General features: G+C 48.0%; 1 long non-coding RNA gene across 1 annotated transcript; it reads right to left on the bottom strand.

Moving 5' to 3' along the window:
* Window positions 1–35,409: 35,409 nt before the first annotated feature.
* LOC147100486 (uncharacterized) lies at window positions 35,410–60,329 on the bottom strand. The gene is made up of 2 exons (XR_015073591.1): window positions 60,231–60,329; window positions 35,410–35,968 (listed from the first exon to the last, which is right to left on the bottom strand). It is a non-coding gene; the product is annotated as an uncharacterized LOC147100486 (long non-coding RNA).
* Window positions 60,330–72,089: the final 11,760 nt, after the last annotated feature.

Here is a 72,089-nt window from a genome sequence, read left to right as displayed (position 1 = left end):
GCGTCCCGCTGAATTTAGCGGGAGGCGTGGCCAGTGGCTTCCGACCCACTTAGCGCCCTCTTAAGGCGCTAACGGGTGGCGCAGCCCACTGAATTTCTAGGCCAATATTTTTTAAATTTTAAAGTGGGGCCAGGAGCGGCAGGAGTGCTACTGAAACTTACAGCCACTGCTCGCCCAGGCCCCACTGTCCTCACTTGTGAGTAGCAGCTGTGAGTTTCCTGGGTTTGCGCTGCTGGTGCCCTCGGAGTGAGCTAGACTGAGACAGAGGAGGTGGTTGCCAGGATCAGCTGGTCAAGGCGGAAGTGAGGGGCTTGTGGGCTTGAAGAGCCTGGGTCCGTCACGCAGTGATATCTGCAGCCTGGAAACGCTTTTTGAAACATTTTTGTTTTGCAATTTTTTCTACTAAGACCTGCAATTGGTTCTGACCTCCTCTCGCAGGGGCAGCTCACCTGAAGATTTTAGGAACCCCCACCCATAGTCAGGACATCTCAGGAGCAGGTATGGCTTTTCCTAAGGTTTTTCTTATCACGAAGAAGAAGGAGGAGCAGCACAGGATGGAGATAAGTGTTTTGATTTCTTTTTGGGTTCAATAAAGACTCATTTCTGAAAGAGAATGTTGTTTAATCTAAAGTCTTGTTCAAGACTTTCTACAGCTTTTTACAGAACACACTGTGCTGTGATGCATCTAGAATGAAACTGAAAGTAAAACTGCCAGCCTGCTAGTCTGGTCACATGACCTCTGCTGCTCAGGCACAAGTAATCAAAAACACAGACAAATATGCTGTAAGGCATAAGTAATCAAACACAGACAAATATCATCACTATTTGCTGATATCATTACATCTCCCTTTCTTAAAACAAAAGTATTTTACTTTTAACTAACAGCATTTAATGAACTTACATTATCATTATCATGATCAAGGTTTTTTACCCTTGCTTTGTGTGTTCACATGAAATATGTCAATACACTAGAACTTGAAGAAAGAATAAGATAACATTACTTCCTTCTTTAACAATAGTCCTTAAATTTGCTCAATGAGTCTCTCAGGAGGCTTCACGTGTCTTGAGGATTTTCTGATTGATTGTCCTTGAATCTGAGTTGTTGCCTCAGATGATTGGTTCTCAGCTGTGTGATCAGGTTGTTCACCAGTATCAGTCTCTTGACCTGCTGTGGCTGGTCCCATGAGAAGATCTCGACGATTTCTTCTCAGAACAGCACCCTCATCTGTCTGAATGGTGTATGATCTTGGTTGAACTTCACTCAGGACAGTTCCCTTCTGAGTCCATGTGTTTGTTTTGTCTTTCAACCTTACTTGGTCACCAGTGTGGAGTTCAGGTAGGTTTTGTGTTCCTTTGTCATAGTAGTACTTTTGCTTTTCTTTCTGTTGCTCTTTGAACTTCCTCACTTTCTCCCCCTCTTTTGTTTTCAGGAGGTTCTCCGGGATGGGTAGGTTTGACCTTAGCCGACGTCCCATCAGGAGTTGGGCTGGTGACATACCACACTCGAGCGGCGTTGTGCGGTATACAAGCATGCTCTGGTCGAAGTCAGTTCCACTGTCTTTTGCCTTGTACTTCAGTCTTTTCACTGTGTTTGCGGGCTCTCCTGGGTCAACAGCTCTGGACAACGTGTCTGCTGTATACCTCAGCTTACCCGGTGTGTACGCAACATTCAGTTCATCATAGACTGTCTCTCTTTTGCTTTCCACAACGAGGACTCTCTTTACCAGGTTCAGTCTCTCACAGGCTTTTAAACCTAGTATGGCTTGCACATCCTTAGGCACCACGATTAATGCTAGCGTGTGCTCTCTGTCCTTGTGTGTTACTTTGACAATGCATTTTCCTTTCACTGGTATATCAGTACCTGATTATCCGGTCACTTTCACTTGTATTCCATGTAACTTTGGTCTGGGTCTAATTCTCTTAAAATCGGTCTCTGATATCACATTAACTTGTGCTCCAGTATCCAATTTAAACGGAATGTGTATGTCATTCACTTTTAATGTCAACATCCAGTCTCTTTCTTTTTTGTTTTCAGACACAACATCTACATTGAATTCCTCTAGCTCGCTTTCATCTACTGTATGGACCTTGCTTTGTTGCGCTTGGTTCTTACAGCAACGGGCATAATGGTTGTTTTTGTTGCATCTATTGCATGTTTTACCATATGCTGGACACTTTCTTGGTGGATGCTGTGTACCGCATCGATTACATGACTTCCGATTGTCTCTTTCATTTTCGTTTGCTGGCCACGTCTCTTTTTTCACATTGGCGCTCTCTTTGTTAAACGGTTTGTATCCGTTCTTTCTCACTGCATCCACGTTGCAGCTACTGTCACTGAACAGCTCCTTTGCCTGCAACTTCACAGTCTCTGTAGCCCTACACAATGCTATGGCTTTTCCCAGGTCTAGATCTTGCTCTCTTAGCAGCCTTTCCCTTAGACCATTATCTGGAACACCACACACCAGTCTGTCTTTTATCAGCGAGTCTGTGAGTCCCCCAAATTCACACGATTTGCTCCGGTTTCTCAGTTCAGTCACATACTGATCAATAGTCTCGCCGATTTTCTGTACACATGTGAAAAATTTGTGCCTCTCAAAGGTCACGTTGCGTTTAGGTATGCAGTAGGCCTCAAACTGTTCCATTATTTTATCTAGCTTCATTTTGTCTCCATCAACAGCGAATGTGAAGTTATTATACACCTCCAGCGCTTCATCACCCACGACATGCAAGAACAGTGACAATTTCTGTTTATTACTTTTCTTGTCAGCTCCGATTGCCGCTAAATACAACTCTAAACGTTGTTTGAACCTTCTCCAATTTTCAGCCACATTACCTGTTAATTGAAGCGTCGCCGGTGGGTGTAAACCTTCCATTTTTCACTTCGTTAGCTATTCTCTAATGGTAAGCAACGATGTTCTCTTTTGGCTTGCTAATATGTGGAGAGCTGATTTCGCTTACTTGCCACAACTGCTTTCACTGTCCCATCAAGTTGCTAACTTCAGATTTTTTCTCTTTCAGCCACTTCTGACATCATGTTTTGATTTCTTTTTGGGTTCAATAAAGACTCATTTCTGAAAGAGAATGTTGTTTAATCTAAAGTCTTGTTCAAGACTTTCTACAGCTTTTTACAGAACACACTATGCTGTGATGCATCTAGAATGAAACTGAAAGTAAAACTGCCAGCCTGCTTGTCTGGTCACATGACCTCGGCTGCTCAGGCACAAGTAATCAAAAACACAGACAAATATGCTGTAAGGCATAAGTAATCAAACACAGACAAATATCATCACTATTTGCTGATGTCATTACAATAAGGAGAATCAATAAGGGTGTTAGCCCCACCCCCACCCGCTAAGAATATACAGGCAGCACAGGTTATATCAGGAGCTCAAAGAGGAGCTCTCTTTAAGAAGACTGCATTTTACTTAACAAATAATAGAGCATCTCTGTGACCTTCTGCATGATGAGCTGCAGCTGCACTCATCTGCCCACACTGACCACTGGAGTGGTTATGATGGTGACCACCACCATCAACGGCTGTGGCACAGGATCATTTCAGACAGCCTCTGTCATGTCAGAACAGTAGGAGCATTGCTCAGGTGACTGACATCCCAGGTAACCATAGCCAAGCTGTTAAGTTGGAGACCCCCTTAACCAGAGAGCACTGTGAAGGATTAGCTGTGCTTCAAGAGGGTGACGGATGTGTTGCTACCCAGGGTGGGCAAGGAAGAATAGGCAGATGTGTTCAGTGTGTTATCGTGCCATCACGGCTGAGAATGTGGACCTCATTGTGGCACTTTTCTGCAGTCCTGGGGATGAGGGAGTTGGCACCCAGTGCCTGTGCCACCTGCCTGGGTGGCTTGGCAGCACCCACGCCCTGGAGTCTGTTCCTCCTGGCATCTATCCCCTCCAGGAGAGCTTGGAGATCTGATTAAGTGAAGTTCTGTGTTCTGCATTCTTCTTCTTCCCTGGTTTGGTGTCGTACCCTGCTGCTCTCTGGGTCCAGATGGTCCTTGACTGTTAGTTATTCTGTACAAGTATAATAAAAATATTGATAAGACATGCAGCGAAGTTATTTAAGAGTGAAATGAAAGAGCCAGGGGCTGTTCCTTTCTTTCTTGGTTGTCTCCTGATCTGCTGCTGAAGAGTTACAGGCTGGATTGTGTTTTGAAAGACTGCACAGAGGTTTTGTGTTAGGTCATGCATTTTACACAGTTTTACAACAATGACTACACCAATGGGAATGCAAATGAGCAGACCTACGAAACCCACACGTAACTCACTTCAAGGAAATTCTAGGCCATAGAGCTTAATAAAGAATGCAGTATGAAGAAACTGGATGGATTAAACATCCTGGGATACATCCTAGAATGTTCAAAGAATCAAAGGAGGAAGCTAGTACTGTTTTGGTTGATATCTCTCAGAGCTCCATAAATACTGCAGGAGCACGTGAGGACTGGAGACCGGTAAACGTAGCTCCAATATTCAGAAAGGACGAAAGCAAGAACCAAATAATAACAGGCCAATTGCTTAATATCCATTGTGGAATATCTGTAAAGTATTTTAGTCAGTGTTAGAGCAAGGTTAGATTTTAGGAAAGAAAATCATTTTTTGTTGAGAAGTAGGATAGGCAGGAATTTTTTTAATTCATTCCTGGGATGTGGGCGTCGCTGGCAAGGCCAGCATTTATTGCCCATCCCTAATTGCCCTTGAGAAGGTGGTGGTGAGCCGCCTTCTTGAACCGCTGCAGTCCGTGTGGTGAAGGTGCTCCCACGGTGCTGTTAGGGAGGGAGTTCCAGGGTTTTGATCCAGCGATGGTGAAGAACAGCGATATACTTCCAAGCCAGGATGGTGTGTGACTTGGAGGGGAACTTGGAGGTAATGGTGTTCCCATGTGTCTGCTGCCCTTGTCCTTCTAGGTGGTAGAGGTCGTGGGTTTGGGAAGTTCTGTTGATGAAGCCTTGGCGAGTTGCTGCAGGGCATCTTGTAGATGGTACACACTGCAGCCACGGTGCGCCGGTGGTGGAGGGAGTGAATGTTTAAGGTGGTGGATGGGGTGCCAAACAAGTGGGCTGTTTTGTCAAGGATTGTATCAAGCTTCTTGAGTGTTGTTGGAGCTGCAATCATCCAGGCAAGTGGAGAGTATTCCATCACTCTCCTTACTTGTGCCTTGTAAATGGTGGAAAGGCTTTGGGGAGTCAAGAATGAGTCACTCACTGCAGAATACCCAGCCTTTGACCTGCTCTTGTAGCCACAGTGTTTATGTGGCTGGACCAGTTAAATTTTTGGTCAATGGTGACACCCAGGATGTTGATAGTGGGGGATTTGGTGATGATATGCCATTGAATATCAAGGGGAGGTGGTTAGACTCTCTCTTGTTGGAGATGGTCATTGCCTGGCACTTGTGTGACGCGAATGTTACTTGCCATTTATCAGCCCAAGCCTGAATGTCATCCAGGTCTTGCTGCATGCAGGCATGGACTGCTTCATTATCTGAGGAGTTATGAATGGAATTGAATACTGTGCAATCATCAGTAGGCATCCTCACTTCTGACCTTATGATGGCGGGAAGGTCATTGATGAAGCAGCTGAAGATGGTTGGGCTGAGGACACTGCCCTGAGGAACTCCTGCAGCGATGTCCTGGGGCTGAGATGATTGGCCTGCAACAACCACAACCATCTTCCTTTGTATTAGGTGTGACTCCAGCCAGTGGAGAGTTTTCCCCCTGATTCACACTGACTTCAGTTTTACTAGGGCTCCTTGATGTCACACTCGGTCAAATGCTGCCTTGATGTCAAGGGCAGTTACTCTCACTTCACCTCTGGAATTTAACTCTTTTGTCCATAAGAACATAAGAACATAAGAAATAGGAGCAAGAGTAGGCCAATCGGCCCCTCGAGCCTGCTCCGCCATTCAATAAGATCATGGCTGATCTGATCCTAACCGCCAATCCACTATCACAGAACCATCTCCTGAATCTAACAGAATTAGACACACGAAATAGGAGCAGGATCAGGCTACACGGCCCCTGGGCTCGCTCCGCTACCCACAGGGCCATGACCGATCCGAACCTAGACTCATGTCCAAATTCCTGCCCGCTCCCCGTAACCCTTAATTCCCTTTACTTCTAGGAAACTGTCTATTTCTGTTTTAAATTTATGTAATGATGTAGCTTCTACAGTTTTTTGGGGCAGCATATTCCATGGACCTACCACCCTCTGAGTGAAGTAGTTCCTCCTCATCTCAGTTTTGAAAGAGCAGCCCCTTATTCTAAGACTATGCCCCCTAGTTCTAGTTTCACCCATCATCGGGAACATCTTCCCTGCATCCACCCGATCTAACCCCTTCACAATCTCATATGTTTCAATAAGATCGCCTCATTCTTCTGAACTCCAATGAGTAGAGTCCCAATCTACTCAACCTCTCCTCATATGTCCATCCCCTCATCCCTGGGATTAACCGAGTGAACCTTCTTTGTACTGACTCGAGAGCAAGTATGTCCTTTCTTAAGTATGTTTGGACCAAGGCTGTAATAAGGTCTGGAGCTGAGTGGTCCTGGCAGAACCCAAACTGAGCATCGGTGAGCAGGTTATTGGTGAGTAAGTGCCGCTTGATAGCACTGTCAATGACACTTTCCATCACTTTGCTGATGATTGAGAGCAGGCTGATGGGGCAGTAATTAGACAGATTGGATTTGTCCTGCTTTTTGTGAACAGGACATACCTGAGCAAATTTCCACATTGTTGGATAGATGCCAGTGTTGTAGCTGTACTGGAACAGCTTGGCTAGAGGTGTGGCTAGCTCTGAAGCACAAGTCTTCAGCATGATAACTGGGATGTTGTCGGGGCCCATAGCCTTTGCTGTATCCAGTGCGCTCAGCCGTTTCTTGATAACACTTGGAGTGAATCAAATTGGCTGAAGGCTGGCTTCTCTGAGGCCAAGATGGATCATCCACTTGGCACATCTGGCTGAAGATGGTTGCAAACGTTTCAGCCTTGTCTTTTGCACTCACATGCTGGGCTCCACCATCATTGAGGATGGGGATGTTCATGGAGCCTCCTCCTCCCATTAATTGCTTATTTTTCCACCACTGACTGGATGTGGCAGGACTGATCTGATCCGTAGGTTGTGGGATTGCTTAGCTCTGTCTATAGCATGCTGCTTCCGCTGTTTAGCATGCATGTGTTGCAGCTTCCCCAGGTTGGCACCTCATTTCTAGGTGTACCTGGTGCTGCTCCTGGCATGCTCTTCTGCACTCCTTATTGAACCAGGGTTGGTCCCCAGGCTTGATAGTAATGGTAGAGTGAGGGATATGCTGGACCATAAGGTTACAGATTGTGGTGGTATTCAATTCTGCTGCTGCTGATGGTCCACTGCGCCTCATGGATGCCCGCATTTTGAGTTGCTAGATCTGTTCTAAATCTGTCCCATTTAGCATGGTGGTAGTGCCACACAACACGATGGAGAGTGTCCTCAGCGTCTCCACAATGACTGTGCGGTGGTCACTTCCACCAATACTGTCATGGACAGATGCATCTGCGACAGGTAGATTGCTGAGGACAAGGTCAAGTAGGTTTTTCCCTCATGTTGGTTCTCTCACCACCTGCCACAAGCCAGGTTTGGCAGCTATGTCCTTCTGGACTCAGCCAGCTCGGTCAGTAGTGGAGCTACTGAGCCACTCTTGGTGATGGACATTGAAGTCCATTCTGTACCCTTGCTGCCCGCAGTGCTTCTTCCAAGTGGTGTTCAACCTGGAGGAGTACTGATTCATCAGCTGAGGGAGGGCAGTAGGTGGTAATCAGCAGGAGGTCTCCTTGCTCATGTTTGGCCTGATGCCACGAGACTTCATGCGGTCTGGAGTCACTGTTGAGGATTCCCAGGGCCACTACCTCTGGCTGTATACCACTGTGCCGTCACCTCTGGTGGATCTGTCGTGCCAGTGGGATGTTGACTGTAATGTATGATTCTGTGAGTATGACTATGTCAGGCTGTTGCTTTATTAGTCTGTGGGACAGCTCTCCCAATATTGGCACAAGTCCCCAGATGTTAGTGAGGAGGACTTTGCAGGTTTGACTGGGTTGGGTGTGCATGTGTCGAGTCCGAACCCAATGCCTAGGGCGATGTCGGGTGGTCTGTGCGGTTTTATTCTTATTATACTTTGGGCTAGAAATTCGTTATAGCCAAGGACTGGACGGTGTCAGTAGAAAATTTGGAGAATTAGTGCCAGCCGCAAATGTTTTAGACTGCATGCAAAATTTATCCTCGCTGCTCAATAAAATGATTAGGATCCTAAATCAAGTCTTCAAACCCAAGCTCATTCGCATTTGTAGCGGTTCGTGTAGATCGCCACTAAATAAGAGAGTTTGACTTCGACGAACTATAAATAAGTTGTTTATTTACAGGAACAGACTAATTACAGCAGGTAAGATGGCAGGTAAGATGGCTGACTGTAGGAGCACCGTGGTGTAGGTTTTGTCCCAACGGGGACTCCATGAGGACTGAGTTCACAGTCCTGTGGGGAGCGTGATGATGTCATCGTGTTTGTGTTGTGACGTCATCACGTTGCTCGCGTTTCCCACACTTAGGGTGTCACGTGATGCGCGTCGTTGCGTCGCTGGCCATTGAGGCCGAAGTCGGGAGGCCGAGCTGTGCCGGTGCTTGCTGCGGGAGCGGAAGATCGCGTCACTCCCGTCGGCTGGCCGTTGAGGCCGAAGACGCTAGGCCGGGCTGTGCCGGCGCACGCACATCACGTTGTACGTGATGTGACGTCAGCGCGCTAGGGCGCGTCTTAAAGGGGCAATGGCCCCAACAGGTAAGTTAAACATACAGTAAGGTAAGTTAAAGGGAATTGTGTGTCTCAATGTAAGGGACAACCAGTGGTACCGCCACATAGGCCCCCCCAGAATTCGCTTTAATGAAAGTCCAAGGATGAGATGGTCTGACGAGCTGGTGGTCACGGCAGTCGTGCTATCTCGACTTGGTAGGCGAGGTATGAAGATGCTGCTCGTGAGCGGATCCTTACGCGCGTCGTAGCGAATAAAACATATCCGTCAGGCGAAGGACCGTGGAGACGTGCAAAACAGCAGGCCTTGTCAGAGTGACGGGCAGGTTGGGTGGACGCAGGCGATGTCTCCGTTGGCTGGTGAGCGAAACCTTCGGGAGGCTGGAACGCACGGAACGGTGCGTGCCATAGTGCTACGACGTGAACACAACGGAGGGTGAAGAGTTGCTGCGTTGATCAGTGATCGGTGAGGCTAGCAACTTTCACGTGGCTGATCGCGGCCGCAGGATGCCCGTTGGACCCGTCCTCGATGTGTGCAGCTTCAGTCGATGTTTGCGTTTGTTAAAGGGAAAACTGGAGAAAGGGCGGCAATGGTCCAGGTTGTTGTTGCTTTCAGGAGGGGTTAACTCTGCCTGGAGGGCGGCAACACTTGTAACAGTTGTAGATTTAGGAGAAAACAGCCGGGAGGGCGGCACGCTTTTGTTCACGCCGAATCGTGTAGTAGGTAACACAACCAGCAAACTGAAGGGCTGGTGCGTCATCGGCGGAGAAGGAGTCATCAGTGTTCACGAGGGATGGGTTCTCGTGGTTCGCGAGGGATGGGTCCTCGTGCGCGAGGAGTGCGTCCTTGTGTTTTGCGGGGGTGAGTCCTCGTGGTATCCCCGCGGGGCGCGCTCCGATCTTGTGGGCTCGAACATGCTGTACCCCGCGCTTGGAGAGATGTATACTTGCTGTTGCTTTGGACGTAGAGGCGGACGATCCGTGTGGCGGTAGAAGAGTCGAATACGGAGACCGTGAGCACGTGCGTGGTCTGTGCCGCATTGATGTTCTCGGCGAACAGGGCTTCTACCTGCATAAAGCACGAGGGAGACCGTGACTCCCTGGATTGCGGTAGCGACAGCAGAACAACTGATGCTTCCATAGCGTGCTTCGTTTGTGAAAGATGTTCACAAACCCACCAATTGTAGCGCTGGTGGATGACGGTTGCCGTTGGTCATGCTCTACCTCTGTGAAATCGTTCGTGAAAAACGGGCTCACCTCCAAGCTGCGCTTCCGTTGCGAAGACGTTCGCAAAGACGGGGTCGCTTGTGGTGGAATCGGTGTTAGGCGGTTGCTGTTCCGTGGTTGTTCGTCGGTTGTGCGTTGGTTTTCTTGAGTGAAGACGAGGTTCAGGTGCGCGTTGCTACCGTGAAAATCATTCACGGATACGGGTTCACCAATTGTAGCGTTGGAATTGATGAGCTCCCGTACTCACGTCGTGGGGTCACCAATGTAGCGGTTCGTGTAGATCGCCGCTAAATAAGAGAGTTTGACTTCGACGAACTATAAATAAGTTGTTTATTTACAGGAACAGGCTAATTACAGCAGGTAAGATGGCAGGTAAGATGGCTGACTGTAGGGGCACCGTGGTGTAGGTCTTGTCCCAGCGGGGACTCCACGAGGACTGAGTTCGCAGTCCTGTGGCGAGCGTGATGACATCATCGCGTTTGTGTTGCGACGTCATCACGTTGCTCGTGTTTCCCGCGCTTAGGGCATCACGTAATGCGCGTCGTTGCATCGCTGGCCGTTGAGGCCGAAGTCGGGAGGCCGGGCTGTGCCGGTGCTTGCCGCGGGAGTGGAAGATTGTGTCGCTCCCATCGGCTGGCCGTTGAGGCTGAAGACGCTAGACCGGGCTGTGCCAGTGCTTGCCGTGGGAGCGGAAGATCGCGTCGCTCCCGTCGGCTGGCCGTTGAGGCCGAAGACGCTAGGCCGGGCTGTGCCGGCACACGCACATCACATTGTACGTGACGTGACGTCAGCGCGCTAGGGCGTGTCTTAAAGGGGCAATGGCCCCAACAGGTAAGTTAAAAGGGCAACGGCCCCAAAAGGTAAGTTAAACATACAGTAAGGTAAGTTATAGGGAATTATGTGTCTCAATGTAAGGGACAACCAGTGGTACCGCCACACATTACTCTTAAAGGCTGGACTAATATCAAGTGCAGTCTAATCACAACTCATCATTGCCACAAGCTTTTTTCAATAATTAAAGGGGAGGTTCATTGATGCTGCAGCACCTCATTCTCAGCATTGCTGGCTGTGCAGCTGCCTCAGCAAGCAAAAACAGAACAAGGAGAAGGAGCCTGAGGACTGAACCAGGTATGCTCATGGCAGGTTCATGCCCCAGGGAGAGAACCCGCAGTTTCTCTGATGAAGCATTGAAGGCATTGGTTTTCACTGTGGAGAGACGGAGGGCGGCGGTCTATCCGGCAAGTGGCAGGAGGCCCTCATCACAAGTGTTCCACACCGTGTGGAGGGAGGTAGCACAGCACATCTCGGGCAGCACTGTTGCCCCCAGGACCCACACACAGTACAGGAAGAAATTTAATGACCTCACTCGGGTGGTCAGGGTGAATGCTTCAACAAATGCTACATACCACCATCTGAACCACAGTCTGCAGACACCAGTCAAAGCACCACGCCCCCAGCACTCACCCAACAACAATCTCTACCTACCATCACTCACACCCACATCTCACACCTTGCACACAATGACAGCTATTCAACTAAGGCAGGCGCATCACCCAAACACATTGCTCCACACTCACACACACTTTCGTTTCTCTTGCAGGCCAAGGTGGCTCACAACAGGAGGGAGGAGGAGCACACAGGCGGGGGACAAGCCGACACCCAACCACTGCCTGCGCTGGAGAATCGAGTGCTGCAAATCATTGGGCGCCAGGTGGTGGGCACCATGGCCGCCGGCGACATTGACACACTTGGGGACAACAACAGTAAGTTCATCCCTACTCCTTCTCACATCCCACTTCCCCCTCACTCCACAAGCCTTTCCCACTTTCCAGCTAATCATGCTGTATGTATGCCTTTCTCCCTTCCTGCCCCCTCCCCTCACCTTAACCCGACTCTTGTGCCTTTATGCTTTTCGATAATCAGCAAGCACCGGAGCAGCCTATCCCTGAGGGCACGGTAGAGAGCGAGGCGGGAGAAGAGGAGGAGGAAGAACACACCGCGTCACTGCATGTCTCACCCGCAGGCACCAGCTCAGATACTGGCACTACACCTTCTTAGAGGCTAGTATAGTAGCGGGAACTGCACAGGATGAGGCACCGGGGATGAGTGGACTGCAGCGAGGCCAGGGGGAAAGGGTAGCTCGGGGGCCAGCTCCCTGGAGGGCAAGTTCTGCTGCACAGGACTCAGATGAGGACCTCAATGGAGAGGCCTTTAGAAGAAGGGGGATGGGCATGCACACGGAGATGATAGGTGCAATGGCAAGGGTGCCCAAGAGCCTCTCGGTAATAGTAAGTAGCGTGGAGGAGTCCGTCTCCAACATTGCACAAGGCTCTGCGCACACCATGGAGCCCATCATTTCCAGTCTGCAGAGGATGGTAGACTCCCAGAGAGACCGTGGCGACCCAGACCTGATGCCACATGTGATGGGCGATCTGGCAGCTTCCATTGCAGCACAGACGGAAGTGATGCAATGTGTTAGTGCTGTAATGGACTCTATGCTTGGTAGCGTCCAATCTCAGACTGCTCTCATGCAGTCTCAGCTTGATGCCACACAAGCTCTGACTGCTGCCGTCATAGCTGGATCTACCACCGTCGACTGGGGCTTTCATGGTGTCGCAGCAGGCCAGCAAGCTGTGCTCCAACAGATTGCTAGGGATGCTGAGGTGCTGCACCGGGGGAATGGCAATGGGTCAGTGGAGCAGGAACCTGATGTCCTCTCTCAGGATAACAGCATTCCTGCTCCCAGCACTGCCACTCCGCCATTGCCCTTGTCGCTGCCTCTCATCCAGCCAGCCCAGACTGCTGCCGCCAATGCTGAGGTGGTGCAGTCTACAGTTGGGCCATCCAGGCCCAGAGTTGATTGAGGGCATCCTGCAAGGCCATCTGAAGTCTCCCGCACGGACACTCAGCAGCCTTCCACCAGCCCTGCTGCAGCTATTGGGCCAACACTTCATAGGAGCACTAGATTAGGCAAAGGCAGTGTAACGAGTGCCACTAAGGGATTGCACAAGGGTGAATAGTTAATATTTTTGGTGTAAAAAAGTAATCACTGATTTTTGATAAATTTATTAATTTACTTATCATTCTTTTGTGGTGTCTGTCATTTCAGCTTTGTGGTGTGATACGGCCTGCAAGAGGGATGGAATGATGGGGATGTGGTGAGCAAAGGGGATCTGGGCTTTAAGTCATCCTGGTATGAGGCTGGAGGTCTGTTCGGAGGAAGTGGCAAGAGTTCTGTGACCACCTCCTTGGTGAGGCGGAATCCTCTAATACACTGCTCCTCGCTTCATTGAAGGTAGGAGAAGAACTCTCGGAATACCCTCAGAGGGTAAGGTCTCCTGGTGAGAGCCCTGATGTCCCTCCTCATCTCTTTGTGCACATGTTCCCATCTTTCTCGCTGCGTATGCTCCCTCTGCCGTAGATCTTGGAGGGCGAGGTGGCGCCAGTACAGCCCCCATTAATGTTACCAAGTTGAGCAGTTTGATTCTTTGAAGAATAAATGTAGCTACTTTTTAGTTGCCACAAGACTCCTGATACAAAAGAACCTTGAAATGACTGAGTTAAACTGTTGCAGTATGTGAAACTGACAAGAAATCACTGAAACTGCACTATCCTGACAGCTGCGAGTGATTACTGATAATCTCTTTAAATAACGTCCCCGGAGCCGGCTTCCTGGTTCTTAACACCAGCTCTCCCTGTCGGTGTTTACTGGGCTAACCAAATTAGTAACAACACTGTGGAGGAGGAATTCCTGGAGTGTTTACGGAATGGTTTCCTGGACCAATATGTTGAGGAACCAACCAGAGATCAGGCCATCTTAGACTGGGTATTATGTAACGAGAAAGGATTAATTAGCAATCTTATTGTACGAGGCTCCTTGGGTCGGAACGATCATAATATGATCGAATTCTTCATTAAGATGGAGAATGAAATAGTTGACTCAGAGACTAGGGTCCTGAATTTAAATAAAGGAAACTACGATGGTCTGAGGAGCGAGTTGGGTAGGATTGATTGGGGAATGTCACTCAAAGGGTTGACGGTGGATAGGCAATGGCAAACATTCAAAGACCGCATGGATGAACTACAGAATTTGTTCATCACAGTTTGGCATAAAAATAAAACAAAAAAGTAGACTCAACCGTGGCTAACAAGGGAAATTAGGGATAGCATAAGATCCAAGGAGAGGACATATAAATTGGTCAGAAAAAGCAGTAAACCTGAGGATTGGGAGCAGTTTAGGATTCAACAAAGGAGGACAAAGGGGTTAATTAAGAAAGGGAAAATAGAATATGCGAGTAAGCTTGCAGGGAACATAAAAACTGACTGTAAAAGCTTTTATAGATATGTGAAGAGAAAAAGATTGGTGAAGTCAAGCGTAGGTCCCTTGCAGTCAGAATCAGGGGAATTTATAATGGGGAACAAAGAAATGGCAGACCAATTAAATACATACTTTGGTTCTGTCTTCACAAAGGAGGACACAAATAACCTCCCAGAGATGTCGGGGAACATAGGGTCTGATGAAAGGGAGGAACTGAAAGAAATTAGTATTTGTAGGGAAATGGTGTTAGGGAAATTGATGGGATTGAAGGCCGATAAATCCCCAGGACCTGATAATCTACATCCTAGGGTACTTAAGGAAGTGGCCCTAGAAATAATAGATGCATTGCTGATCATCTTCCAACATTCGATGGAATCTGGAACAGTACCCATGGATTGGCGGGTAGCTACTGTTACCCCACTATTCAAAAAAGGTGGTCGAGAGAAAATGAGGAATTACAGACCGGTAAGCCTGACATCGGTAATGGGGAAAATGCTAGAGTCCATTATAAAAGATGTAATAGCAGAGCACTTGGAAAACAGTGACAGGATCGGACAAAGTCAACATGGATTTACAAAAGGTAAATCGTGCTTGACTAATCTACTGGAATTTTTTGAGGATGTAACTGGTAAAATAGATAAGGGAGAACCAGTGGATGTGGTGTATTTGGACTTTCAGAAGGCTTTCGATAAGGTCCCGCATAAGAGATTAGCATGTAAAGTTAAGGCACATGGGATTGGGGGCAAGGTATTGACTTGGATAAAGAACTGGTTGGCAGACAGAAAGCAAAGAGTTGGAATAAACGGCTCTTTTTCCAAGTGGCAGGCAGTGACTAGTGGGATACCACAGGGATCGGTCCTTGGACCCCAGCTATTCACAATATATATTAATGATCTAGACAAGGGAACTAGATGTAATATCTCCAAATTTCCAGACGACACAAAGCTGGGTGGGCATGTGTGCTGTGAGGAGGATGCCGAGAAACTCCAGGATGATTTGGACAGGTTGGGTGATTGGGCAGAAGCATGGCAGATGCAATATAACGTGGATAAATGTGAGGTTATCCACTTTGGTGGCAAAAACAGGAAGGCAGATTATTATCTGAATGGCAGTGGATTGGGAGAAGGGGAAGTTCAATGAGACCTGGGTATCCTTGTGCACCAGTCGCTGAAGGTAAGCATGCAGGTGCAGCAGATGGTTAAGAAGGCAAATGGTATGTTGGCCTTCGTAGCGAGAGGGTTTGAGTGCAGGAACAAGGATGTCTTGCTGCAGTTGTACAGGGCCTTGGTGAGACCACATCTTGAGTATTGTGTGCAGTTTTGGTCGCCTTATCTGAGGAAGGATGTTCTTGCCATGGAAGGAGTTCAGCAAAGATTCACCAGGCTGATACCTGGGATGGCAGGAATGACGTATGAGGAAAGATTGCGTCGATTGGGCTTGTACTCACTGGAGTTTCGAAGAATGAGAGGGATCTCATTGAAACTTATAAAATTCTGACAGGACTGGACAGACTAGGTGCAGGAAGGATGTTCCCGATGGTCGGGGAGTCCAGAACCAGGGGTCACAGTCTAAGGATAAGGGGTAGGCCATTTAGGACTGAGATGAGGAGGAATTTCATCACCCAGAGAGTGGTGAACCTGTGGAATTCTCTACCACAGAAGGCAGTAGAGGCCAATTCATTCATTAAATATATTCAAGAAGGATTTGGATATATTTCTTAAGGCTAAAGGGATCAAGGGATATGGGGAGAAAGCAGGGACCGGGTACTGAATTTGGATGATCAGCCATGATCGCATTGAATGGCGGAGCAGGCTCGAGGGGCCGAATGGCCTACTCCTGCTCCTATCTTCTATGTTTCTATGTTTCTATGTTTCTCCAGGCGCTAAGGTAGGTGGTGACAATCAATTTTGCAGATCGGGCGGTCAGTGAGCATTGCACACTCACTGACTCACGGTCCACCTGGCATTGAAGTTCCCGACGATAACTCTTACTACGGGTGGGGGGGGGCGGTGATTTGGCATGTGGTGCTGGATTTGCCTCACCCCGGCGATACTGCGCTAGCGCCCCTTTAGCCCCATCTGCTGACGCTAATGGAAGGTGCTAAGGGGACGAATTTTTCCTCCTTTGTCTTAGCCGTTTGGTACAACTGAGTGTCTTGCTGGGCCATTTCAGAGGGCGGTTAAGAGTCACCCACATTGCTGTGGGTCCGGAGTCACATATAAGCCAGGCCGGGTAAGGACGGCAGTTTTCCTCCCCTAAAGGACATAGAACTAAACAGAACTATTAATAACACTGCTTCATTTCTTTTTTATGGGCAGTTAGGGGAAGGAAGTCAATAGGCCGGCTCATGCTGGATAAATACTGGAGTTTGAACGAAGCGCACCGTTATCAATGTGCAAATCGGCAAGCAAGTTCAGGGATACGTCATGAGTTGCCAATCTCCAGAACTTGCCCGATTTACGTTTGCTCCGCTGATCGCTTCGCACAAACAGCATCTCGCCCTTAGCCTGCCCAATTATTTTTAAGATCTTGCTTGATTAGCATATTAATTGCCCATTAAACGCGCCACAAAAAGTTACGGCTGGTAATTAAGTGCGTAAGTACCTTTTTAATGATGTGATAATTGTTAATGCAATGCCAATGAATCCCTTTGTCCCAGAATGCTAAACTGTTCAATCTCATTCCTGCCTGTTCCAATTCCTAATTGTTGTCAGAGAAAATGTCAAATTTAAAATGTTTAAAATGTTTCTTGCTTTTCCTTTCTGTCTCTTTTTTCTCTCTCGCTTAAACCAATTTTTCTTTCCCTCTCTCTATTTCTCTTTCTGTGCCTGATTTGACCCTAATTCATCCTCCTTCTTCATCGTTCCCCTGTTTCTTTCTCAATCCTTAAATCTCATCGGCTAAGGAGATGCACTGTTGGTCTCCTCATTCACTCAGCTCCCAGGTGCCCCTTTGCCCTTGCCGTGCCGTTATCAGCTCGCACATCTGGCAAGTAATGGTGCAAAATATTTTCAAGCTGAAAGGTACAGAAAAATGTCTAACTCATAAATAACAACAGAAAATGCTGGAAAAACTCAGCAGGTCAGGCAACATCCGTGGACAGAAATTTGAGTTGACGTTTCGGGTCGAACCCTTCTTCAAAACTGGAAAGAAAAGATAGATCGGAGGCAGGGCTGCGATCGGACAAAAGAATAAAAGAAACAAAAGAAGTAAAAAAGAGACAATAAAAGGTGTTCAAACACGAGAAGGGAAACTGAAAGTAATGAAGATGAACAAGGTTGAAGAGCCAAACGGAGATCTCGTCGAAGAGAAGAGCAGAACTTCTTCAAGGTAGGCATTCCTAGAAGAGGTGTGGCAGTGAACCAAACACTAGTACGATAGCTAACTCATGGTGTGCACCTCGAGATGCCCCTCTTCTGCCAGATACTGCCCATTGTTCCCTAAGGGGTAATCTTGCATGGCTCCGATCCCTATGATGAACCTAATTAAATGTGAGTGTGAGTCAGAAGTTGGACTTTACCAACATAGGAGCGATTCCAAGTGCTCCTGCCTAGTGAGGCCCAATGGTGAGAGTGGAGCCTCACAAAATGATTATTCAACAGTAAGGGATCATAAGGTAATTATGGATGAGGAGGATCATTCGGCCCATTTTGATTATCCATCCATAAAAATCCTAATGCCCCCGCAATTAATGAAGCAATGATTTCTTAAGTGATTTGAGAGTTGCCTCTATTACAATATCCAGAATTTATTTCACATATTGATCTCTCTTTGTGAAGAATTTTCTGAGTTCTGTCCTAAAGGTACCCTTCACTAGTTGTAACCTGTGTCCCTTAATTCTAGTCCCACAGACCTTTAAAATTATGAATGGGTTGGACAGGCTGGATATGGAGAGAATGTTTCCACTTGTGGGAGAATCCAAAACTGGGGCCACTAATACAAGATAGTTACTAATAAATCCAATAGGGAAATAAGAAGAAATGTCTTTACTCAGAGAGTGGTTAGAATGTGGAACTCGCTGCCACAGGAAGTGGTTGAGGCAAATAGCTTAGATGCTTTCAAAAGGAAACTAGACGAGTGCATGAGAGAAAAGGGAATAGAAATATATGCTGCAAGGCTGAGATGAGGTAGATAGAAGGGGTGGAGACTCGTGTGGAATATAAAGACCAGCACAGAATGGCCTATTTCAGTGCTGTATATTCTATGTAATACTATGTCTATCCCTTTATAAGATCACCTCTGAGATGCCCTCTTTCCAGATTGAAAGACCCAAATTTCTTCAGTCTCTCCTCAAAACTCAGACCTCTGACACTGGGGATTAGCCTTGTGATTCTTCTCTGCACTGCCTCCCGTGGCTGAATGTCTCCCTTATTTCTTGCGATCAGAGCTGGATATAGTGGTCAAGGTACAGCCTGACAAGAGCCCTGTACAGTTTGATCATTGACTCCTCTGCCTTGTACTCACTGTATTGGCTGGAGTTTAACATCCTATTGGGTTTATTGGCTGCTGCTCTGCACTGATTGGACATGTGGCACATTGAGTCTGTTAAGAATCCTGGGTCTCATTCAGCTTCATCCTTAGTTATCTCAACACCACTCATGGAGTGTGTACGTCATCTACTTTTTCCTCCTATGTGTAACACTGAATTAAATGTCATCTGTCATTGTTCTGCTCATTTACATATCAACAGGAAAGAAAGTCCATGATGCAGGGGCACTGGGTGGAGTAAACCCGATGAGCTGAATGTGGAGTTAGAATAATGGCTCTTGACATTTTTAGAGCTTTCAGTTTTGTCACCTGAAACTGTATCACTTGTACATGGAACTACGGAGTTAACATCAGCTACCAAACCACAGTTGTTGGATCATGCCTCACTGCAATAGCTAGAATGTACTGATGTTTGTATGTTGAGTACAATGCATAGAAACATAGAAGATAGGAGCAGGAGTAGGCCATTCGGCCCTTCGAGCCTGCTCCGCCATTTAATGAGATCATGGCTGATCATCCAAATTCAGTACCCGGTCCCTGCTTTCTCCCCATATCCCTTGATCCCTTTAGCCTTAAGAAATATATCCAATATCCAATGCATGAGGAGGATTCTCCTCTTCTGGGCAGGGCTTCCACCTGACCCTCCAAATCTGACCCACTCTGATCCATTTTCCTGGGTCGGGACGCATTGCATATTCACGGCATTTTCCCACCGGGATTCCCACCATCCAAAGAGAGCCCCGTTCAGTGTGAGTGAGGAAACTCCGGGGCTACTGCAGTGGGGTTATCGCTGCAACACCAGAAGGAGAAGCACTGAAGGCACAGAAATGGCCTGAAGATCAGAAGGAAGGCTCCCGCTGAAAGGCAGCGACTGAGGCTGAGACCCTGCCCCTGCACTGGGGGAGCCCAGGGTTTCACCACCCCTTCCATGGACCCACCGCCAACTCCAAGCTACAGCCCCGGGAAGCCGGGCAGAAAGGAGGAATATCTGCTGGGGACCCGGGCCCACCCTTTGCCGCCATTTGCACGCAGCGGCCAGTGGTGGCCCCGGGCAGGGATGGAGGGAAGTCCTAGTCGTGGCTGTGAGGCGGCAGTGGGCCTCACCATCTGAATTGGGACAAGATCTTGGGGGAGAATTCCCTCCTGTGAGTCAGTGCAAAGTGAAAAATGGCCTGTAGCTCCTAGTCCAAATCACCGGGGTGCATTGCTAACACTAATCTCAGGGAGATTTACTGCTATACAAGTACTTTATAATATTCAGTATTATTGATTTAGCTCATTTGTTCAGCACAGAAGTATTTTCAAAGCTGCCAAGGTACAGTCCTGAGATATGAGGCTGTCAAATCTTCTGATCACTTTTTGACCACAAAAGATGTCTTTTGCAATGGAAATTTCAATATAAAGTGCTTTGATGTCTTTCTCTCTCCACTCTTTTTATTTATCTGTATTCAAAAAGATTTTAAAAAGGAAAAGGGCGTTACATACTCACAGCATATTGACAGGACTGTGAAGAAATTATGTTTCCTGAACCATTGAATTCATAAGTGAGTTATGATGTCCTTCAAAGAGTGCCTTAAGCTCATAATACATCACCTTGAGAAAGCTTGGGTGAGATCAGAAGGTTGCTGCGTGGAAGAATCATGCAGATGAACCCACGTCTGATTGTAAAACGGTGGACTGCTGTGTCGCTCTGACACACCAACCTGGGGATTCTCTCAGCCTGCCTCTCCTCTCGTTCCTTTGCCATAATGTCAGCAGAAGCACCGTTTTGCCAAACTTCCACCGCAGTTACAATGGCAGAGCAGGAGAAGCCCAGAGAAATTCCCGGCGAAAGTTTCTTTTTGACAAATTTCTAATACACGTATGTCGAGATTCTCTTTAAACGGCTTCATTCGAACAGCGGTACATCCAGGTTCAATAGCTGGCCCTGGCCACTTGTGTCACCACATGGGCTGTACAACTTGAACACCAATGAATATTTTTCTGTCATAAAACTGATGACTTTTTTTTAAGTATAACCACAATAGTGCAGAAGGAAAGGACTTGCATTGATATAGCACTCAGGATATTCCAAAGAGCTTCACAGCCAATTAAGTAGTGTAGTCACTGTTGTAACGTAGGATAGGCGGCAGCCATTTTGCAAACAGCAAGATCCCATAAACAGCGGCAGGATAAATTATATATAATCTGTTTTTATCTGTTTTTAGTGTTGTTGGTTCAGGGATAAATATTGGTTAGGACCCCTGTTCTTCTTTGAATAGCATTGTGGTATCTTTTACATCCACTTGACAGGGCAGATGGCTCCTTGGTTTAATGTCTTATTCTAATGACGGCACCTCCGACAATGCAGCACTCCCTCAGTACTGCGTTGAAGTGTCAGCATCAGAGGGTTGGCAACCAGAGGACACAGATTTAAGATAATAGGCAAAAGAACCAGAGGGGAGATGAGAATTTTTTTAATGCAACAGGTTGCTATGATCTGGAATTCACTGCCTGAAAGGGTGGTGAAAGTGGATTTAATAGTAACTTTCAAAAGGGAATTGGATAATTACTTGAAAAGGAAAATTTGCAGGGCTACGGGGAAAGAGCAGAGGAGTTAGAACTAATTGGAGAGCTCTTTCAAAGAGCCGGCACAGGCATGATGGGCAGAATAGCCTCCTTCTGTGCTGTATCATTCTATGATTCTATAAATTTCCACGAGCGTTCTCCCAATCATCTGCCATAACTTTGGACAAAAACCCCAGAGAAATGGCATTGACTGGAGAAGCCCCATGGAAGTTTCAAGCAATGGTGTTTGAAGCTCCCCGTATTACTTTGTGGAGCAAAGTACATAAATGCTGAGATTGTCAAAACGCTTTTCCCAGGAAAGCAGCCAGCCAAGAATGAATAATGTAAGACGGTCAGATTTCTTTTTATAGTGAAACCTAGGTGAAAGGCCAAGCTCGTAGTTCAGGAAATCACCAAGGCTGAAAAAGGAAGGGAAGCTGAGTTTAATTAAGAAGCAGTGATTGGATGACTTCAAGCCCTCGATAAGCCTGACATTTGTGGCAGGAAAGGAAAGCTACAAGAGGTAAGGAACATAAGAACACAAGAAACAGGAGCAGGAGTCGGCCACACGGCCCCTCGAGCCTGCTCCGCCATTCAATAAGATCATGGCTGAACTTCGACCTCAACTCCACTTTCCCGCCCGATCTCCATATCTCTTGATTCCCCTTGTTCTGGACCGATGGACATTTTTACATGCAATAGCACCCTCTGGTGGCGGTTATTGTGTTAACAGTTTGTAAGCTGGAAAGGTCATCTGTTCCTTTCTTCCTGTGTGAGGTCATTTGACCTTTGTTCCTTTCTTCCTGTGAGAGGTCATTTGACCTTCTTACCTTTCTTCCTGTTGACCCCAGGAAGCAGTTTTGCCAGGAAGAACCTGACTTGAGTAATGGAGAATTTGCTATGAGAAGTTCCACTTACAATCTTATGTAATCTGACTTCATATGTTAGGCCAAACACAATATCTGTGAGTATCTTTAGTTCTTAGCATAATAGCAATGTTGTCAGAGTAATATTTTGATAATACTATGATTATAAAAGGTTAATATTTAGTAGTTACAGAAGTTAGTTCAAATGTTAGTTAGTTATACAATTAGTCTATTCTACTGTTGTAAATATGTTTGTATCTTGTGTAATATCGAATGTGTAGTACTCAGTTTATGTACAAAACATACTTTGTCTTTGTTTACAGTTTCACAAATTTGTTCAAGTAGAAGCTTCAAAACAGCAAACGGCTTCAGGGAAGAATTATTTTGAATGAGTGTTTAACTTGCTGGATAGTTAGATAGGAGCACGTCTAGCGCGGCCAGTACACCCCTAGAGTCCAAAAATCTATCGATCTCAGCCTTGAATATACTCAACGGTTCAGCCTCCACAGCCCTCTGGGGCAGAGAATTCCAAAGATTCACCGCCCTCTGAGTGAAGAAATTCCTCCTCATCTCAGTCCTAAATGGCCGACCCCTTGTCCTGAAACTATGCCCCCTAGTTCTAGACACTCCAGCCAGGGGAAACAACCTCTCAACATCTACCCTGTCAATCCCCTTCAGAATCTGATATGTTTCAATGAAATCACCTCTCATTCTTCTAAACTCCATTCTACACAATCTCTCCTCATAGAACAACCCTCTCATCCCAGGAATCAATCTAGTGAACCTTTGTGGTGCCGCCTCTAAGGCAAGAATATCCTTCCTTAGATAAAGAATTGCAGTTTTGAGACCGTGGGAAAGTATAAGTGAGAGTAAGAGTGCAATTGGGGGGGACGAGTCTTGAGTTCAGCTCCATGAAGATGGAAGGAAAGGGTAATGGGGTGAAATTGATCTTCACCAGTAGCGCAAAATGGGCAATAGTGAATCAGCAGTCCGCTATACACCGCGCCCGATTGAAGTAAATGGAAAAAACAATGTGCCGCCGGGCGAAACCAGCTGCCAATTCGCTGTGAGCCTGTTTTGCGATACTGGCGAAGACCAATTTCACCCCAATGTGTGTAACGAGTGGACATATATTCTGAAACATTCCTCAGGTTACCTCTGGGGAACAGGAAGAAACTGTGCAAAGGCTTTCCTCAGGAGATTCAGTGGCTTGGTCAGAATCCACAATCGATTTGAGGATTACTTTGAGGTCGGACAATTTTGTAGGTCAGAACTGATCGCAAATAATTAACTCACTCAACATCGGTCGCGATTGCATTGCCACATGGTGGCGGACCCCCGACCCCGCGCCTACAGTTTAGCATTTGGGGGCAAAGTCGGCTAAATCTGGACTTTGACCTCCCCTCCCCTCGATCCTTTGACCATAGCTCTGCCCCTGAGTGTTGCAGGGTGCCTAGTAACTCGTTACTGTTATCCATGAGGATAAATCTAGGCACTGTTCTTGAGTTCCAGGAACAGATTTGTAATGATTTAATTAGCCATTAACTAAGATGAGCTCCTCATCAAATATTGAAGCCAGATTCTTCAAAAGGTGTCCAGAAGCAACCATTTTTCATGGTAAACATTTAGCTGGTGGAGACACTGTGCAATTGGCCTCTGATTATGTTGACAGCAGAATGGATAAATTGAAATGTAAATGCAATTCTTTCTGCCAAATTCAATCGCTTTCCAAAATACAATCCTTTACTTTCTCACAAGCACAGAGAAGGATAAAGGCAATTAAAATTGATGTAACTGATTCTTGTCTTGTGAATAATTAATCGATAGCTCTAATACTTCATTTAAGGAAGCGTAGAGCTAGTTCATGCAACACGGGGCCAATAGCGCAATGTTGGATGGTTAGACGCAGGGTCCTCCTGTTATAAGGGTGGAGGCGGCACCAGTCAAACTCCATTTCAGAAAAGTTTCAGAATCTGGATTTAACAGTGTTGGTAGTATGAACCTTAAAAAACCACGTTGTATAGTCGAGGGATAACAGCCTCCTATGGCTTGGTGGTTCACTGACCTCATAGATAGGAGGAATGTCCCAGGTTGGATTTGTGCTCTCTGCTGACTAAACCAATCTCAACAGTGGGGATGTTACACTTAGCCTCAATGCCTCTGGGCTGGGAAGGGGAAAATCAGCCAGAATTGTGGCTTCTTTATCACTGCGGCTCAGTGGGCAGCCCTCTCACCTCTGAGTCAGAAGGTTATGGTTCAAGCCCCACTCCAGAGGCTTGAGCACATAATCTAGGCTGATGCTTCAGGGCAGTCCTAAGGGAGTGGTGTGCTGCTGGAGGTGCCATATTTGACACCGAGTCACATAAGGAGATATTAGGACAGATGACCAAAAGCTTGGTCAAAGGGGTAGGTTTTAAGGAGCGCCTTAAAGGAGGAGAGAGAGTCGGAGAGGTTTAGGGAGGGAATTCCTGAGCTTAGGGCCTGGGCAGCTGAAGGCATGGCCACCAGTGGTAAAGTGATTAAAATCGGGGATGCGCAAGAGGCCAGAATTGGAAGAGCGCAGAGATCTCAGAGGGTTGTGGGACTGGAGGAGATTACAGAGATCAGGAGGGGCGAGGCCATGGAGGGATTTGAAAACAAAGATGAGAATTTTAAAATTGAGGTGTTGCTGGACCGGGTGGCAATGTAGATCAGCGAGCACAGGGAAAATGGGTGAACGGAACTTGATGCGAGTTAGGATAGAGGCCCCCTCTATCTACTCAGATGGGTGTTAAAGGTCCCATAGCACTATTTGAAGAAAAGTTCTCCTGGTATCCTGGCCAAAATTTATTCCTCAACCAGCAGCACTTAAAAAAAGACAGCGGGCCAGAAATTGGATATGGCCCGTAAATAGGCACGGGTATCATGATGTGCATTTAGATAGTGCCTGATGCAAGCAGCACGTAAACTTCAAGCTGCCTGCTAATTAAATTGATTGCAGCGGTAAGGAAGCACTAAATGCGTTGTTCAATGGTTAGCGCCTCAGTAGTGCGCCCCAAGATCGTGCGAGGCACGCACCAATTAAAGCTAGCCTGCAACTCTTAAAGGGGAGTTGTTTTCTGGCTTCAGTAGGTGGTAGAAGAGGCTGGGAAACAGTCTGAGGAACAAGAAAACTGAGTGCTGGCGCAAGAGGGAAGAGAGCGGGCTCCCAGATTTTCAGACGTAGCAATGGAGGCCTTGGTATGGGAGGTGCACAGAAGAAGAGAGGTCCTCTATCCACAGGGGGGGCAGACAAACTGTGAGAAGGCATTCGGACCAGGAAGCCATCGCGGTCAATGCGACCAGTGTAGCCGTGAGGACCTGGAGGCAGTGCTGCAAGAAATTTAATGACCTCACACAAGCAGTCAAGGTCAGTGAATTCATCCTTAAATGCCATATCCTTACAACTGAACCACTAGGCTTACACACTGCTCAATTCACCACCCCCGCTTCACTCACCTACCAACCATCTCAATCAGTCACGACTCATATACCTCACATTCATAGCTTCACCTCACCCTCACACCCTCACACCCTCACACACTTAGCACTGCTGCAAGCCTCACACCCACATCTCACAGCTTGCACACACTGCCAGCTATTCAACCATGACTGTCACATCACCCAACCAGACTGCATCACGCTCACTGAAACACTTCCCCCTTTCTTGCAGGAGACAGTGGCACATAACAAGAGGCAGCAGGGACTACCCGAAGGGGCACAGGTGCACCTGCATAGACATACCGCGATGGAGGAATACGCTGCTGGCCACTACTGGGAGGGCCATCACTGAGCCCATGGCCAGCGGCAGGGCTGAAGCAATCGAAGGTGACGGTATCCTCATACCTAATCCTCCTTCTCACATCCCACTTCCCCCTCATCTCACAATCTCTCCTGATTTACAAGCTGCACATGGTGTAAGCATGCACCTCTTGCATTAGCCCCCTCCCCTCATCACAACCTTACACTTGAGCCTTTCACTTTTCAGACAGTCAAGAACTGCAACCTGACATTGCAGTGGTGGAGGAGCACGAAATGCAAGAGAAAGAACGCAGTGATGCTGAACACACAGCATCTTCCCTTGTTTTCACACTCCCAGACAACAACCCACAGATACTGACACTCTGCGTACTTTCTTCTTCTTAGGCAGTCCCTCGGAACCGAGGATGACTTGCTTCCACATTAAAAATGAGTTCGCAGGTGACTGATGAGTCCAATGCGGGACCTACAGTCTCTGTCACAGGTGGGGCAGACGGCGGTTGAAGGGGCGGGTGGGTGGGGTGCTTGGGTTGACGTGCGCTCCTTGCGCTGCCTGCGCTTGGCTTCCACTTGCTCCCGGCGAAGAGACTCGAGGTGTTCGGCGCCTTCCCGGATGCTTCTCCTCCACTTTGTGCGGTCTTGGGCCAGGGATTCCCAGGTGTCGGTGGGGATGTTACACTTTTTCAAGGAGGCTTTGAGGCTGTCCTTGAAGCGTTTCCTCTGCCCACCTGGGGCTCTCTTGCCGTGTCGGATCTCCGAGTAGAGCACTTGTTTTGGGAGTCTCGTATCGGGCATGTGGATGATGTGACCCGTCCATCGGAGCTGATCGAGCGTGGTCAAAGCTTCGATGCTGGGGATGTTGGCCTGAGCAAGAACACTGATGTTGGTGCGCCTATCCTGCCAATGGATTTGCAGGATCTTGCGGAGGCAGGGTTGGTGGTACCTCTCCAGGGCTTTGAGGTGCCTGTTGTGCATGGTCCATGTCTCGGAAGCATACAGCAGGGCGGGTATCACTGCTGCTCTGTAGACCATGAGCATAGTGCCAGGATTGAGGTCCTGGTCTTCAAACACTCTCTTCCTCAGGTGACCGAAGACTGCACTGGCACACTGAAGGCGGTGTTGGACTTCGTCATCGATGTCTGCCCTTGTTGACAGTAGGCTCCCGAGGTATGGAAAGTGGTCCACGTTGTCCAAGGCCTTGTCAGGGATTTTGAAAATCGGGGGGCAGTACTGTGTGGTGGGGGCAGGTTGGTAGAGGACCTTTGTCTTACGGATGTTTAGTGTAAGGCCCATGCTCTCGTATGCTTCGGTGAAGGTGTTGACGATGGCTTGGAGTTCAGCCTCAGAGTGTGCGCAGATGCAAGCGTCATCTGCATACTGTAATTCATACTTTAATTTCAATTTCAATTTCAATTTTATTGGTCACATAACTAAATACAGGAAGTGTAATCTAGTCAGTGAAATGTTTTTTCTTGATGAGCCGAGAGCACCAAGCAGCAAGAACACTGAGCTGCCTGGTACGCACGGAGCCCGCAAGGACGGCAGCCATCTTCATCGGCGCCATCACAAAAAAACACAGACCGACATATACATGCATGCATACTTTAAATATAAATAAAGCAGACATAAAATAAAGACATAAAAAAGACAGCACATAAAATGAACAAGCAATAATGTAAAAAAAGTAATTTCTACAGTAATTACATTGATATTTCTACCCAGGCTTCTAGAATAATCTCTGGTTACAGGGTGGCCGCACTGGGAGAGCATCATGAGGAACTCACAACTTATAATTAAATAAATTTAATTAATTAATTAATAATTATTTAATAAATTAATAAAATTAAATAAACAAAGTGCCCCCTCAGTCTTTCTCGATGTTTCCATCTTGGTCTCTCTCGATGTTTCCCCTCTCTCTCTCTCGATGTTTCCTCTGTCTTTCTCAATGTTTCCTCTCAATTTTTCTCGATGTTTCCCCTCGGTTTCTTCCACACACCTGGCCTGCACATTACCCCTGGCTGTCCAACTTGGCGTCCTGGTAACTGGGTTCCTCTCCAGCTCTTGTCTTTCAAACTGTCTCTCCAGCTCTCGACCTTCAAACTGTCTCTCCAGCTCTCGACCTTCAAACTGTCTCTCCAGCTCTCGACCTTCAAACTGTCTCTCCAGCTCTCGACCTTCAAACTGTCACTCCAGCTCTCGACCTTCAAACTGTCTCTCCAGCTCTCGACCTTCAAACTGTCTCTCCAGCTCTCGACCTTCAAACTGTCTCTCCAGCTCTCGACCTTCAAACTGTCTCCCCAGCCCTCGACCTTCAAACTGTCTCTCCAGATCTCGACCTTCAAACTGTCTCTCCAGCTCTCGTCCTTCAAACTGTCGCTCCAGCTCTCGACCTTCAAACTGTCTCTCCAGCTCTCGACCTTCAAACTGTCTCTCCAGCTCTCGTCCTTCAAACTGTCGCTCCAGCTCTCGACCTTCAAACTGTCTCTCCAGCTCTGATCCTTCAAACTGTCTCTCCAGCTCTGATCCTTCAAACTGTCTCTCCAGCTCTCATCCTTCAAACTGTCTCTCCAGCTCACGACCTTCAAACTGTCTCTCCAGCTCTGATCCTTCAAACTGTCTCTCCAGCTCTGATCCTTCAAACTGTCTCTCCAGCTCTCGACCTTCAAACTGTCACTCCAGCTCTCGACCTTCAAACTTTAGAGGACAGGTTAAACGCAGGATCTGCACGTGGTGAGACACAGGGCATGAGTGAGCTACAGCCAGGGCAGGGAGAAAGGGTAGCTCAGGTGCCAGCTCCCCAGAGGGCGAGATCGCACATGAGTTCTGCTGCAGCGGACTCAGATGAGGACTTTGATGGGGCGGCCTACAGAAGAACGCTGATGGGCATGCACAACAAAATGCTTGGTGCATTGGCAGGCCTGCCAGAAAGCCTGAATGCAATGTCAAAGAGCATGGAGGAGTCCGGCACCAACCTTGCACAGGGGTTTGTGCAGAGCTTGGAGCCCATCCTTTCCAGCATGGAAGGGATGGGCAGATCTATTAGCACAGTTGTGGTCCCAACCATGATGCAGCGTCTGATGGCTGATGTCTCAGCTTCCATTGCAGCACAAGCAGAATCCACCCAACGTCTGAGTGTTGCAGTGGAAGCTCAGACTGCTGCCACACAAGCTCAGACTGCTGCCATCGTGACTGGGTTTACCAGTGTGGAAAGGGGCTTGCAGGGCGTCACAGCATTCCAGCAATCTGTCCTCCAACAGATTACTAGGAATACTGAGGCGCCACCCCTGGTGGAGTGGCAGTGGATCTGTGGAGCACGAACCTGCTGTCCTCTCTCAGGATGACAACATTCGTCCTCCCACCACTGCCACTCCGCCAGTGCCCTTGCTGTTGCCTGTCAGGCAGCCAGCGCAGACTGCTGCCGCCCATGCCGAGGTGGTGCAGTCCACAGCCGGGCTATTAGGCTCAGAGCTGCTCAAGGTCGTCCTGCAAGGCCATCTGCAGCCTCCCCCACTGAAAGTCAGCAGCCTTTCACCAGCCGTGCTACAGCCACTGGGGTAGCACTTTGTAGGAGCACTAGGACAGGCAAAGGCACATTGAAGACAGGCACTAAGGGAATGCACAAAGGTGATTAATTGACTTTTGATTGAAATATTGTAATGGTGCAATTCATAAAATTGGTTTGGAATTATTGTTTTGTGGTGGTTTTTATTTCAGCATTGTGGCCAAGAGGATGCTGTGAAGGTCAATAACAGAGGGACGGTACGGAGTGGGACTATTGTTAAATGGGGAATTTGGGTTCCGTTCACTGTTACTACGGTCAGGTGATTCGATCATGGACAGCCAGGGTAGAAAGGGGTTGTCTGGGCTGCCTCCTTCCTTCCGCTTCCTCCTCCTGCTTTCTTCTACTCCTCTTCCTCTCTATCCCCTTCCTCCTCCTCCTCCTCCTCCTCCTCAACTGATCGCCGTATGCCTGGTGGCAAGGGCTGTGCCCTCATGATGGTGAGGTTGTGGAGCATGCAGCAAACCATGAGGAATCTTGAGATTCTGGTGAGTACTGCAGGGCTCCTCCAGAGCGGTCCAGGCAGCGGTAACGCTTTTTAAAGAGGCCAATAGTCTGCTCTATCAGATTCCGTGTGGCAGCATGGCTTTCGTTATATGCATGCTGCCCACGTGTGGTAGGGTAGTGCAGCGGAGTCATGAGCCAGGTGGTCAGTAGATAGCCCTTATCACCCAGTAGCACCCTCTGGTTTGTCATGGTGGCTCAAATGCTGATGTACAGCGGACTGCCGGAGAATGAAGACTTCATGACTGCTGCCAGGATACCGAGCAGTGACCTGCATGATGCACTGAGCATTGTCGCACACCAGCTGGACGTTGAGGGAGTGGAATCCCTTCCGGTTGCAGTATATCTCCGAATTGAGATGTGGCGCGCGCAAAGCGACGAGTGTGCAGTCAATGGCACCCGGCACCATGGGGAAGCCTGCCATCCTGGCGAAGGCACATGCTCGCTCCGCCTGCTTTTCTCTGGCTTTCCTTGCACACAGAGCCTTCACTCACCTCCCTTATACAGGAGTGAACGGCGAACTGGGAGATGTTACAGATGTCACCTGCTCCAGCCTGGAAGGAGCCCGACACAAAGAATTTCAAGGCTGCGGTCACCTTTACAGCCACTGGCAATGCCATACCCGCCCTGGACTGAAGCTGCAGGTCTGCCTGCAGCAGGTGGCAGATTTCAGTCAGCACCTCCTTAGTAAAACGGAGATGTCGCACACACTGTTCATCGCTGAGGTTGAGGTGGGAGAATTGCTCCCTGAAGACTCTGGGTGGAAATGGCCTCCTGCTGAGAGCCCTTCTCCCCCTCCTCCTGCCTCTTCTAGCCTGCTCTGTGTCACCTCTGCTTATTCTCCCAATGCTGCTGGTCAAGGGGGATACAAACTACTGCACCCATGGCTGGGAGTAACTGGTCTGAGCAGACCCCTTGCGAGTCAGCACCAAGTCCTTGAGCACATGCCAGGCCACTCCTTGTAGACTTTAGGCAACTTTAAAGAAGTCGAGAAAGCACCAAACACTTGTACAAACTCAGCAACAGCCAGTAGAAATCAATCAGCAACTAACCTGTAAGTAGGTGGTGAACCTTTAAATAGTGCTGGTGGGGGGTCCTTCTGGCAGCTTGTTCAACTGTGCGAAGTTAAGAGAGGGCGTCAAGGTCGAAAGTTGCAGTGCTGGCGTCAAATCAGCTTTACACGCTGATTGACGTCATGATCTGCCTACGCTGCATATTTCCAGCGCAAGTTCCCAGCGTCGACGCTAAAGCCCTCACCATAATGGCGTCCAGTGTGGCCCGCACCAGAAGTGCGCACGCACTGCTTGGACGCCATTTTGGTGCTATGGAGATGAATTTCTAGCCCAGGTTATCTGGTCATTGCTGTTTGTGGGATCTTGCTGTATGCATCTTTCTTTCTTTCTGTTTCATTTTCTTCTTTTCTTTCTTCCTTTCCATTGCCTCCAATACCCGCTGCCTCCCTCTGGAAATGACACACATATGAGCCTCGGGGAAGGATGGAGTTGGGCTCTGCTATAATGTTCCAATAAGCTGCCAGTGCGCAACATCCAACCTCCCACAGGGAGAATGCTGCGGAGCAAGTTAACAGAGGACTCCCCACGTATAGCAAAACATCCCCCACGTAGAGAGGAGAAAACTGGGGATAAAATGAGGGAATCCCCAGTTCCGGTGTCATCCCATTCCTCGGTCATGCAATACGAAATTCTCCTGAATCTGCAGAAAGACCTTCCTTGACATTTTCCGATTGCCTGCCAATGAACAAAGGGCAGTAAGAGGCCCTGTTGTTCAGTACGAGCAGATCTGCTCAAGTGCTTCGCTTTTTCACTTGAGTTAATCTCCAGTCCCAGAGCTGTTAGAGGAGGAAAGATCACGGGCGGATCTTAACCTGCAAAAGTCAATCAATACCCCTAAGGTCAGAATCATTAATAGAGATGGTAAGGAAACTATTCAGTGCAGTCCTGTGAAATGTGCAGCTGCCACTCATGATTTAAATACAGCTAAGGGCAAAAAGGCAACTGTGGTTAGAAAAGTGTTTAATAATTTTGGATACTGCTGAAACAGCTCCAAATACATGGTTAAACTCTAATCGATGTGAAAATGGGGTATTCAATTGACGTTATTAGGTGAACATTTTACAGATTATAATTTGGAAAAGCGTGCTTAGGGGAATGGGTTGCAAAATTATAGCTGGAAGTAAACTGGGCCTTAGTAACAGTAAATGGACAAAACAGAAATGGTTCGTTATTTGGGGTTGATCCCTTTTTTTAATTTACGCAAAGAATGTTTTCTGACGGGAGGGGGCTGGTCACACCTCTCCTGAGAATTGTGCCCAAATAATATATTTTTACCCATCTTCTTCCGCACAGCATAAGGTTAAGGTGAATAGAGAGCAAGGCAGCTGGAGGAACATCTGTCCTTTGCCTTGCTACCTGGCTGCTTTTGAAATCACTCTGAGGGACACACCCTCCCACTGTCTTAAAGGGGATGTTAGATATCTGTATAGTCTTGAGTGACCTCCATGTCCCAAACAGGCAACTCTCAAATACTTTTTTTTTAAAACAACCGAAGCTGCACTGTAATAAGAATATAGAATCATAGAATTACACAGTTCAGAAGGAGGCCATTCGGCCCATGGTGCCTGTGCCGGCTCTTTGAAAGAGCCCTCCAATTAGTCCCACTCCCCCGCTCTATCCCCATAGACCCGCAAATGCCTCCTATTCAAAGAAAGAAAGAACTTTTTTACGCAGCGAGTGGTTAGGATCTGGAATGCCTGATACGGGGGGTGGAGACAGATTCAATCGTGGCTTTCAAAAGGGAATTGGATAAGTGCCTGAAGGAAAAAAATGTCAGGGCTACGGGGAAAGGGCGGGGGGGTGGGACGAGCTGAAGTGCTCTTGCAGAGAGCCGGCACTGGCTCGACGGGCCGAATGGCCTCCTGTGTAGTAATCATTCTATGATTCTATGATTTATATTGCGCCTTTCACGGCCTCAGGACGTCCCAAAGTGCTTTACTGCCAATTTCAAGTATTTATGCAAACCCCTTTTGAAAGTTACCATTGAATCTGCTTCCACCGCCCTTTCAGGCAGCACATTCCAGATCACAACAACGGTGTACATTTTTTCCTGATTCCCCGCCTGGGTTTTTTTGCCAATTATCTTAAATCTGTGCCCTTTGGTTACTGACCCTCCTGCCACTGGAAACAGTTTCTCCCAATCTACTCTATCAAAACCCCTCATAATTTTAAACACCTCTATTAAATCCAAATTTAACCTTCTCTGCTCTAAGGAGAACAATCCCAGCTTCTCTAGTCTTGCCGCATAACCCTCATCCCTGTCTGTATAATAAAAATATCATCAGCTGTAACAGTGAATGTTGCTAAGACCTTGTTGCCCTCAGTTCTTACACTGATGATTCATTTTTGGATGAAAACTACATCTGAGTCAATAACTTGCTCGTACTTTGGACTTTCCAGGCATTTCTTGTGCAGGTTATTACTATTTCATTTAGTGAGGCTATCTTTCTGCTGTGAACTCATTTTATGGAGGGGCTATAGCAACAACCAGTAACCAATGACCAGATGACCTTCCCTCTCTCTGTCTGCAATGGACTGGAGCCCCTGTCCCAGAGGAGTTGGGATAGTGTTGTAACACGCTGCTGTTTAATACAAAATCAGTTTTATTTCTGGACGTAGCACGTGCTTTCATTGCAGTAATTCAACGCTTTAAACCACTGCCCGATTAATAACTTATCAGCTCCAATGATATCGCCTGTCCCCACAGACTGCACATTAATCATTTGATGTGCAGTGATCAATAAGCAGCAGAATTTCCCTCCACCACTGTGAATCATATAGCTCCTTGGGGAGCGTCTCGAAATGTGTGCTTCAGTCTCTTTCATATTTGGAATTTCTAAGATGTTGTGCTGCTCTAACGCAACCTGGCATTGGTTAAAGCACAATGTTCGACGGCAAAAAATGAGGAATTACGAAGGTGAATCCGGCGATGCTCTGGCACCAAAGGCTTGTTGAAAAGGGTTGCTGGGATGGTTGTTTAAGTGAACAATGGGTTCAAGAGGCTATTAGAGGCACTTCTGGGAACAAAGGGATTCGGTTGGATGGTGTCTGTGTGCGACGTAGCTCAGAGAAGGAAATTTGACGGGTGTGGAAAACGGGCAGTAGTGGATCGGCTGCCCACCATACACCCCCCGCCTGATTCTCCTTCCCGCTGCACGCTCTGCCCATTTATACCTGAAAATTGTAATCCGGCTCCTACAACGGGCGCTGGATACAGTTTTTTGTATTTAAGCCGGAAACAAGCGGGTGCACTCCTCGCCCAGTCACATTGTGTCAGGCGGGCCATGGGTGTCAGTGGGGTGCCCAAGTTGCTCTCCTCGATTTTCAACTCCCGGATGCCCGTTTTCAAGTGAGAAATGGGCAGCTGGCATTTGAAAACCACCCCATGCATTGAAGGTGCTGGAGGTTAGAGGCTAGAGGTTAGAGGTTATTGGCAATTGAGATGAAAGAGCCAAGCACTGCTCAAAGGTGGCCTGGAATTTCCTCGATTTGATTTGCGTCGTTTTGCACTTAAAAAAAAAATCTGTTGCATCCACCAATGGCCTCCAGAGGGAGCTACACACAAGTTTCCTGGGTCCACTCAATTGCGTTGCCGTTGGTGTAAACCTGGTGCAAGTGGCTGAACTCCCAGGAAACCTCTGTGCAGCCTTTAAGCAAACATTCCAGCCTACACTCTCAGCAGCAGACGGGGGGACAAACAGCTGAGGCAGGAGCTCGGCGTTGGTCTGACCAAAGCACCGGAAACCGCTTCCACGCCAGTTTCCTTACTGGAAAAATTCCTACGCCATTGATGTGCTGAAACAGCGAGGAAGTTCACCCCCTATGTCTTTACCAGACCAGTTTCAATTCGACATTGAATTGAATGGCACAATGCAAAGTCCATATCTACCTAATATTGATATAAATTTGTATCCCAATTACCTGAGTGTGTTAACTGCAATTTACTAACCTTGTACACGTTCTGAATCGTTTCACTCATTCCTAATGTAAAGAAGACCTGGTGAATGCTACATAATTTAGGCTGTTAAACCAAAAAGGATGTCTGTTTAAAGATATCATGCAGAATTGAGTTTTCTGTGGGTATAACGGGGGAATCGCAGGGACAAAGAGAGAGAGAGAGAGAGAGAATCAGCGATACACACAGAGACAGACAGAGACTGACAGATACACACAGGGACTGCAGAGAGAGAGATTACCACAGATACACACAGGGGCTGAGAGAGGGTGACAGAGAGAGACCGAAAATCATAACCCATAGAGGAGCTGAGAAAGGGCAATTTTGGTCATTTATCAAGCTGGATGAGCAAGTCGTGTATGAAGACAAGGTTACAAAATATAAAAAATAAAATCATTGTGATCCAAAGCTTCAGGATTTTATTTCCACAAAACCAGATGTGTCGACCTCTGGCTGAGTTTGAGATTCTTTGTCCCCTGGACTGGTAGAATTGGGGCGGGTTTCAGGCAATGTTCCCGCTAAGCTGTGTGCATGCACGGCCGCGCAGTAATCTGCAAGGTCCCGCGCAGGCCACTCACAAGCTTTTCCGTTGTAAATACTGCACCTGCGCAGAAATTTAAAGGGGCCGCGCATTGAAATAAACAGCAGATCGCAGCTTAGAGGGAACATTGGTTTCAGGAGCAATAAAGTTCTCAGTAACGACTCACTCTGTCGATCCAGATAGAGCCAACATTCTAATACCGTTCCTCGGGGGAGGTGTTCAAGCTCATAAGCCTTCTATAGCAGTAATTCCGCGGCCAGCTGGTGCCCTCTCTCTCTCTGCTTTCAATCACCAGCCTGCAGCTTTCGGCTACCACCGTCCTCCTGGTCTCTGAAGAACAAAGGCATTAAAGATAATTGATACTGGCCATGGTGCAGTGACACAACTGTCCAATTCCTCTAGCCAAACATGGGCAGCAATGGCAGAAAGGCAATAGTAATTACCATTAAAAATCCTCAAAGGAAGCAAGTGTACAGACTATCTTACAGTAAATTAGTTAGAGTATTTGCGAGCCTGGCTAAGTATGATATGATCAGAATGATATTTGGAAACTTGCTGTTGACTAAAATGCAGCTCGTAATTCCTCCTGACGGGTTTAGCAATTGTGAGTTGCAGCCCATCCTCCTCAGTGATGTGAGGTGCTGGTAGCTGCTTAAGATGGTCAATTCCCTGCGATTCGGAAATGGCCAATAAAACCTGCCAGAGAAACACAACACAAAAGTGCAGGAATACGAAGTGTGCAGTTTGCAACTGTGCCCTCAAATTGCGAGATGTTTTGAAAGGTTCGTGTCCCTCACAACTGCGGGGTGGCGGAGGCCCGGTTGTGTAAATGCAAGGTGAAGAAATTATTCGGCCATGTTACAAATATATTCATTGCAACAAGACTGTCACATTTCAGGGTTTTGACCATGTTTCAAAGGATTTGGAAGAGAGGTACATTTAAATGTTGCGGTTTTAAAGTGTATTCACATATGTTTTGAAAACTGTACTGAGATGAATGATTAAATAACTAATGAACTGGGCCATCAAACAGTTTCTCCAAAGACTGAACATAATAAACAAATCATTAACCTAACCTCAGTAATCAACAATCATCTCATACCCGTTATTTAGGGAAATCCTTGGTCCCGGGCACTCATCAGTGCTTGACTCCCTCTTGGACAACCCGACAGCTTCCCTTGGTGTCTCTCTTGGCATCCTCCAAAGTGCCCATCGTGGCACTCGTATCTGCTTCCTTATGAGAAGCCATCCCTCTGCCCCATCCTACTCTCTCGCTGACCACCTAGCTCAGCACACCCGCTGGGGGCTAATCTTGCCTACCTCCTTCCCGTCCCATTCACTCTTCCCAGCAATGACTCTGTGGTCTCTGCCAGTGGATCAGCTATCACTGCATCTCCCTCCTGAATGTCCGTTCACTTGTGATCAAGGCCCTTGCCATCCATGAGCTCATTGTGGATGATTGCATCAACATCATGGTCTTGACAGAAACTTGGCTGAGGGATGCTGAAACCTTACCCTTTAATGAAGCCTCCCTGCCTGGCTATGCCTTCCACCACTTGCCCCACCCAGACTGCTACAATGGCAGTGTAGCCCTTATCATCAAATCACACCTTGGTCCGTCCCCCTACTCCTCCGGCACCTTCTCCTCCTTTGAGCATCTCACCTTGTTCCACCGCTCTCGTCTCTCCTTTAAAATTCTCGTTCTCTACCGCCCATACAAGCAGCATCTGCATCAAGCAACTTTATTCTCGGTGATTTCAACCTCCATCTCAACTCATCATGCTCTCTCCTCCGAGTTCACTGCCCTCCTACCCTCCCTTAATCTCTCCCTCCATATAAACTCCCCAACCCATATCCACGGCCACCCCCTTGACTTCGACACCTCATATGGCTTCGCTACTCCCATCATGTCAATCACAGATAAGGCCACCGCTGATTACTTCCTTGTATCGCTCTCCACCCGCATTCCCCTTCCACCTCCCAACCCTACTTCCTTATGTGCCCGGTCCTGGAAAAAACTCTCTCCCAATCACTTACAACATAATTTTCAAATTCCCAACTGTCTAGCCTTTGGCCCTCCATTCACCTTTCATCCATTCTGCAACTACCGATCTGCTCAATCACACCCTCACTTCACCTTTGGTGCTCTAGTCCCTATTAAAACCATTACTCTCTCTCACTATGGTCATTCCATCTGGTATGGCCCTCATCTCTGCTCCCTTAATCCAAGGGATGCAGACTTGAATGTTTATGGCAGACAACTGGTTTAGCCATTCACCACCAGATCTGGCTGGACCACATCAAGCACTATCGGGTCCTGCTCTCCTCGGCCAAGACTGCTCACTAGTCCAGGATCATCCTGGAATGCAAAGATAACCTCAGCTTCTCTTCTCCACTACAAACCGTCTCCTTAAACCCCTCTCCCCTGCCCCCTCCACCCTCACCTCCAACAATAAGTGTGAAGAGCTCATAGGCTCCTTTGTCACTAAGATTGAGACCATCCGTTCAGCTGCCTCTGCTGCTTCCCTCGCTTCCCCTAGCCCACCGGGCCAAACTTCACCTAAGGTCCCCCCCGCCCTAGCCCTGAACTCACATCTTTATCTCATTTCTCTCTTATCTCTTCCCATGCCCTCTCCGAGCTCATCTTGTCCATGAGACCCACCTCATGCTCCCTTGACCTTATTCCCACCAAACTGCTGACCACCCAACTTCCCTTCCTGGCCCCCATGTTAGTTGATCATTTTAACAGTTCCCTCTCCTCAGGTACTGTCCCCCTCCCCTTCAAATCTGCCATCATTACCCCCTCCTCAAAAATCCCAGCCTTGACCCCACTGTACTTGCAAACCATTGCCCCATCTCCAACTTCACTTTCCTCTCCAAGGTCCATGGGCATGTTGTCACCTCCCAAATCTGTGCTGAGCTTTCCAGCAACTCCAGGTTTGAACCCCTCCATTCAGGGTTCTGCCCCCTGCCACTGAAACGGCCCCTATCAAAGTCAGTGATGACATCCTGGGGTAGAGTTTCAGCTTTGGGCGCACTCGGCGATCCGGGTATAAATTGTGCCAGTTTTGAATGTGTTGTTTTTCCTCAAGTTTCTGCTCAAACTCATTTGCATATCGCTGAACGTAAAATCTGCCGTGAGCCAGCCCAATCGGGCAGTGTTTTAGGACACATTTATTTACAAAAATGTTTTGCTTTAAAAAATATTCTTTGCTATATTTAAGAGTGTAAACTTAGTGCGGTTTGAATAATACAGCTGAAAATGAGTTTATCACAAAACATAAGCATTTTTAATCCGCCTGTGAGTAACTGATGACACCCAGCTCTACCTCACCACCACCTCGCTCGACCACTCCACTGCCTCTGAGTTGTCACACTGTTCGTCTGGCGTCCAGTATCGGATGAGCAAAAATTTCCTCTAACTAAATATTGGGAAGGCCGAAGACATTGACTGCGATTTCGCCTACCGAGGTGTGGCTGGGGTCAATGGCGGGGGTGACCTCACTGCTGACTCCATCCCCCTCTGCAAAATTAATTTTCCCCTGATGGGGCTTGGTAAGCCCGCCCAGTGCGTTTGCCGGCCAATTGAAGGAAACGGGTCTGATGATGTCACTTGATGACGCGTCCTCAGCTGGTTTCCTTAAAGGGACCATGCGCAAATTAATTTTGACAGTTGTTCTGTCAGTGTTCTGCAGCATTGAGGTGCTGCAAACACTGACAATCACTGCACAAAGGTGCAGGGCTGTACCCGAGCTCTCGCATGACTCCCTCCATATGCTTATGGAGGGAGTCACAGCACGCAGGGAGGTCCTCTTCCCTTCCCATGGGTGGAAGAGGCCTCCCCAGCCTGGTTGCACATTGCACAGGAGGGCACAAGCAGGGATTTCGTCAGGAGGACCAGGCTGCAGTGGCACAAACGTTTCAATTATCACAGTAGATCACGAAACGTTAGTACAAAGCCACAATCAATCTCATCCTGCTGTGCCACTCATCACACCCCCATCACTCTGCCTTCCCTACCCTACTCCTGCACATCCTTACTCACACCAACTTACCTTGTGACATAAGAAAACTACTAGGCACTTGGTCTAAGCGTTAAACAAAGCTTTAATCAACTGTTTTACAACATGGAGGTCTAGTTTTGTCCTTCACTAGTTCCTGTTAAGAATGTGTTGTGCAAGCTGGGCCCGTGCCCGAGTATTTATACTCTCCCTGGACAGCGCCACCCATAGGCTGCTCAGTATTATTTCATACGTCTTTCTTTCATGAATGACTGATTCATGTCACCTTGCACCTCCACCCATCCCTCTCTATCTACATTATCACATCCCCATCTCACTAGCCACCCCTCACACTCACCCTCATCTTGTCCAATCATATCAACTAACAAAACACAAGGTTCATGTAAAGTTTCTGTTAATGTGCTGTCAAACATTGAAATCTTTATTTTCAACATTTTGCATCATTGCACAGATTTGTGCACACCTTTGGAAGTGGCTTAGTGAGTTGCAGTGAATGGTGAGACATAACAGTGCCCCCCACAATGGCGATGAGTGTGGAAGGAATGGCTTGGACATTGTAGGGATGTTTATGGTGTTGGTGTGGGGTGGTGCCAACCTGGCACATCATGTGGCAGACAGGTTGTACAGCATCAAGTGAAGTAAATCTGGCCATGGTGAGACCATTCCTGGCGTCCCAGGCAGCAATGTGGTCGGGTACTGATGCCCTGTGTCCTGTGCAGCACCAGCTGATTGCGGAGAAGGTTGTTGTTGGTGCTGCTGGTGTGCCTGGTGCTGCTGGTGTTGGGGCTGATCATGGTGGGATTCTGAGGACCAAGGTGAGAGAGTATAAAGGGCACCCATGCTGATGGAATAGATGGTAGGTGAAGTACAGATGACAGAAGCAATCTGTCAATGATGAGAGAGGTTGTTTCAATGAGGTGACACCGGATAGGGAGTTTGCTCCAAACACTTGCAGGCTGCATAAAGCTCAATCTGTCTTCCAAATGCAGTAAGCAACAGCTTCTAATCTTGGAAAGTGAACAGCTGTGAAATGGGAGCTTTTATAGACCATTTCCAGCTGTCAAGTTAAGAAATCATCCCATACTGACACAACACCCGACCTCCTTACCTGACATGATCCCTGAGCAGTGGGGAAGCCATTGGCAAACTCTTAAAATCTAAAGGTGAGCGTAAAATACTTTTTAAGTGCCTGTTAACCAGCTCTTAATAATCTATATTGCCTCCCCCCGCCGCTTGGTGTCGGGTCTGTTCGGCGATGACAGACCAGACATCTGGGAGACTAGCATGGAGGCAGGTTGACAGCGGGTTTCCTGCCCGCTGTCAAAAAATAAAATTTTCCCAGTCAACCCGCCACCAAACTAGCCCGCTGACCCCCCAAAAATTCCCCCCATTGTCTTCAGTCCCCGCCACAAACTCCGCTCCATAGTCACCGATTCCGTCCCTCTCCCCGGCCACTGTTTGAGACTGTTCACAACATTGGCATCCTATTTGGCCCTGAGCTGAGTTTGCAATCCCGTATCCTCTCCATCAACAAGACGGCCTACTTCCACCTCCGTAACATCACCCATCTCCATCCCTGCCTCAGCTCATCTGTTTCTGAAACCCTCATTCGTGTTTTTGTTACCTCTAGACTCGACTATTCTAACGCACTCCTGACTGGCCTCCTACCTTGCACCCTCCATAAGCTTGAGCTCATCCAAAATTCTGCTGCCCGTATCCCATTCACCCATCACCCCTGTGCTTGCTGATCTACATTGGCGCCCGGTCCAATGCTTTTAAAATTCTCGTCCTTGTTACCAAATCCCTCCATGGCCTCACCCCTCCCTATCTCTGTTACCTCCTCCAGCCCTACAAGTAATGTTCCCCTAATTTTATTTTGGGTGCACGGCCCCTTTAAGGGGCTGTGAGGCCCCTTCACAGTTTTGCGCATGCTGGTCCCGGGCTGTGCAGGACCGGCTGAGAGCTGCGTGGTTAGAGGGAACGTTGCCTACGACCCGCAGAGATCTCTGCGCTGCTCCAATTCTGGCATCTCGCGCATCCCCGATTTTCATTACTCTGCCATCGGCGGCTGTGCCTTTAGCTGCCGAGGCCCTAAGCTCTGGAATTCTCTCCCTACACCTTTCTGCCTCTCTACCTCTCTCCTCCTTTAAGATGCTCTTTAAAAGCTATTGCTTTTGACCCAGCTTTTGGTCACCTGTCCTAATATATCCTTATGTAGCTCGGGCAAACTTTTGTTTGAAAACACTCTAGTGAAGTTCCTTGTGACATTTTACGATGTTAAAGGCACTGGGGGTGATTTTCATTCAGGAGTCGGGTTGGAGGCGGGACTACAACTTTCGGGGTTGTAGTCCCGCCTCCATCGAGATGCGGCCAATCCATGCGATTTTAACTTGATTGACCTTGTTGAGCCCGCCCAGCGGGCTCAGCAGGCCAATTAAGGGCCACCCAGCAACAGGTGACATCACAGACTGAAATTTCATCTGTCAAGACGTTTTGACAGATGAAATATCAGCATTTCACAGCTGTTTGAAGCTGTCAAACACTGACAGTCTTACTTCTAACATGAGTCCTTCTACACAGACTCAGTTAGAAATCTCACTGGCACAGAAAGCTGCAGGCTGTCACTTTTGACAGATCGCAGCCACTCTGCTTTCTGTGCCGGTGAGATGATGGACTCCCGAAACCTAAAGGAAGGAAGGCTGAAAAGGTAAGTACAGGTAATTTAAACTTCTTTACACACTTTAGACACACCAAACACACTTACCTTTGCACTTATGCACACTTCACTCACCTGAACACCGACATCTTGACCCCTCCAAGTCCTTCAACCCGACGGCCCGACTCCTCTAACCTGGCGTGGTTTGGAGCCGTCGGGAATCCCACACTTCCACATTCAAAATAGGGATTAGGCTAAAAACTGTCTGTCAGCTACCTGTTAACAGGCAGTTAATTGGCACTAATCCCTTCCCACCTCGGGTAGGCGGGTCCCAGTGCGGGGCGGGTACCCGCCTCCTTTGAAACTTACATGGTGGCGGGTTGGTGGCGGGATGGTGTCGGGACCCCCGAATTCAGGAATTTAACCCCCCGCACACCTCCAATCCCGACTCCACGGGTCAATGAAAATCGACCCCACTGTATAAATGCAAGTTGTTGTTGTTGTATAGCACAGGTCTGGCTATGAAAATTGGGAGATGAATTAGGGATAGAAGCACACACTGACAGATAGACTGTGAAACAGAATGCGGCTAGGCCAGGATTTCACCAGACTCAGAAGTGTAGGATGCAAGAAGTTGGTTAGACATTACGTTGCTTAAGTTAAGCAAGATGACCCACTGGTGTAGGGCAGCGTGGTGTATTTGTTATTTTGTATTATTTCATGAAATCAAGTTGTCCTGATTCAATTAAGTGAATCTGAACATAACTGTTGCTCTGTATGTTCATGTGCTGTCTGAGAAACAAAAAAATGTAATGTTTCCCTTTGGTCTTGTTAAACTGAACAGCAAAAATGTCTACTCATTGAAGGAGTGAAGAAGCACATGTGGGCATACATGCAAAAGGCATGATAACCCTGTTCATAGATCAAGGGGGATGTGTCATTACATCCCCTGGATTAAGCTATCAAGTAAGTAGATATTGGACAGAGTGGGTCAACTCCAGCAGGTAGAGGACGTAAGATCTGGTTGCTCACTGAATCTGAGGAGGTGTCCATCGCAGACCTGACCAGGTAACAGAGACATTCCAAAGATTAATGCTTGTGGTTGGGATTTATCCTGAGCTGTGAGTTACTAACACTAAGGTCTGTATCAAAACCGACAAAAACAAATGCTTGTCTCAAATAACCTGTGCATGTACCAGAAACGTGTAAGTGCCCTGAGTTATTGATTTTGCATAGCTATCCGTAACTGAGATACATCGACACTGTGTGGTACTACACTCGTACAAGGGTTATATATTGTCCGGTTATGTAAAAATGAGTTGCTCTGCTGTTAGTTGATAGGTCTGTATAAGTTGTTACGATAAATAACATTCCATTGCTCAGCCAATGATGTGACAGCTTTGTCTTTGAACTAGCTGTAACTGTTGTAGTCGTGATGTCACGATATACCAAAGATTGAACAGGCTGGGGCTCTTCTCTCTGGACAAGAGAAGACTGAGAGGTGACCTGATCGAGATCTTTAAAATTATGAAAGGGTCAGCTAGGGTGGCTGTGGAGAAACTCTTTTCATTTGTGGATGAGTCCAGACTAAAGTGGAGTAGATATAAGAAAGTCACTAACAGATCAAATAAAGAATTTAGTAGGTATTTCTTTACACATAGAGTGGCGAGAATGTGGAACTCACTGCCACAGGGAATGGTTGAAGCAGAGAGCACTGATGCATTTAAGGGGAGGCTTGATGATGTATACATGAGGGCAAAGGGAATAGAGGGATGGGGGCAGTGTGGGAAGATGCAGTTAGACTGGGAGGAGGCTGGTGTGGAATATAAACACCGGCATAGACCAGTTGGGCCGAATGGCCTGTTTCTGTCCTGTAGATTTTATGTAATTCTATGTAAGTTGAAATGAAACATTCATACAAATGCAGAAGCTACAATAATTTGTAATAATCTGACCAATAGTGGAGTTACAATCTTAGTATTTTGTGTGTGTGTATTATGTGATGACCAGACTATCGCACCAGCGTAACGATCAAAGAAGAAAGACTTGCATTTATATAGCGCCTTTAACGATCTCGGGACATCCCAAATTGCTTTACAGCTGATGAAGTACTTTTGGAGTGTGGTCCCTGTTGTAATGTAGGAAACGCAGCAGCCGATGTGCACACAGCAAGCTCCCATAAACAGCAATATGACAATGGCCAGATAATCTGTTGAATTGATGTTGGTTGAGGGATAAATATTGGTCAGGACACCAAGTAGAACTCCCCTGCTCTTCTTTGAAAATGTGCCGTGGGATCTTTTATGTCCACCTGAGAGGAAAGATGGAGCCTCAGTTTAACGTCTCTTCCAAAAGATGGGACCTCTGACACTGCAGCACTCCCTCAGTACTGCCCTGGAATATCAGCCTAGATTTTATGTTCAAGTCTCTTGAGTGGGATTTAGAACCCACAACTTTCAGTGACTCAGAGGCAAGAGTGCTACCACTGAGCCACAGCAAGCAGTACATGCACAATGATTCATTATAAACTGTCCTTCAAGAGAATTATATCCAGGATTAAGACTTGGCATTTGCACTTTGCCATGTCTCAGAATGCAAGGAGACATTTCAAGTACAAATTAATACAAGGTGTGTGCTGCATTCACAGACAGTTCGGCTGGCAGTAACACTCATCTCTATTTCTGTGCAAGTGGAGGGACAGAAATTGTATATACAGAGATTAGTGGCTCTTACTGCAGAGGTGATGTCATTCCAGAACGGACTCTCCTAGTGTACAAACTCATATTAGGAATAATCAGTCGGAGGGGCAGTACTGACGGAGCGCTGCACTGTCAGAGGGGCAGTACTAAGGGAGTGTTGCAATGTCGGAGGGGCAGTACTGAGGTAGTGCTGCACTGTTGGAGGGGCAGTACTGAGGGAGCGCTGCACTGTCGGAGAGGCAGTACTGAGGGAGCACTGCATTGTCGGAGGGGCAGTACTGAGGGAGCGCTGCACTGTTGGAGGAGCAGTACTGAGGGAGCACTGCACTATCAGAGGGGTAGTACTGAGGGAGTGCTGCACTGTCGGAGGGGCAGTGTTGAGGGTGCACTGCACGGTCGGAGGGGCATTACTGAGGGAGCGCTGCACTGTCAGAGGGGCAGTACTGAGGGAGTGTTGCAATGTCGGAGGGGCAGTACTGAGGGAGCACTGCACTGTCAGAGGGGCAGTACTGAGGGAGCGCTGCACTGTCGGAGGGGCAGTACTGAAGGAGCACTGCACTGTCAGAGGGGCAGAACTGAGGGAGCGCTGCACTGTCGGAGGGGCAGTACTGAGGGAGCGCTGCACTGTCGGAGGTGACGTCTTTCTGATGAGCTGTTAAACCGAGGTCCCATCTGCCCATTCAGGTGAATGTAAAAGATCCCATGGCACTATTTCAAAGAAGAGCTGGGGAGTTCTCCCCGGTGTTCTGCCCAATAATTATCCCTCGAACACCAAAAACTGATCAACTGGTCATGTATCTCATTGCAGTTTGTGGGAGCTTGCTGTGCGCAAATTGGTTGCAGAGTTTCCCTACATTACAACAGTGACTACACCGCAACAGTACTTCATTGGCTGTAAAGTGCTTTGGGATATCCTGAGGTAATGAAAGGCGCTGTATAAAAATGCAAGACTTTTTTCTTTTACATGCCACTGAGCTCATCCCAAATCCTTGGATTGTGGTCTTTAGAATGTTCTGGATGGACATCTCTGCCTGTGTTGGCATAACAGAAGCACTCGTCCTGCTGAGGAGGCAGAGGTTGTGGCAGAGCCTTGCTACTCCCAGAGCGGCATCTGAGGCCTAATCTCAGGCTGAAGAAAATTGCCCTCTAACTCTTTCAAATTCCCCTCAGGGAACAGAACTGTGACAAGGCAAATGATCCCTCTGTGAATGGTTCCCTTTATTTTCCCTCTCAGGTCCTTTCCTAGCCCCACAAAGGAAGCCACACCAGCTCTGAGCAGGCTCAGGTCCTGCTGGGCCTGTCAGGTGTGAGCTGGACAGAATTCATAGGGTAGGCCAGGAGAACCCCAAAAAAGCCCCCAAAGTTCATCTGCGATGCTATTGGGGTGGTTTAAGAGCTGTCCATCACTCCCTCCTCTCCGAGTGCAATTTTTAACTTCAAATTCTGCCCCAAATTGCTAACCCCCCCACTAGACATGTTCCCCAGTTCCCCCAGAATCGTTCCCCAGTTCCTTCAAATGTGTGCCTCAGTTCCCCCTCCTACCAGAATTGATCTCCCCCTCTAGAATCATTCCACAATTCCCTCCCCACCAGAATCGTCCCCCAGTTCCCCCAAATCGTTCCCCAGTTCACCCCCAAAATCGTTGCTCAGTTCCCCTCCCTCACTCGAATCATTCCCCAGTTCCCCCCCAGAAACGTTCCTCAGTTCCCCCCACTCGAACCATTCCCTAGTTCCCCCAGAATTGTTCCCTAGCTCCCCCAGAAGATCAAGAAATTTTAGCTCATCATCTGTTAGTCTGTTTATTTTGCCAAAATAGCTGGTTCTTTGTTAAACAGTAACAGCTGCTGTGTGTGACGACAATTGGCTAACAAAACATGGTTGTCTGGTCCCAGTTATAATCTACACAGTGACTTTACCGCTGGAACAAAAGGAAAGAAAATCTGATCAATAGAACAAAAATCGGGCGAGTTTTATAAAGAACGGGTGATCGCCAGATCGCTGCCCAGACCCTGAGGGTAAAACTCTACCTCACCTTTAGTTGTTCCAAATTCACCGTCGGACATGTCTAGTGCACATGCTATAGAGGGCACAGTAAATCGGTCCACCTGCCTTGACCTGGGTAAAAACATGATGAGACACATACTAATCTTGTTTTGAATTATTTGCAAATGTTTCTGACACTGTAAAAATGGGGAAAAAAAGGAACGCTTGCAGGATCCAACATTTGAATCCTGGTAATGTGAATCTGAAGATTGGAGATACACCAATAGATGGGAAGCTGTCTTTCTCTGATATACTGTTACTAACACATCTTCCCATCAGATTTCCAAGCATCTGAAATGTACTTGCTCCACTCCCTAATCTCATCAAATGGGCAGAAATTTACCGAACCTCCCCAGAAAGCCTCATCAAGGGTCTAAAGTGTACTTTTTCCCCAGTTGTTCCAACAAGTTTATGGAAGTTGCCTATAATTCCCTCATGTGGCCAGCGGTGTGCATCAGCACACTGAATAATGTGATAACATACAGGGGTGGAGCTTTCGCTTTGGGCTCAATCGGGAAGCTGGACACGAAATGCATTTGAAATTGCTGCTGTTTTTCTGAAGTGAAGTCAGGGTTCAAGTTTCCGGCCATATTAATTTGCATAACCACAAATGTAGCATCTTCCATGAACTGGCACAGTCGGGCAGCGTAACAGAACGGAATCGTTTCTTTGTTTTTCTTTGCATTAAAAAGTATTCTGTTGTGGCAGAGCCACTGAGGGACTTTGAGCAACTGTACATAATTCCCTTTAATGAGGTTTGACTCCAACCTAAGCTTGTACCAGTCTGTTAGTGATTTCTGTGTTTGTACATACTGTTTGCATGCACGGGGCGCGGTCCCTTTAAGACTGCGGCAAAGTGCGGGTAAACACGATGACGTCGTGCCGCTAATCACGTGACCACCCAAGCGCGGGAAAAACGTGATGACATCATGACGCCATCCACGGGACCGCCCGAGCAGTCCTCGTGGAGCCTCCGACCAGCAAAGACCTGTTTTCGTGGTTCTCCTGTACAAACTGTTTAAACTCGTTAGTTTTGTATTAAAACTTGTTTGTTTGAACGCCTGAGTCGAACTCAGTTCTTAGATAGGAATTACAGTCAATTCCTACATTGGTGATCCCGTCTTTTGCGAACGTTTTTCGCAAAAAGAACACGACATGGAGGCTAACGCCGTTTTGTTGAAGCTACCGCAGTTCTGGGAGCAGCGGGCGACCTCGTGGTTCATCCAGGTCGAAGCCCAGTTCGCTCTGAGAGGCATCGTTGCAGATCAAACTAAATACCTCTACATGGTCTCGGCACTCGAAAGCTCCACCACCTCACGGATCATCAGCCTCCTTGGGAACCCGCCGAAGGAGGGCAAGTATGATACCATCAAGGCGCGGTTGCTGCAAGTATTCGGGCTCACTAAATCAGAGGCGCACATCGATTGCTCACCATGCCCGGCCTGGGGGACTCCAAGCCTTCGGAATTGATGAGCCAAATGCTCATACTCCTGGGCTCCGAACCGGAATGCTTCGGGAGAGCAGGAGGCCAGTAACTCTTATACAGGTGGAGCTGTTGCTAAACCCGAAACACTACAGTGTAGTGTCTCCCACCCTTCCACCTCCTCTAACCTTTTAGGGGTTAGGGGAAGTTGAAAAGGTAGGTTCAATTTATTTTATTTCAGGAGCCTAACCTAGGTGGAAAAGGTTCCAGGACAGGAGGCGGCAGTGAAAATACAACACGAGAAAACAGGTAGGTGACTGGTTGGTGAGTACTTTCACAAACTTATTCTAAGTAGAATTCAATAATTAAGCTAAATCGTAGTAAATAAAAGGGTATTGTAAGGGTTAAGTCATGGAAGGGCAGCTCAGACCCGTGTCATGCTTCTCCTGTGCCATGTGGGAAATCAGGGACACTGTCCCTGACAACTATGTGTGCAGGAAGTGTGTCCAGCTGCAGCTCCTAGCAGACCGCATGGCGGCGCTGGAGCTGCGAATGGACTCACTCTGGAGCATACGCGATGCTGAGGATCTTGTGGATAGCACATTCAGTGAGTTGGTCACACCGCAGGTAAAGGCTAGCTCAGACAGTAAATGGGTGACCAAAAGGCAGGGTAAAGGCAGGAAGGTAGTGCAGGAGTCACCTGCGGTCATCTCCCTCCAAAACAGGTTTACCGTTTTGGGTACTGTTGGGGGAGATGACTTATCAGGGGAAGGCGCCAGCAGCCAGGTACAGGGCACCATGACTGGCTCTGCTGCACAGAAGGGCGGGAAAAAGAGGGATAGGGCTATAGTGATAGGGGATTCAATTGTAAGGGGGATAGATAGGAGTTTCTGTGGCCGAGACCGAGACTCCAAGATGGTATGTTGCCTCCCTGGTGCAAGGGTCAAGGATGTCTCGGAGCGGGTGCAGAGCATTCTGAAGGGGGAGGGGGATCAGCCAGTTGTCGTGGTACATGTAGGTACCAACGATGTAGGTAAAAAGAGGGAGGAGGTCCTACAAGCTGAATTTAGGGAGTTAGGAGCTAAATTGAAAAGTAGGACCTCAAAGGTAGTAATCTCTGGATTGCTACCAGTGCCACGAGCAAATAAGTTTAGAGAGAGTAAGATAGATAAGCTAAATACGTGGCTTGAGCAGTGGTGCAAGGGAGAGGGATTTAAATTCTTGAGGCATTGGAACCAGTTCTTGGGGAGGAGTGACCTGTACCAAGGGGACGGTCTACACCTGAACTGTGAGGGAGCCGATGTCCTCGGGGTAATATTTTCTAGGGCGGTTCGGGAGGATTTAAACTAATTTGGCAGGGGGATGGGAACCTAGGTAGTGGAAAAGAGGGAAGTCATATGAAGTTAGAAATAGATGGTAGAAAGGTGAGAAGCAATAAGCAAAGGAGAGAAACACAAAGGGCCAAACTAATTCATAATGAGAGTGTGAAAAAAGCAAGCCTGAAGGCTTTGTATCTTAATGCTAGAAGCATTAGGAACAAGGTGGATGAATTAGTTGTGGAAATAGAGGTAAACAAGTATGATTTGATTGGGATTACAGAAACGTGGCTGCAGGGTGGGCAAGGCTGGGAACTTAACATCCAGGGATATACAATATTTAGGAAGGATCGGCAAAAAGGTAGGGGAGGTGGGGTAGCATTGCTGGTAAAGGAGGGGATTAATGCAATGGAAAGGAAGGATATTAACTCGGATGAAACGGAATCTGTATGGGTAGAAATGAGAAATAGCAAGGGGAGGAAAACGTTAGTGGGTGTGATATATAGGCCTCCAAATAGTAATATGGAGGTGAGGGAAGGCATAAAAAGGGAAATTAGAGAAGCGTGCGATAAGAGCACAGCTGTCATCATGGGTGACTTTAATTTACATATTGATTGGACTACCCAAATTAGTAAAAATTCTGAGGAGGAGGAATTCCTGGAATGTTTTCGGGACGGTTATCTGGACCAATATGTCGAGGAGCCGACTCGAGATCAGGCCATTTTAGACTGGGTATTGTGCAATGAGAAGGGACTTATCAGCAATCTTCTTGTACGAGGCCCCTTGGGTCAGAGCGATCATAATATGATCGAGCTCTCAGTCGAGATGGAGAGTGAGGAAATTGAATCAGAGACTAAGGTCCAGAACTTAAATAAAGGGAATTACGAGGGTATGAGACGGGAATTGGGTAAGATTGATTGGGTGGTGTTTCTGGGGGGATTGACAGTGGATAGACAATGGCAAGCATTCAAAGATAGAATGGAAGAATTCCAGAACATGTTTATACCGGTTTGGCATAAAAATAAACCTAAAAAGGTGACTCAACCGTGGATAACGAGGGAAATTAGGGACAGCATAAAATCAAAAAAAAGGGCATATCAACTGGCAAAAAAAAGCACCAGACCGGAAGATTGGGGGCAGTACAGGATACAGCAAAAGAGGACAAAGGGATTAATCAGGAAGGGGAAAATAGAATACGAAAGTAAACTTGCAGCAAACATAAAGAAAGACTGCAAAAGCTTTTATCGGTATATCAGGAGGAAAAGACTGGTAAAATCCCAAGTCGGTCCCTTGCAGTCCGATTCGGGAGAATATATAATGGAGAATAAGGAAATGGCAGACCAATTAAACTCATACTTTGGTTCTGTATTCACAAAGGAGGACACAAATAACCTCCCAGGAATATCGACAAACATAGGGACTAATGAGAGGGAGGAGCTGACAGAAATTAGTATCTCTAGGGATATGGTGTTGGGTAAGTTGAGGGGACTGAAGGCCGACAAATCCCCGGGGCCTGATAAACTACATCCTAGGGTACTTAAGGAGGTGGCCCTGGAGATAGCAGATGCTCTAAGGATCATCTTCCGGAACTCCATTGACTCGGGAACAGTACCCGTGGATTGGAGGGTAGCTAATGTTACCCCAATATTTAAAAAGGGGGGTAGAGAGAAAGCAGGGAATTATAGACCAGTAAGCCTTACATCGGTTGTGGGCAAAATGCTAGAGTCCATTATTAAGGATAAAATAGCGGAGCACTTGACAAATGGGGAAAGGATCGGACAGAGTCAACATGGATTTACAAAGGGTAAATCGTGTTTGACTAATCTGCTGGAATTTTTTGAGGAAGTAACTGGTAAAATAGATGGGGGAGAGCCAGTGGATGTGGTGTACCTTGACTTCCAGAAAGCCTTTGATAAGGTTCCACACAAAAGATTATCATGCAAAATTAAGGCTCATGGGATTGGGGGCAAAGTATTAACGTGGATAGAGAACTGGCTGGCGGATAGAAAACAGAGAGTTGGAATAAACGGCTCGTTTTCGGAGTGGCAGGCAGTGACCAGCGGGGTGCCGCAAGGATCTGTCCTGGGACCCCAGCTGTTCACAATATATATAAATGATCTGGATCAGGGAACTGGATGCAATATTTCCAAATTCGCTGACGACACTAAACTAGGAGGAGGGGTGGGCTCTGATGAGGATGTCAGGAGGCTACAATGCGATTTGGACAGGTTGGGAGAATGGGCGGATACGTGGCAGATGCACTATAATGTGGATAAATGCGAGGTCATCCACTTTGGGGGTAAAAACAGGAGGGTGGATTATTATCTAAATGGCAATAGATTGGGAGATGGGGAAGTGCAGAGGGACCTGGGTGTTCTTGTGCACCAGTCCCTGAAGGAGAGCATGCAGGTGCAACAGGCGATTAAGAAGGCAAATGGTATGTTGGCCTTCATATCAAGGGGGTTCGAGTATAGGAATAGGGATACCTTACTACAGCTGTACAAGGTGCTGGTGAGACCGCATCTGGAGTATTGTGTACAGTTTTGGTCGCCCCATCTGCGGAAGGATGTTCTTGCCATGGAAAGAGTGCAGCGGCGATTCACCAGGCTGATACCTGGAATGGCGGGAATGACCTACGAGGAGAGATTGAATAGTTTGGGCTTGTACTCACTGGAGTTTAGAAGATTGAGAGGGGATCTCATCGAAACATATAAAATTATGGCAGGCCTGGACAGGCTGAATTCAGAGAGAATGTTTCCAATGGCAGGGGAGCACAGAACCAGGGGCCACAGTCTAAAAATAGCGGGCAAATCATTTAAAACAGAGATGAGGAAGAATTTCTTCACTCAAAGAGTGGTGAGCCTGTGGAATTCCCTGCCACAGAGGGCTGTGAAGGCTAATTCAATAAATATTTTCAAGAGAGAATTGGATATATTTCTGAAGGCTAAGGGGATTAAGGGTTACGGAGAAAAGGCGGGGACGGGGTACTGAACTGGTAAGATCAGCTATGATCTCAGACGAAGATCAGCCATGATCTCATTGAATGGCGGAGCAGACTCGAAGGGCCGAATGGCCTACTCCTGTTCCTATCTCTATGTTTCTATGTTTTCCGGGAACTATTCCTCAGCCAGCTGCCTGAGCAGGTGCAAGCTGCCCTGGCCAGATCCGAGGCAGAAGACTGCGCGGCACTCGCGGCAGATGCGGACAAAATATTCGCGGTCACGCAGCAGTACTGCACCGCCATGAGGCGCCCAACCCCGCGGAAGCCGCCACGAGGCACTCCTCCCCCACAGACGCCGCCACAGCTCGTCAGTCAACAGGGCTGTGTTTCTACCACGCGCAGTTCGGCGCGAAGGCAAGACGGTGTCGTCCTCCCTGCAGCTTTCCCCCCCCAAAAAACCAACTGCGAATAATGAGGAACGGGTCTAATGGGTGCCCTGCGGCCGCCATGGCGATCGGCAACGCCGGCAAGTTGCTTTTCATTACCGATACGCTCTCCGGCCGTCGGTTTCTGTGCGACACCGGAGCACAGTGTAGCATTTTGCCAGCGTCCGCCCTTGATGTACAGGCAGGGAAGCACGGCCTCGCCCTTGAAGCGGCCAATGGTGAAGCGATTCGGACTTTCGGCAGACGGCGTGTGGCGGTTTGCTTCGGGGGGCAGCGGTTTCATTGAGAGTTCGTTACGGCCAAGGTTTCTCAACCCATTCTCGGCGCGGATTTCCTGTGCACCAAAAGCCTCCTGGGCGACGTGAAAAACCGGCGGTTGATCAACGCGGCAACCTTCGATTCCATCCCCTGTTACCGCAGTAACACTACGTCACGCACGGTCGCCTGTGCTTTCCCGACTCCCGACGAGTTCGCCCATCTGCTCGCAGAATTTCCCGACCTGACGAGACCCACATTCTCCTCCACAGCCATGAAACACGGTATGGAACACTACATCACCACCAACGGTCCCCCGGTCTATGCATGAGCTCGACGCCTGGATCCTGGCAAGCTGGCAGTTGCAAAGGCGGAGTTCGCCTTTATGGAACGTTTAGAGATTATTCGCCGGTCGAATAGTCCCTGGTCTTCACCCCTTCATATCACAGAATCACAGAATCACAGAAACCCCACAGTGCAGATAGAGGCCATTTCGGCCCATTGAGCCTGCACCGACACATATCCCACCCTATCCCTGTAACCCCACGTATTTAATCCCCCTAACACTAAGGGTCAATTTATCATAGCCAATCAACCTAACCCGCACATCTTTGGACTGTGGGAGGAAACCGGAGCACCCGGAGAAAACCCACGCAAACACGGGGAGAATGTGCAAACTCCACACAGACAGTCGCCCGATGCCGGATTCGAACCCGGGTCTCTGGCGCTGTGAGGCAACAGTGCTAACCACTATGCCACCGTGCTGCCCCGTTCCGAAGCCTGGCGGCGGATGGCGACCTTGCGGCGACTATCGACGCCTGAACGATGCCACCACTCCAGATCGGTACCCGATCCCCCACATCCAAGATTTCTCTGCCCATTTGGCAGGAAGCAACTTCTTCTCCAAAGTCGACCTTGTTCGGGGCTACTACCAGGTCCCAGTGCACCCACAGGATGTCCAGAAGACCGCGGTCATCACCCCATTCGGCCTCTTCGAATTTCTGCGCATGCCGTTTGGCTTAAAGAACGCCGCCCAGGCTTTCCAGCGCCTGATGGATTCCGTGCTGCGGGACCTCAACTTCATCTTCATCTATCTGGATGACATTCTGATTGCCAGCTCCACCAAAGAGGAACATCTCTGTCACCTTTGCACCCTGTTTCGACGCCTCAGCCAACACGGCCTGATTATCAACCCGGCTAAGTGTCAGTTTGGCCTGCAACACGTCGATTTCGTGGGGCATCGCATCACCGCAGAGGGGGCAGTTCCTTTGCAAGTGAAGGTGGAGGCGGTGACATCCTTTCCACGCCCGCAGAACATAAAGGCCCTGCAGGAATTCCTAGGCATGGTAAACTTTTATCACCGTTTCGTGCCTAAGGCAGCACTACTCATGCAGCCCCTGTACGAGGCCCTCAAGGGCGGGACTGGCAAGGACCCGGTAGACTGGTCGGTTGACATGGACCGAGCGTTCGCCGACACCAAAAGCGCCTTGGCCAGCGCGACCGTGCTGGCACACCCATTACCAGGAGCCACCATCGCCCTCACCACCGACGCGTCAGACTACGCAATCGGCGCCGTACAGGAGCAATGGGTGAACAGGATGTGGCAGCCGTTGGCGTTCTTCAGCCGACAACTTAGACGGAACGAAAGATCCTATAGCACTTTCGACCGGGAGTTGCTAGCCCTTTTCTGGCTATCCGCCATTTTCGGTTCCTGCTGGAAGGACGTCCTTTCACTGCTTTTGTGGACCACAAGCCATTCACCTTTGCCATGGCCAAGACCGCCAAACTGTGGTCATCCCGACAGCAGCGTCAGCTGACTTACATATCAGAATTTACTACGGATATCCAGCACGCGGCCGGTAAGGACAACCTGGTGGCAGACTGCCTCTCCCGCGCGACTGTCAATGCAGTCCATCTGGGCATCAACTATGCCCTCATGGCGATGGACCAAGTCTCGGACCCAGAAGTTCAGGCTTACTGAGCCAACATCACTAGTCTCCAGTTAGCCGACATCGCGTTCCATTCGGCAGGTACCACGCTGCTGTGCGACGTCTCCGTACGGGACCCTTGCCCCGTCGTGCCGGTCGCCTGGCGCCGCAAGGTTTTCGACGCCATACATGGGTTGTCGCACCCAGGGATGAAGGCCTCGCAGAAGCTCACGTCGGCTAAATTCATTTGGCATGGCATGCATAAGGATGTCCGTGACTGGGCCAACACCTGCGTCGTCTGCCAAAAGGCCAAGGTACAGCGCCACATCAAGGCCCCATTGGCCACCTTCACGGTTCCGGAGCGGCGCTTTGACCACGTTAATGTGGACCTGGTAGGACCACTTCCACCTTCCCATGGTTTTTCTCCCATTCTGACCATGGTAGACCGCACCACCAGATGGCCAGAAGCAGTGCCCCTGTCATCCACTACTTCGGCGGACGTGGCCAGGGTGTTCATTTCTTCCTGGGTCGCCCGTTTTGGAGTGCCCGCTGACATTTCTTCAGATCGAGGACCGCAGTTTTCCTCCAAACTCTGGAATGCAGTGGCTCAGGGACTCGCCGTCAAGTTGCACTGCACTACAGCCTACCACCCTCAAGCGAATGGCCTCTGTGAACGTTTTCACAGATCGCTGAAAGCCGCACTGAGTGCCAGCCTCCAGGACGCTGGATGGGTGGACAAGCTACCGTGGGTTCTGTTGGGCCTTTGCACGACTCCCAAAGAAGACCTTCACTCTTCCTCTGCAGAGTTGGTTTATGGTCAGCCGCTGCGAGTCCCGGGGGATTTCCTGCCAATGCTGACGGAGCCATGGTCCACGTCAGGCCAGCTTAACAGTCACCAGGAGGCGACCAGATGTTTTGCGCCGGTCCCCACGTCGCGCCACAGGCTTCAGCAATCGCACGTGCCCACAGAGCTTACAAAGGCTGAATACGTTTCCATCCGCCATGATGCGCATCGGGATCCGCTCAAGGCCCCGTATACTGGTCCTTTCCGGGTGTTAGAGGCAGGAGACAAAACCTTCAAGGTCGATGTCGGTGGTAAACCGGACCACATTTCAGTCGACCGTTTAAAGCCGGCACACTTAGACCTCGACCGCCCCGTCAAGACAGCACAGCCGCCAAGACGAGGTCGGCCACCCATCGTCGTCACACCGGATCAAGTGCAATCGCCCGCTCAACCGCCAGCCGTCCAGCAGCCTCCGCTTCGGGAGTATAGGAGTCATTCTGACAGGCTTGTCAGACACCCTCACCGTTTGACTTTTTCCGTTAAAGAGAATTCTGGGGGGGCGCATGTGGCAGAGCCACTGAGGGACTTTGAGCAACTGTACATAATTCCCTTTAACGAGGTTTGACTCCAACCTAAGCTTGTACCAGTCTGTTAGTGATTTCTGTGTTTGTACATACTGTTTGCATGCACGGGGCGCGGTCCCTTTAAGACTGCGGCAAAGCGTGGGTAAACGCGATGACATAAGAACATAAGAACATAAGAAATAGGAGCAGAAGTAGGCCTGCTCCGCCATTCAATAGGATCATGGCTGATCTGAATCTAGACTCACGTCCACTTCCCTGCCCTCTCCCCGTAACCCCTAATTCCCTTATCTGCTAGGAAAATGTCTATCTCCATTTTAAATTTATTTAATGTTGCAGCTTCCACAGCTCTCTGGGGTAGCAAATTCCATAGATTTACTACCCTCTGAGTGAAGAAGTTTCTCCTCATCTCAGTTTTGAAAGGGCAGCCCCTTATTCTAAGATTATGCCCCCTAGTTCTAGTCTCACCCATCAGTGGAAACATCCTCACCGCATCCACCCGATCAAGCCCCCTCACAATCTTATATGTTTCGATAAGATCGCCTCTCATTCTTCTGAACTCCAATGAGTAGAGTCCCAACCTACTCAACCTTTCCTCATACGTCAACCCCCTCATCTCTGGAATCAACCGAGTGAACCTTCTCTGAACCACCTCGAGAGCTAGTATATATTTTCTTAAATATGGAAACCAAAACTGCACGCAGTATTCCAGGTGTGGCCTCACCAATACCCTGTATAACTGCAGCAAGACTTCCCTGTTTTTATACTCCATCCCCCTTGCAATAAAAGCCAAGATTCCATTGGCCTTCCTGATAACTTTTTGTGTTTCATGCACCAGGACCCCCAGATCCCTTTGTACTGTAGCACTTTGCAGTTTCTCTCCATTTAGATAATAACTTGCTCTTTGATTTTTTCTGCCAAAGTGCATAACCTCACACTTTCCAACATTATCAAATCAAATCAAATCAAATCAAATCAACTTTTCTTGTCATTGTTAGTGTACAAGTGCAGTACAACGAAATGTAGGCTTGCGGCTCCCGAGAGTGTACATTTGGATTAAGACATTTAAACATTCAACATACATTTGGCTTGTAATACATTAACATAAACATAACCATAATAAAGTGCATTGGCAGATGTGCAGGCTTTAGTGTTTGTTTGTGGAGTTCAGTAGGATGATAGCCCTGGGAAAGAAGCTGTTCCTAAATCTGGTCGTACGGATGCGAATGCATCTGTAGCGTCTCCCAGATGGCAGGAGGGCGAACAGACTGTGGCTGGGGTGGGTAGGGTCTTTGATGATGGACCGTGACCTCCGTAGACAGCGTTTCTGGTATATGTGCTCTATGGTCGGTAGCTGGGTGCCGGTAATGCGTTGGGCAGTTTTGACTACCCGCTGCAGCTACAGCTGCCATACCATACTGTGATACAGTTTGTCAGGATGCTCTCTATAGTGCAGCGGTAAAAGTTAGAGAGGATCAGGGGTGACAGGTTACATTCCTTCAGCCTCCTTAGGAAATATAGGCGCTGCTGGGCCTTCTTCACCAGAGAGGAGGTATTGAGGGACCAGGAGAGGTCTTCCGTGATGTGGACTCCGAGGAACTTAAAGCTGTCCACCCTTTCCACCACAGCCCCATTGATGTGGATGGGGGTGTGACTTCCGCCTTTGGACTTCCTGAAGTCCACAATGATTTCTTTGGTTTTCTTGATGTTAAGGGCCAGGTTGTTATCGGCGCACCACTTCACGAGATGCTGGACCTCCTCCCTGTAGGCTGACGCATCGTTGTTGGTGATCTGGCCTACTACCGTGGTGTCATCCGCAAACTTGATGATGGTGTTGGAACCATGAACAGCCACACAGTCGTGGGTGAAGAGGGAGTAGAGGAGGGGGCTCAGCACACATCCTTGTGGGGCCCCCGTGTTCAGGGTCAGGGGGGGGAGGTGTGGTTACCTAATTTGACAGACTGGGGTCTGTTTGTTAGGAAGTCCAGGGTCCAGTTGCAGAGGGAAGTGTTCAGGCCACTCACTCTCTGCCCACTCACTTAGCCTGTCTATGTCCTTTTGCTGGTTTTTTATGTCCTCCTCACTCACTGCTTTCCCTCCCATCTTTGTATCGTCGGCAAACTTGGATATGTTGCACTCGGTCCCTTCCTCCAAATCGTTAATATAGATTGTAAAGAGTTGGGGTCCCAGCACTGACCCCTGCGGAACACCACTAGTTACTGATTGCCAGCCCGAGAATGAACCATTTATCCCAACTCTTTGTTTTCTGTTAGATAGCCAATCTTCCACCCATGCCAGTATATTACCCCCAATCCCGTGATTTCTTATCTTGATCAGTAATCTTTTGTGTGGAACCTTGTCAAATGCCTTTTGGAAGTCCAAATACACTACATCCACTGGTTCCCCTTTATCCACCCTGTATGTTACATCCTCAAAGAATTCGAGCAAATTTGTCAAACATGACTTCCCCTTCATGCCGCTAATCACGTGACCACCCAAGCATGGGAAAAACGTGATGATGTCATGACGCCATCCACGGGACCGCCCTGGCAGTCCTCGTGGAGCCTCCGACCAGCAAAGACCTGTTTTCGTAGTTCTCCTGTACAAACTGTTTAAACTCGTTAGTTTTGCATTAAAACTCGTTCTTGGATAGGAATTAGAGTCAATTCCTACACTGTGATATATTTAAGAGTGCGAACCTGGTGCAGTTTGATTAATACAGCTGGGAATAGGCATACCACAAAAAGTAAGGACTGAGAAATTCTCCTCGGGTGATGACGCTAAACAGGCAGTATCGGATTGGCCGCCCATTATACGCAGCGTCTGATATTCAGTTTTATTGCGGTCAATGAATATCAGGTGCTGTGTATAATGGGCGGCCGTTCCGATAACGCTGGTCTTACATCATTGCCCGAGCCGAATTTCTAGACCAAGACCTTTTAATCAGAGTGTCTCGTCCATCGCCTGTGTGTAGCCTGATTTTCAATCGCTGAAAATGACTTACAAAAACTATACTGAACCATTTACCAGTTTCATTGGTCAGTTTCTTAAATATTTTTTAACGTGTAAAATCTGGTGCTTTTGCGCCTTAAAAGTACAAGCTCAACTTGAAGACCACCCTTGAACAGGCGCGATCGGCGGAAACTCACCAGGCTCATTATTATGATCTGGTGGCGTGGCCAGTTTTGTGGGCGGGGCCGGCTTCGGGCGGAATGACTTTCAAACCCGCGTTAAAGATCGCGGAAACCCATTGTACGCTTGACGTCACTTACGTTTAAAATTTCCCGATCTTTTGCGCTGGTTTGGCTGATTTCACCCTATTTTGCGCTGATAATACCAGCGCACACTGGGGAAGCTCTACCGCTGTGCACCTGTACAGTAAATCTGTCTTTTACACAGTGCGCTCGCGACACTTTCTCAGTGTTTTCAGTGGGCCTGAATTTGCGGTCTGAGGCTTCCCGCAGGCGAATGCCTCCGAACCGCAAGAAAAGTACGAACCTGATGGTCCCGGAGGTTTGAAGACTCGCGCTCCTGGGCCTGCAGGCGTAGGCCTGAATAAAGACCCACGCATCCCAGGGCGCAGGGGGTTCGCAAGCACCCCTGGGATCACGTGGGCTGGCCCAACCAATCACAAAGGGGGATCCCCATTATGCTTATGGGGGTTCCATTTACATACAGAATCCCCATAAGCAGGAATAGGAATCACCTAAAAACCACAATTACACACCAGTTAAATAAAAGTAAATCATTACATGTTCAAAATTAATTAAAATACAATTAAATTAACATAAGAACATAAGAACGTAAGAAATAAGAGCAGGAGCAGGCCATTCGGACCCTCGAGCCTGCTCCGCCATCCAATGAGATCATGGCTGATCCAATTTTGGCCTCAACTCCAGTTTCCTCCCCATAACCCTCGACTCCCCTGTTGCTCAAAAATCTGTCCATCTCAGCCTTGAATATATTCAGTGACTCAGCTTCCACAGCTCTCTGGGGTAAAGAATTCCAAAGATTCATGACCCTCTGAGAGAAGAAATTCCTCTTAATCTCCATCTTAAATGGGCGACCCCTTACTCTGAGACCTAACCCTAACCCTAACCCTAACCCTAAGCCCCCTTGTTCTAGATTCCCCCACTAGGGGAAACATCCTCTCAGCATCTACCCTGTCCAACCCCCTCAGAATCTTATATGTTTCAATAAGATCCCCTCTCATTCTTCTAAACTCCAATGAGTATAGGCCCAACCTGCTCAACCTTTCCTCATAAGACAACCCTTCCATCCCAGGAATCCACCTAGTGAACCTTCTCTGAACTGCCTCCAATGCAAGTATATCCCTCCAAAAATAAAGAGACCAAAACTGTACGCAGTACTCCAGGTGTGGTCTCACCAACGCCCTATACAGTTGTAGCAAGACTTTCCTACTTTTATACTCTATCCCCCTTAAAATAAAGGCCAACATTCCATTTGCCTTCCTAATTACTTGCTGCACCTACATGTTAACTTTTTGTGTTTCATGTACGAGGACACCCAGATCCCTCTGTACCGCAGCATTTCTCCATTTAAATAATATTTTTATTTTTCTATTCTTCCTACCAAAGTGGATAACTTCACATTTTCACATTTTCCCACATTATAATCCATCTGCCAAATTCTTGCCCACTCACTTAGTCTATCTATATCCCTTTACAGACTCTTTGGCCGTGATTTCGCAATTGGATGCGGCTTGGGAGCGGGTCAGCTGGTTTCCGGGTTCCAGTCCCGCCCCCCAACTGCATCCGGCCTACGGATGTGATTTTCCCTTGATTGACCTTGTTAAGCCCACCCTGTGGGCTTGCCAGCCAATTTAGAGGAAGCCGGTCAGATGACATCATTTGATGAAGCGTCATCTGCCAGTTTTCTTAAAGGGACTATGCAAAAAAAATGTTGACAGCTCATTTCTCAATGTTTGACAGCTTTGCGGTGCTGCAAACACTGACAATCACTGCACAAAGGTGAGCTCTTGCACCCAGGCTCTCCAATTACTCCCTCCATAGGCTGGAACAGATGGCAGCTGCAGGTGAGGTTACAGAAGCGATCTGTCACTGGTGAGAGAGGTTCTCCCAATGAGGTGGGATGAGACATCCAATTCAAAACTTGTTACCTACAGAAAAGGGTAAATTCATTAAAAATTATTTTCCCAACATTTTCTTACCTCTGAAACTCACCAGTGCACCATTGGATCCTTCACACCACTTCTGCAGCTGTCATCAATGCAGAAACATTACAGCAGACTCACCACATGCCACATTTACCTAGCATGGTGTCTGGACATCGGGAAACATGAGGCAGAAGTGGCAAAATTGAAAAAGAGCCTGTTAACAAGTATCAAGTACATGTTAACAGGCAGTTAAGTGGCTATAATCCTCTTCCCGCCACTAGGTGTCGGGTCCATGCGCAAAACGGGGACCCGACACTTGGGAAGATTGATTGGAGGTGTGTTGACAGCGGGTTTCCTACCCGCTGTCAATCTTTGCGATTTTGACAGTGGTCCCGCCTCCAAACCCACCCCCTGAGCACTGGCAAAATTCCGGCCTTTATGTCGTCCTCACAACTTGCCTTCCCACCTGTCTTTGTATCGTCCACAAATTTGGCTACAGTAGACTCGGTCCCTTCATCCAAGTCATTAATATAGATTGCAAATAGATGAGGCCCCAGCACTGATCCCTGTGGCAACCCACTAGTTACAGATTGCCATCCTGAAAATGACCCATTTATCCCGACTCTCTGCTTTCTGTTAGTTAGCCAAACCTCTATCCATTACCCCCAACACCATGAGCTCTTATCTTATGCAGTAACCTTTTATGTGGCACCTTGTCAATTGCCTTAAATTAAACATTTAAAACACAATTAAATATTTTCAAAAATAAATGTAAACGTTTTAAAGGGGCCAAAAATAACCTAAACTAATTTTAAAGTTTTTTAACGCTTAAATAATTAAAAAATGTATTTTAATATTTATTTAAACCCTTACGCTGGTAAAAGAGGGCCTTACGCCTGCTTTTACCGGGCATAAGAGCTTCGTGGGCATTCGCTGGGCAGTAGTTGGGCCAATAGCCCAACTCTCCACCAGCGAATGTCCATTTCCCGGGGATACGGTGGATCTGTCGAGCTGAAACTTGACAGATCGCAAGTAACGGGTTTTTGCGCATGCGCATCGCACGTGGAAACCTGGAACTTGCGGGGCACTTACAGCCGCGTATGCACAGCATACACGGTCATAGGCCCAGGAAAATCTGTCCGAGTAGTCTTTCTGTGCAATTCCTTGTTTTTTTGTTCTAACTCAATGGGATCAAAATTCCGCTCAAGGTCATTAAGGCAGATAACGGCAGTGTCGACATTATAGCGTCCACATAAAAGGCCAAGATTTTTCTAGTTCCTTGGTGTTGGTTCTGCTCTGTTGAGAATAGAGTAACACTAAGATTCCAGTCCGTCCAACAAACGACTGTTTTACAACCTGTTCAGAGAAATTCTCAGTTACAGTAGTGTCTGCACGCCTGAGGAGAGCCAACATCACACATTGTGTAACAGTGTGAGAGCTGCCCAGGCACATCAGCCATCATTTCAGTTAATGAGTTCCTGTGCCGAAACAATGCATATCCTTTTCATTGCTAGGTGCTGTTCCAGAGCTGGTACTCATTGCCTGTCCCAGTGTAAGCTGATTATACAGTTACAGGTCAGTACTGCAGAGCTCAAACCTATTGCGCTGGTTTAAAATATTGGTGCCATTATTATTTTTAATCATTCTTAATCTCTTTTTTTTTTGGGGGGGTGGGGGTTGTAATTTATTCCCCATTTCTGATCTGCCTGGCCTTGATGCCTTTGTTTGATTTAGAGGGCTAGCGGGTGCCCGAATCAACTGCCTCCACCCTGGCAGCATTCTACTGGAGTTGCTCAAAGTTATCTGAGTCTGACTGGCCCCCAATTCCCCTCTCCCCCACATAGAGAGTCTCCATAACCCACACATAGCACCTCTACATGGGTCGGGTAAGGAAGTGCGTGTGACACTCGGCAGCACGGCGTAGGTGGTTACTGCTCCAATATTGAGGCCCAATTTTAACTTACAGCAATGGCAGTAAACAGGCGGTAGTGAGTGGAAAGGAAAGTCAGGTGGTGTGTCTAACAGGCGGCTGTATAACAGGCGGGTGTATAACGGTTGGGTGCATAACGGGCGGGTGTATAAAGGGCGGGTATATAATGGGCGGGGTGTGTAACAGACAGGTGTATAAAGGGCGGGTGTATAATGGGCGGGGTGTGTAACGGGCGGGTGTATAACAGGCGGGGTGTGTAACAGGCGGGTGTGTAACGGGCGGGGTGTATAACGGGCAGGGTGTATAACGGGCGGGTGTTTAATGGGCGGGTGTATAACGGGCGGGGTGTATAACGGGCGGTTGTATAACGGGCGGGGTGTATAATGGGCGAAAACAAGCAAGAACTTGCATTTATATAGCGCCTTTCACTGTTAGGTTACTGTGGAAACTCAGCCGTCAATTTGCGCACAACAATGTCCCACAAACAACAAGGAAATACCTGACCAGATTATGTGTTTTTTTTTAATGTTATTAGTTGAGGAATAAATGTTGGCCAAGATACCGGGGAGAACTCCCTGCTCTTCGAATGCTGCCATGGGATATTTTACGTCCACCTGAGCGAGCAGACGCGGCCTCGGTTTAAAGTCTCATCCGAAAGACGGCACCTCCGACAGTGCAGCACTCCCTCAGCACTGCACTGGAGTGTCAGCCGAGATTTTGTGCTCAAATCTCTGGTGTGGGGTTTGAACCCTCCTGTTTCAAGGTTCAATATTATGCAATTAAAACAGAAAATGCTGGAGAAACGCAGCAGGTCAGGCAGCATCTGTGAAGAGAGAAACCGAGTTAACCTTTCAGGTCGATGACGAAAGGTTTCTCCAGCATTTGCTGTTTTTATTTCAGATTTCCAGCATCTACCGTATTTTCTTTTTGTTATTATTATGCAATATGTATATTGCTTTAAATTTTAGAAGTTTTACTATTCCAAAAAATTAAAATAAGTGTCTTTGATTGGCACAAAGGTGCTGATTTTACACCAAGCTGTCAGCCGATATCGACATGCTGAACCCTGCAGGCATCCACACTGTCAGCTTGTGCTCCAAGTACACTTGCTTTGCACAAATTAGCAGAAAACATCGGACTGAATTATTTATTTTACTTTCCTTTGAACTTGGGGCAGTTATCTTTAGTTGTAACCAGTGTTAGAATTGAGGTGAAAGAAATTGTGAATGAGAAAAGCGAGTTAATCAAACAGACACGAAAATAAAAGCACTCCAAACAAAGGATGGCACAGGAGCTTGATATCTTGATGGTTCTGCTGAAGGAAAGGGGGTGAAATTGGTCCCGCGCGGTAATATAACACACAGGGGATAATGAATCGCCAGCCCGTTTCACACCCCGACTGATATTCTTTATCACAATTGGAAGAGACAGTGGGGCAGGCTTTAAAACCAGCTGCAGATTTGCTATCGCCCCTTCTGTGCTCCCGCCCGACACCAATTTCACCCCAAATACTAAATGTAGAGCCTGGGAATGTTCAAATGAGAACAAATGGAGCTGCTAGCTGTCGGTGGGCAGAGGCACCGGATGGGTTAATGGTCAGCACTGGAGGGGGAAGGGCAGCTCCAACAGGCTGAAGTCTGAAAAAGTCATTCATTTTTAAAACGAAATTCCCGCCTGAAAATGTCAAAAATAGCTACTATGAATTAATTAAGTGTTGGTTAAATGTTGAAAACCACAGTATTAATAAAGCTGCAATTAATTCCCTTCTGAATGCAGAAAATGATTGTTATTTTCCCTGGAATGATAAGGGCTCGGCACTATGTGAATACCAAGTGACGGATAAAATAAGACTGGCGAAATGCAGCTGGCGCAAGTCACTCAAATTTACAGCTCAGATGTGCACACACTGAAGATGCTGGCTGATTAATTCAAGGGGAGTCGCTCTTAGAAACATAATACAGAAGGTAACAGAGATTGTGTCAATTAATGTCTTTTCCAGATTTACTAACCTTTGCGCAAGCAAGATGAGAAAGTTCCGCAAGGTATGATTACTGCGCGCAAAGCTCTCTCCCTCTCACCAACACTGACCTTTTGATAATCTTTCTGTATCCCATTCTTCTGTGGTCTGAGGTCTTTGTTATTTGCATAATAAGAAAAAGTAACCTTTAAAGGCTTCATTTCTGCATGTAATGGGGAAGAGTGTGTGCAGTCGATAGAAATTAGCTAAAGAAGATTTTTTCCCCCTTAACATGAGCAAAATGGCAGCGGACGTTACTGCACAACCACTTCTTCCACAAGAATCTATTGGTGCAAAGCATTCAGGGGGTCACTCTAATGTAACCCGGCCGGCAGGCATGGTGTTGTGTTTGGGTCGGGCACCGGTTTTACACCCCGCCTGATTATACGCTCCCTTTGGACGGGACGGTGTGTGGAATGAGCGTCGGAACCGAAGCCGCCCCGATCCCGCCGGGTTCAAATTCTATTGCATTGGCAGCTCCTTGTAAATCCCTGGCTCCTCCCCTTTAACAATTATCCCGAAGAAAGTGAGGAAAGAGGTTAGGACAGAGTTCTTGGCGCAGGGAGTAGTGGAGGCCGAGGCCAGTTCATCTTTCAATTGAAAGAGCGGATGAACCAGCGGCAGACAGGGCTATGGGGATTATCTTTGGGTTGTTCCAGTAGAGAGATGATGGCTTAAATGGGCTCCTTTTGTGTGTGACATTGGGCTTTAAATTCACCGTTCAATGGCTTATTATAAGTGCAGTGTAAACTATGACAATAGATTTGAATATGTTTAATTACTCTGTTAATTGTAATTCAGTCTGGACTGTTATAAAGGGCACTGCGGCACCTCCATGTCTTTCACAAGACCACAAGATCGTTATGGATGAGGAAAGCCATTCGGCCCATCTTGATTCGTCCATTCAGAGAGATTCCTAATACCCCCCTTTGTCGCCTCACCAGACTCTGCTTCCCCTGAATGAAACCCCAGATCCCCGTTGCTCAACACTTCCCCACCTTACCATCCCTCTGTCACAGAACATCACAGCGTCCTCTTGGGCACAAAGCTGAAATGAAAGCCACCGCAAAACAAACATTCCAAACATAATTTATAAATGATTAATTCTAATATTACATGACAAAGTCAATTAATCACCCTTGTGCATTCCCTTCGTGTCTGTCTTTGGTGTGCCTTTGCCTGTCCTGGTGCTCCTACAAAGTGCTACCCCAGTGGCTGCAGCACGGCTGGTGGAAGGCTGCTGACTTTCTGTGGGGGTGACTGCAGATGGCCTTGCAGGATGACCTTGAGCAGCTTTAGATCTAGAAGGACTGGCTGTAGACTGCACCACCTCGGCATGGGCGGCAGCAGTCTGGGCTGGCTGGCTGGCTGACAGGCAACAGCAAGGGCAATGGCGGAGCATCAGGGGTGGAAGTACAAATGCTGTCATCCTGAGAGAGGACAGCAGGTTCGAGCTCCACGGAGCCACTGGCACTCTGTTGGAGGACAGATTGCTGGACTGCTGTGACACCCTGCAAGCTCCTTTCCACACTGGTAAACCCAGCCACGATGGCAGCGGTCTGAGCTTCCGTGGCAGCAAGCTGAACCTGCAGGCGAGCAGTCTGAGCTCCCACTGCAGTACTGAGACATTGGGTCGCTTCCGCTTGCGGTGCAATGGAAGCTGAGACTTTGCCCATCACACCCAGCATACTGGTTGGATCCACAAGTGCTCTCATGGAGTTGCCCATCACTTCCATCCTGGAAATCATGGGCTCCAAGCTTCGCACAAAGCCCCGTGCAAGGTTGGAGCTGGACTCCTCCGTGCTCCTGGCCAGTGACAACAGGCTCTCGGCAGGCCTGCACTAAGCATTTCTGTGTGCATGCCCATCACCCTTCTTCTGAAGACCGCCCCATCGACGTCCTCATCTGAGTCCTCTGCAGCAGAACTCACGTGCGACCTTGCCCTCCGGGGAGCTGGCACCTGCACTACGCTTTCCCCCTGCCCTGGCTGCAGCCCACTCATGCCCGGTGTCTCACCATGTGCAGATCCTGCCTCTATACTGCCCTCTAAAGTTTGTGCAGTGCCATTTTCTGAGCTGGTACCTGGGAGTGACAGATCAAGCGATGGTGTCTCTTCTCTATCACTCTGATCCTCTATTTCTTTGTGCACAGGCCGGTCTGGTGGCAGCTCTTGGGTATCTGAAAGAAGAAAGGCACAAGGGTCGGGTTGTGGTGAGGGGAGGGGGGAAGCAAGATGTGCACACTTACACCATTTGCAACTGTAAGTGAGAAGAGATTGTGGAATGAGGTGCAAGTGGTATGTGAGAAGGAGGATTAGGAATGAGCAGACCATCATTAGCAATGTTTTCAGCCTCGCCAATCACTACAGCCTCAGTAACGGCCCCTCCAATTATATCTAGAACCTTCTCCTCCAGCTGGGTCAGGTTCTGCTGCATGCTTGCACCCCCCCTCCCCCACTGCCTGTTAGTTCCTGCTGGCACCAGTTGTGTACCACCTTGGCCTGCAAGAGAAAGGGAAGTGTGTCAGTGAGTGTGGTGCAATGTGTTTGAATGATGTGGCAGTCATGGTTGAATAGCTGGCATTGTGTGCAAGGTGTGAGTTGTGGGTGTGAGGCTCGCAGCAGTGGTAAGTGTAAGGGTGAGGTGAAACTATGATTGTGAGGTGTGAGTCGTGATTATTAAAGATTGTTGGTAGGTGAGTGATGGGGGTGAGGAGCATTGAGGCTAATGGTGCAGTTGGTGGGATATGGCATTTGAAGATGCATTCACTGACCTTGCCCCCTCATGTGAGGTCACTAAACTTCTTCCTGCACTAAGTCCAGGTCCTGGGGGAAAGACTGGTGGCACTGACAGCTTCAGCAACCTGCTCCCACTGTCTTCGTACAGTGTGTCTGGAAGGCCTCCCGGCCCCTTGTGGGTAGAGGACCTGTCTCCTCCTATAGACCGCCTGCACCAAGCCCTCCAGCGCTGTGTTCGAGAACCAAGATGCCCTTTCTATGCTCTGTTGTGACATTGCTAACTTCCCCTTTGTTTAGCTCCAGTCAGAATGAGGTACTTCTTTCACAAAGCACCTCCCCTTTAAGAAGGGAAGACTGTGTTTAATGCTGCAGGCCACCTTTAAATACAGAAGGGACTTCCCACAATATTGGACCCCCTGATGAGTGCTGAGCCAACCAGCAGCGTGTTTAGCACTGGGCTCAGCACTTCAATCATGTTAATGAGCAGGCAGCACGAATTCCGCATGCTGCCTGCATTATTTTCAACAGGCACGGACAGATCACGATCCCCACGCCTGTTTCCAGGCATTATCCAATTTGGCCCCACCCCCACCCCCAAGTCCCTCCAGTCATTCCCAATAACTTAGGCCTCTGACCCTGGGATTAGTCTCGTGTCCCTTCTCGGCGCTGCCTCCAGTGGTTGAATGTCTCCCTTGTTTCTTGTGATCAGAACTGGTCACAGTGGTCAAGGTGCTGTCTGACCAGAGCCCTATACAGTTTGATCATTGCCTCCTCTGACTTGTACTCACAGTATTGGCTGGTGTTCAACATCCTATTGGGTTGGTTGGCTGCTGCTCTGCTCTGATTGGACATGTTGAGTGTTGGGTCTGCTGAGAATCCTGGGTCTCATTCGGCACCATTTGTGCAGTTGTCTATTTTACCTTCCTATTCGTAGCATTTTTACTCTTGTCTGAATTAAATTTCATCAGCCATTATTCTGCTAACTTCCATATCTTGTCCAACTCAGTCTGTAATTTCCAAGGTACCTCCTCCAATTCCACTGCTTCGCCTAGTTTGGGATCATCTGCCAACGTGGTCACTTTGCATTGAGTTTCTGAATCTAGGTCATTTATGTAAATTAGAAACATTAGTGGCCCCAGCCCCTGACGTACCCCACTCAATACTCCCTACACCCTGACATTACTCCTCTAACGTGTGCTCATTTCTGGCCCTTCAGCCAACTCCTTACTCCTTCCCAGGTTTGCCCTCAATCCCCACATCATTAGTTTAATTAGTAACGTTTCGTGCTGAACTTTGTTGAAGCCTTGATCTGTGGGTCTCACCTTTCTCTGCCATTTTGTAAATTCCATTAGTCGGGATTAAGGTTTGAACCCATTGACCTGGCAGTTACAGTCTTTGTTAATATTTGATGGCGTTGGTTCTGAATTTTTTGTGCAATTTGGTGAGTGAAGTGTCCCGATCCGATCTTGTTTCCCCGCCCCACCCTCAGTGGCCAGTTGTCCAGCAGCACTGTCAGAGACCTGGAGGCCTGCTGTCTTGGCCAGCAGTCTGGAGCACTTCAAAGAGAAAACTAAGATTGGGAAAGAGTTTATTAAAAGAATGCAGAGAAGAAACTTTACTATATTACTACTGTACCTTTCTAAGTGAAGGAATCTATATAAAACCATAGTAAGACTATAGTTAGAGTACTGTGCCGAAAAATCGAAAGATGAGGTGCTGTTCCTCGAGCTTACTTGGAACAGTGTAAGAGGCCGAGGACAGAGCGGGAGTGAAGTGGTGAATTAAAGTGACAGGCGACCTGAAGCTCAGGGTCACCCTTACGGACTGAACGGAGGTGTTCTGCAAAGTGGTCACCCAATCTGTGTTTGGTCTCCCCAATGTAGAGGAGACCACATCGTGAGCACCTCATCTTTCGATTAAGCACTTTACAGCCTTCGGGACTCAACATCGAGTTCAACAATTTCAGACCATAACCTCGGCCCCTATCATTTTTTTTCTCTCTCTCACATGGCAGTGGTTGATGATTCTGCCATCGCCATTTACACTTCATCTAGACTCATCTTTTCACAGAATCACAGAAACCCCACAGTGCAGATAGAGGCCATTTCGGCCCATCGAGCTTGCACCGACACATATCCCACCCGATCCCCGTAACCCCTGCACCGACACATATCCCACCCGATCCCCGTAACCCCTACACCAACACATATCCCACCCTATCCCCGTAACCCCACTTATTTAATCCCCCTAACACTAAGGGTCAATTTATCATAGCCAATCAACCTAACCCGCACATCTTTGGACTGTGGGAGGAAACTGGAGCACCCGGAGGAAACCCACGCAAACACGGGGAGAATGTGCAAACTCCACACAGACAGTCGCCTGAGGCCAGATTCGAACCCGGGTCCCTGGCGCTGTGAGGCAACAGTGCTAACCACTATGCCACCGTGCTTTTGTTTCTTAACTTGTCCCATTACCATCTCCTTTTGCCTTGCACTACCATCCCTTTTGTCTCTTAATCTCTCCTGCCTTCCACCCTATCACAGACCTTCCCTTTTGTTCTTTCCTCTCCTTCCCCCTCTCCCTGCCCCTACACTTGCTACATCTCTAACTTTTTCCAGTTCTGACAAAGGGTCATCGACCTGAAACGTTACGTATACGGGCCAGAACTTCGGGTCTCCACACGTAGGCCCAACGAAAGTGCCGGTTTCATGCATGCACTGCGCATGCGCGGGAAACCGGAACTTCCATTCCCTTAAAGGAAGGGGTTCAGAGGTCGAACGCGTGCGCCGGAGAGGCCGCGCGTGCGCATCGAACTTACGTTTTGTTTGCAGGTTTCTCCGGGAGGGTAAGTCTCCAGCAGTTACACTTTTAAAAAGCAGTCGCAAGGCCTGCTTTTAACAAGGTAAGTGGTGAATTAATTAAAATTAAAACATTTTTTCCACAGGTTTATTATTTTTAAATACTTTAAAGAAAGGTAAGTTTATTTTTAGCCCCGTTAGAAACTGTAATTATTTTTTTCAAAAATTTAAATTATTGTTTAAAATAGTTATTTTATGTAATTTATTGTTATTTTTAAAATGTGATTTAAAAAAAAAATTATTTGAAGTTTTAGTGATTTTTGGGGCTTATAGTATTTATAAGTTTGACAGCTCTTCCTGTCAATTTTATGAATGAAGCATTCCCTGCTACCATTGGCTCTCCATGGCCCACGTGATCCCAGGGGATGCTTCGAACTAACTGCGCCCCTGGGATACGCAAGCACTGCGCGCCGGCAGTTGGAGGAGGCCCAGGATCGGAATCCCACGCGGGCCCACAGCTCAACGGCCGACGCGCAAGGTAAGTGCAGGTTGGAGGCTTGCACCCGCGGGAAGCTTCTGACCCGAATTTCTGGGCCATGAACTCTGTTTCTCTCTCTACAGATGCTGCCTAACCTGTTGAGTATTTCCAGCATTTTCTGTTTTTATTTCAGATTTCCAGCATCCGCAGTACTTTGCTTTTTCATTAGGATGCTGCCTGGTATGAAGACATACAAA

This window comes from Somniosus microcephalus, chromosome 25, assembly GCF_052327205.1.
Source record: "Somniosus microcephalus isolate GS21.2 chromosome 25, FLI_Smic_1.0, whole genome shotgun sequence".
NCBI lineage: Eukaryota > Metazoa > Chordata > Chondrichthyes > Squaliformes > Somniosidae > Somniosus > Somniosus microcephalus.
The sequence above is the reverse complement of the archived record's forward strand: the minus strand, read 5'-3'. Positions and strand labels throughout refer to the sequence as shown.